This window comes from Salmo trutta, unplaced genomic scaffold, assembly GCF_901001165.1.
Source record: "Salmo trutta unplaced genomic scaffold, fSalTru1.1, whole genome shotgun sequence".
NCBI classification, from domain to species: domain Eukaryota; kingdom Metazoa; phylum Chordata; class Actinopteri; order Salmoniformes; family Salmonidae; genus Salmo; species Salmo trutta.
In genome coordinates, this window is record NW_021822838.1 from 41,563 (window position 1) to 113,651 (window position 72,089).

General features: G+C 42.0%; 1 protein-coding gene and 2 long non-coding RNA genes across 10 annotated transcripts; all 3 read right to left on the bottom strand.

The window, feature by feature from the left end:
- Window positions 1-3,887: 3,887 nt before the first annotated feature.
- Window positions 3,888-53,189, bottom strand: LOC115185207 (sialoadhesin-like). Of its 8 annotated transcripts, none has more exons than XM_029745716.1 (15): window positions 53,091-53,189; window positions 51,197-51,240; window positions 50,385-50,462; window positions 49,773-50,120; window positions 48,620-48,835; window positions 48,034-48,375; window positions 47,713-47,931; window positions 42,134-42,499; window positions 41,792-42,022; window positions 41,239-41,502; window positions 40,835-41,098; window positions 40,525-40,615; window positions 5,704-5,758; window positions 5,183-5,418; window positions 3,888-4,138 (listed from the first exon to the last, which is right to left on the bottom strand). In XM_029745716.1, exons 3-15 carry the CDS (start codon window positions 50,437-50,439, stop codon window positions 4,057-4,059), a joined length of 2,769 nt encoding a protein of 922 aa, XP_029601576.1. In that variant the 5' UTR covers window positions 50,440-50,462; window positions 51,197-51,240; window positions 53,091-53,189; the 3' UTR covers window positions 3,888-4,056. The 8 variants fall into 8 exon arrangements, with proteins under 8 accessions (XP_029601576.1, XP_029601582.1, XP_029601584.1 ...); XM_029745720.1 differs by lacking the exons at window positions 3,888-4,138; window positions 5,183-5,418; window positions 5,704-5,758 and adding exons at window positions 37,925-39,102; window positions 40,062-40,293; window positions 40,380-40,434; XM_029745718.1 differs by lacking the exons at window positions 3,888-4,138; window positions 5,183-5,418; window positions 5,704-5,758 and adding exons at window positions 38,980-39,099; window positions 40,083-40,293; window positions 40,380-40,434.
- Window positions 10,366-13,505, bottom strand: LOC115185208 (uncharacterized). Its single transcript, XR_003874914.1, has 3 exons — window positions 13,420-13,505; window positions 10,654-10,731; window positions 10,366-10,404 (listed from the first exon to the last, which is right to left on the bottom strand). It is a non-coding gene; the product is annotated as an uncharacterized LOC115185208 (long non-coding RNA).
- LOC115185209 (uncharacterized) lies at window positions 15,731-20,617 on the bottom strand. The gene is made up of 4 exons (XR_003874915.1): window positions 20,305-20,617; window positions 19,201-19,293; window positions 16,968-17,099; window positions 15,731-16,151 (listed from the first exon to the last, which is right to left on the bottom strand). It is a non-coding gene; the product is annotated as an uncharacterized LOC115185209 (long non-coding RNA).
- Window positions 53,190-72,089: the final 18,900 nt, after the last annotated feature.

A 72,089-nucleotide genomic window follows, 5' to 3' on the forward strand; every position in this document is an offset into this window, starting at 1 on the left:
GTCTGTATTGGTACAACATGCCAATGTCATATTCTGTTACGCTGTTTCTGTCTCAAATGGCACCCTAATCCCTATATAGTGCAATACTTTTGACCAGAGCTGTGTGTGTGTGTGTGTTGCAGGGGATGACTGATATCATGCTCTCCATCTATGATACAGTATGATGGGAATGTGTTTGCCAGCAGCATACCACCCTGCATCCCACTGCTGGCTTGATTCTAAGCAGGGTTGGTCACTGGATGGGAGACCAGATGCTGCTGGAAGTGGTGTTGGAGGGCCATTAAGAGGCACTCTTTCCTCTGGTCTAAAAAAATATCCCAATGCCCCAGGGCAGTGATTGGGGACATTGCCCTGTGTAGGGTGCCCTCTTTCGGATGGGATGTTAAACAGGTGTCCTGACTCTCTGTGGTCACTAAAGATCCCTCGGGACTTATCATAAGAGTAGTGGTGTTAACCCTGGTGTCCTGGCTAAATTCTCAATCTTGCCCTCATACCATCATGGTCACCTAATCAAAGCCCCAGCTTCAAATTGGCTGATTCATCCCCCTCCTCTCCCTGTAACTATTCCCCAGGTTGTTGCTGTAGATGAGAATGTGTTCTCAGTCAAGTTACTTGGTTAAATAATAGAAAAAAACGTACCCCTGTATGCAGAACAATTTACCCATGGAGCATGTCGACAACTTATTCCAGGTAACAGACCTAACCACATTTTGAACATGTGCAAACATTTTTAAACCTGTTTTTGCTTTGTCATTAATGGGTATTGTGTGTAGACTGACGGGAAAATAAACAATTTCATCCATTTTAGAATAAGGCTGTAACTTAACAAAATGAGGAAAAGGCAAGGGGTCGGAATACTTTCTGAATCCACTGTGGCCCTTGATTCAATCCTAATGTGCTTGTAGACAATGCTTTTATTTAAAGGCAGAGTTCCTGCGTTAGTGGAGATCACATTCAAGGTAAACACAGCAGATGTCGGCTCAATTGGAAATTACCTTTTAAATGCTTTAGCACGGTTTCTAATTGGATCCAGGCCCCAGGGTTAGATACGTCTACATCCTGTGTTTTCTAATTGGATCCAGGCCCCAGGGTTAGATACGTCTACATCCTGTGGTTTCTAATTGGATCCAGGCCCCAGGGTTAGATACGTCTACATCCTGTGGTTTCTAATTGGATCCAGGCCCCAGGGTTTGATACGTCTACATCCTGTGGTTTCTAATTGGATCCAGGCCCCATGGTTAGATACGTCTACATCCTGTTGTTTCTAATTGGATCCAGTCCCCAGGGTTAGATACGTCTACATCCTGTGTTTTCCACAAAGTGTTTTAACCTGTTGGGGGTAGGGGGCAGTATTGACACGGCCGGATAAAAAACGTACCCGATTTAATCTGGTTACTACTCCTGCCCAGTAACTAGAATATGCATATAATTATTGGCTTTGGATAGAAACACCCTATAGTTTCGAAAAATGTTTGAATGGTGTCTGTGAGTATAACAGAACTCATATGGCAGGCAAAAACCTGAGAAGATTCCTTACAGGAAGTGCCCTCTCTGACAAGATCTTGTTCTTCTTGTCTCTGTTTATTGAAGACTGAGGATCTTTGCTGTAACGTGACACTTCCTACGGCTCCCATAGGCTCTCAGAGCCCGGGAAAAAGCTGAATGATATCGAGGCAGCCCCAGGCTGAAACACATTATCGCTTTTGGCAAGTGGCCGATCAGAGGCCAATGGGCTTAGGCGCGTGCACGAGTCGACCCTGTGCTGTATTTTCTTTCGTCTTTTTACCTAAACGCAGATTCCCGGTCGGACTATTATCGCTTTTTTACGAGAAAAATGGCATAAAAATTGATTTTAAACAGCGTTTGACATGCTTCGAAGTACGGTAATGGAATATTTAGAATTTTTTTGTCACGAAATGCGCCGTGCTCGTCACCCTTCTTTACCCTTTCAGATAGTGTCTTGAACGCATGAACAAAACGCCGCTGTTTGGATATAACTATGGATTATTTGGGACCAAACCAACATTTGTTATTGAAGTAGAAGTCCTGGGAGTGCATTCTGACGAAGAACACCAAAGGTAATCAAACTTTTCTAATAGTAAATCGGAGTTTGGTGAAGGCTAAACTTGCTGGGTGTCTAAATAGCTAGCCCTGTGATCTCTGCCCCCCAAAAGAGACACCCCTACCCTGGAAGGTCGGTCAACAGTTAGGGGTTCAAAAGCCACGCCATTTTGGAGACCATAGCACTTATTCTATATGACATCACTTTCTCAATAAACAATGACGTAATCTATTCTCTAACTACTAGTTGGACAAAATGAGACTGAGGAACCCTACAGGACGATTGAGGATTCCAACAGAGAGGACGACAACAACATAGGGGCGTAAATATATATATTGAAATCATTCTCGAATGAGCGGCCTTTCATGTGCAAAGAATTAGCATTTCAATGAATATAATGATAGACTGTGTAGTGAATCCATTTTGACTTTCCCGCCCCTTTCCTTTGACTATCAAGCTGTCATATCGGCTTAGTCCACTAGGGACTTTTCTATCAGCAATATCTACTGTTTGTTTATGTCATTCTGTGTGATTATTTAGTTAGTTATTAAATAAGCCAATTTGTATATTGCTGATTCATTATGGAAACTAGAGTTCGTGCAGATAACCAAGATGAGACTGAATGAGGTCAAGAATAATTGATGACTGAAATGTAAGATATTTTTTAGATCTGTAAGAGTTATTTCGGAAGAGGGAACTCCTTTAAATAAGCTTCTCCGTGGTGCCCCAGGTTATTACTGAGTCAATTGTTACATAATTTAATTCAGTCACGTAATCAATTAAACGTTAGGTAATGGATTTGATAAAATAGCATGTCATCACATTAATGACAGTCACAGACACTACAGAGTGATAAGAAACGTTGCATCAGAACATTGAGGCAAAATGTTACCATAACTTTGTCATAAAACCAAGAATAAATGTATATGAACATACCAAGTAAACATATTATGTATAATCTTACAGTACTGTAGAATGTAACAGAATAGTACAGGACTGTATACTGTAACATAATAGTACAGGACTGTAACAGAATAGTACAGGACTAACAGAATAGGTACAGGACTGTATAATGTAATAGAATAGGTACAGGACTGTATACTTTAATAGTACAGTACTGTATACTGTAATAGTACTGTATACTGTAGTATTACTGTATACTGTAATAGTACAGTACTGTATATTGCAACAGAATAGTACTGTAGAATGTATCATAATAGTACAGTACTGTAGAATGTATCAGAATATTACTGTATAATGTAACAGAATAGTACAGGACTGTAGAATGTAACAGAATAGTACTGTAGAAAGTAACAGAATTGTACTGTACTGTAGAATAGAAGCATTGTTCCTGTGCGCGAACATCAAGAAAAAATTAAAACATATATTTATAATGTTCTCAGCCTTCTAATAAAATATAACTAACTGTACATTGAGGCTATTTTAGAAATACAAAGCAAAGTTATTCTGTTCAGATTCTGTTCCATGTTACTTAAAAAATGAATGGAAAAAAATAATTAACATATAAATTATTTACAAGGTTCCCCCACTTATTCATCATAGTTTAAAAGGCAAAACTGACCCTAGATCAGCACTCCAACTAAGTGTGAATACAGTAGTCCTGTGGCTCAGTTGGTAGAACATGGTGTTTGGGTTCAATTCCCAATGGGGCCACCGGCATGAAAGATGTATCCACGCATAATAAGTCACTTTGGATAAAAGTGTTTCTAAATGGCATATCATGATATATTATTATAACACTTAGTTGGACTATACAGGTCCAGATATACAAGGTTTCTGTCAAACTTGTTGTGTTTAGCTCTTCTGGGTTCTGGGTTTGTTGTGTTCAGCTCTTCTGGGTTCTGGGTTTGTTGTGTTCAGCTCTTCTGGGTTCTGGGATTGTTGTGTTCAGCTCTTCTGGGTTTGTTGTGTTCAGCTCTTCTGGGTTCTGGGTTTGTTGTGTTCAGCACTTCTGGGTTCTGGGTTTGTTGTGTTCAGCTTTTCTGGGTTCTGGGTTTGTTGACTGTACTGTAGAGAACAGAGGAGTCCTCGTCAGCTGCTTGTGCTGTCGTGGGTCTGAAGAGAGAGAAACAGAAATGAAACAGAATCTGCATCCCCAAAAAACCTACATATACTCTTTATAGTGCATTACGTTGACCAAGGCCTATATATGGCTCTGGTGAAAAGTAGTGCACTAAATAGGGAATAGGGTTCCATTTGGAACACAGTACAGTTCCTCAAAACCACCACTCTCTCATTATATTGTTGGGTTTGTAAGGAAATGCCGCCACTAGGGGTCAACTCTTTCACTTATTAATGACATCATGGTCTTCTCGTCCAATAAGCAGCAGCATATGAATGAGCTGTAATCAAGAATATAGCTTGTTTACAACCAAATCTAAAAACATATGTAACTGGAATGTTATAGGAGGGTCCAGATTTCTTTTGGGCGAATTCACTCTTTTTTTGAGAAACTATCCCCAACCAGCGATTCACTTCCTCATCCTCGTTGTTCAGTAAGTGGGCTCCAAAAACACCCCAAAACATCCTTTTAGAAACTAAAAAGCTCTAAGTAGTCAATAGTGACGCATGTCTTTAGATGTTGTACACATGAAATTGTGTCATTCTAAACTTAATCCGCAACGTTATGTTCCATGTTGTTGAGACTTGAACGATGCCTCTCGTCCGTTCTAGCAGCATGATACACGGAGAATAGTACAGTTGGACGGGGAAACAGCACGAGTCACACAAAATGGAATATAACGTTGTGGATAAAGTTTGGAATGACACAATTTCATGTGTACAACTGTTACATCTAAAATCCTGCATCACTATACTGACAGCTTTCTGTTTCTAAAAGACAGTATTGTGTTTTTGGAGCATTTGCTCATGTTTTTTCAGAGCCTCTACTGCACAACGAGGATGAGGAAGTGAATTTCTGGTTGGGGCAAGTTTCTCTAAAACAAGAGAAATCACAAAAAAGGTGTCTGGACGTTTCTATAACATGGCATTTAGATACAAAATCGACATTTGGTTGTAAAAAAGCCAACTTCTCCTTTAATGTGGTGTATTCACAATGCTCTAGAATTGACTGTTAATGTAATGGCAGAATATGCTCACTGGTTGGCATAACTGGAGCGGTTGAATTTCACAGCATCGTACTGGACATCCTCGTCCTGTTTCTGGGGTTGATGCAGCTGGACGGTGGAGTACAGAGGCCCTTCCTGGATTTTGGAGCCAGAGAAGTGGACACTGGCATAGTGAACGTCATCCTGGTCGACGGTGGCCGCTGTCTGTGCTGCAGTAGGGGTCATGGCCCTGCCTGAGATGTTGTCATACACTGGACTAGAGTCTCCCTGATGGAGAGAGAGAACAGACAATATAAATAGACCTGGAGACTGAGAGCATGAAGAGTGGAAATGTCCCACAAAGCAATAAAAATGCCTTTACATTTACGTCATTTAGCAGACACTCTTATCCAGAGCGACTTACAGTAGTGAATGCATACATTTCATACATTTTTTCCGTACTGATCCCCGGGGAATTGAACCCACAACCCTGGCGTTTGAAACACCATGCTCTACCAACTGAGCCACACGGGACTAACGATAATGATCTTACATCTGTTTGAACAGACTCACCTGTCCGTTGTCTGCTGTGTGTCTTGTGTCAGAGGTGGATTTGGAGGCCTTCTTCCTGTTTTGTCAATGAATGAATGAATGAATGAATATATGAATAAAGTAATGAAGAAAATAAAGTGAAATAATCTTTAAAATCTGCATTTTCACTCACCTGAACCACATGAAGCCCGAGAGACATGAAGCCAGTATGACACCCAGAACAACCACTATGATTCCTACAGCTGCAGCTATAACTGAGGTTTGTTTCTCTAAAAGATAATATAGATGATATGAGTACATGTTATTATGAACTGAAAATGAATATACAGCAATACAGGACATTAATGCAATACTATATAAAGCCTAGTATAGTTATAAACCAAAATGTAATAAGGCAAACTATGAGAAGATTACCTTGAAAAATAATTAGTTATTGAACATGAATTTATATTGAAGTATTGAAGATGTAACTTTACCTGCTACAATGATCATCAGAGCTGTAGAGTTCATAGATCCTCTTCCATTCTGGGCCTCACAGTAATATTCTCCACTGTCCTCAGAGATGATGTTAGTGATGCTGTAACTCTGTCCTGATGCTTTTGGTGAGGTTACATTCTTCTTGTACCAGGTGTATTTGTCCACAGGTGGGTTGGCATCACTGCTGCAGGTCAGAGTCACTGAACTGCCCTCCACTATTTCACCAGAGGGACTGACTGACACTGAGGTGTTCCTTGGACCATCTGATGTCAAATACATTGTATTTATTTATAGCAACATTTGTGTTTACATTTTACGGGTGAGTTTGAAATAGTTTATAAATTATAATAAATTATTAATTCAGAGTAAAAGAAAATCTGAAACAGAATCACTAAAAATAATGATGATATTGTGGTAATACAAATTCAGGGAAATGATGTTAAACACAAAAATATTGATTGATAGATATATTTATGTGGAAAACAATCTATTCTAAATTCAAGTATCAACATTGTCTGTATATCAAACTGGACATTAAAACCCCCAATGTACTAACATGTGACAGTGAGAGTCTCTTCAGCAGAGGGGAGATCCTCATGGCCTTCTACAGCACAGGAGTATCTGCCTGTATCCTCACTGCTGACTGAGAATAGTATATAGACAGGAGAGTAGGTGTTGCTGTTTGGTATAGGCTGTCCATTCTTATACCAACTATAGGCTGTGATGGGGTCCAGTGTACATTTGGTTCTACATGTCAGTGTGACATTCTCCCTCTCTGACACAGATGTAGGATCCATCTCCAACATAACATCTGGAGTAAAAAGAAACAAATCATTATTCTCCTCCTATATATGTCCTCTTATGAAATATTATATTTGAAATATTATATTTGTTTTTCCCTGTTACACAACACTGCAGTGTCTGTATGACTGCCCTTTAATAAGGATATTACGGTCATTAATATGATTTATTTAGTCAGGACAGTCAACTCTGTAATAATTTCCACTGTTTTCCAGGAAGTCCTGGGTTCAATAGAATCAATAAAAACAGATTAAAACTCAACATTCTCATTAGCATGCATACAAAATCACAGCTAAAATCAATTATACACTGAAGCACACACATCATATGCATTAGCAATCATACAAAACCACACTCACATTACAGCTATCTAGATATGTGTCATAGATGTGAGATGAGTGACAGATTACCTGTGACAGTCAGGGAGACAGGTGAGCCAGAAAACTTTCCTCCAGATGTTATGAATCTGAACCTGTACACAGCAGAGTCACTCACTCTCAGGTCTGTGATTCTCTGGGTACAGTTACTCTTCTTATCCCCAAGGTACTCTATATGACCCTCATACCCTGGCACTGAGTTCAGATCTTCAGCATCCTTACCAGACCATTTAGTAAACCAGAAAGCTTTTTTGATCTCATGATAACTGGGATATGTGTAAGAGCAGGATATGTCCACTGTTGACCCCTTCAAGGCACAGATCTTCTGATGGGTGTAAGTCACACTCCAACACTTCTGACCTGAAATACAAGACAATATATCACCTTTATAAAATTATTTAATTACAATATCTACTGTATACACTTATGCTGTTACGTTACCCAGCAAGATAACCTAAAATGTCACCCAAACAAAAGGGGGAATTAAAGACAAAAATGAGACCAGTGGGTTTTTAGGAGGGGTTCTGAAAGACACTCATGGGGGTGTCCATTGAAAATTGACTAGCAACAACAACTGGAACCAAATAGACACGAGTGCTCACCACGAGTAACCACCACAAGTGCCCACCACGAGTGCCCACCACGAGTAACCAGCACGAGCGCCCACCACGAGCGCCCACCACGAGCGCCCACCACGAGCGCCCACCACGAGCGCCCACCACGAGCGCCCACCACGAGCGCCCACCACGAGCGCCCACCACGAGCGCCCACCACGAGCGCCCACCACGAGCGCCCACCACGAGCGCCCACCATGAGTGCCCACCACGAGTGCCCACCACGAGCGCCCACCACGAGCGCCCACCACGAGCGCCCACCACGAGCGCCCACCACGAGCGCCCACCACGAGCGCCCACCACGAGCGCCCACCACGAGCGCCCACCACGAGCGCCCACCATGAGTGCCCACCACGAGTGCCCACCACGAGCGCCCACAACATTTTCCCAAGAAGAGGCAAACAAAATAAAAACCCACATGCCAGCACAGGTGTAACACGTACTGACTAACGAGTGACGCCAATCAGGGCACCCCACCTCCAAATATAAATAGAAAAACAAAATCAACAATGTTTAAATCATATGCTGTGAAAGTAACCAGGAAGTGACTATCCCCTCAGCTTTGTAGTTGTTAAACTTTGGTGCAAAAACGTAATGAAAGGTATCTGGTAAATTCATCCATTGACTGCATTTTCATGAATTTGATTATATATCTTGAAGCCCATTCAACACTGCGTGGCAAAGGATACGGAACTAAAGCAGAAGTGGACGTCACATTCACAACAAATTAAATAATGATTGTCTGACAACCTGAAACAAATGTTGTATGTAAAAGTCCAGACTCACACACTGCAGGAGAGTGGAGATTCTCATGGCCTTTTACAGCACAGGAGTAACTGTCTGCATCACTAAAGGAGTCTGAGTACAGGCTGGATGTGTCCTCCTTTACTTTGTGTCCGTTCTTGTACCAGATGTAGGTGGGGTTGGGGTTGTCAGTCAGAGTACAGGTGGTGCTACAGGTCAGTGTCTTCTTCCCAGCATATGTGGCAGGAGTCACCTTCACCTGCAAGTCTGAATACAGAGTCATTGACAATAACATAATTAAACCAATAGTGTATTATGGATAAAAAAATGTATAATTAAACATCAAATAGAAATCTATGTATAAACATGATCCTGTATGAAAAACATGATCCAGTGTTACCTGTGACAGTCAGAGTTGTTCCAGGGAAGCTGTATCCCCATCTTGATGTCTGTGTGTTAAAGATGAACTTGTACTCAGCTGAGTCCTCCTCTCTCAGATCTGTGATTCTCAGGGTGGAGCGACCGCTCTCCTTCTCTCCAGCATACTCCACACGACCTGCATACACTGGGTCTGTGGTTAAGACCTCAGGGATCGACCTATCCCCCCAGCTGTCACTCTGTTTAGGACTAAACCAGAGTAATGATGTGATGCTATAAAGACTAAAATAAGTACAGGATATGTTCACTGTTGACCCCTTCAAGGCACAGATGGTCCTGTTGGTGTGAGTCACTCTGTTGCAGTCCTGACCCTGGACACCTAAAACATAATGGAATCACATAAGTTCATTATACAGTATTTTCAGTTATTTTCATAAAAGCCAAGCCCTATCAAATTATACAGTGAGACCAAAAGGAATTAGTACAAACATTCTGTATACATTCCATATTAGATTCCCACTCACACACTGCAGGAGAGTGGAGCTCCTCATGGCCTTTTACAGCACAGGAGTAACTGTCTTCATAGTTACTGGAGACTGGGTCTTTGTACTGGGGGGAGGTGCTCTCATCTAGATGTTGTCCGTTCTTGTACCAGATGTAGGTGGTCAGAGTCAGAGTACAGGTGGTGATACAGGTCAGTATCTTATCCTGATGTCCACCAGTCACCTTCACCTGAAGACCTGGAGAAAAAACAATATCACTGTAAATCCCTTTATCACTGACTTATCACTCTAATACAAAGATGGAAGAAATACTATGTTATACAGACTACTGTACATACACACCACAACAATTGTCCAGAACTTATTGGAATTCTAATTCTAATTGAACATCCTGTGTTATACAGACATAAATACAAACCAAGACATTTATCCTGAACTAAATGGAATTCAACAGTTTAACTATATTGAATGTAACTGTACCTGTGACAGACAGAGTGACTCCTGGACTTCCAGAATATTTCCCTCCGGTCTGATCTGTTAATAATCTGAACCTGTATATAGCTGAGTCACTCTCTCTCAGGTCTCTGATTGTCAGGTTGTGATCATTCTTCTTATCCCCATGATACTCCAGACGACCTGCATACTCTGGGTCCTGAACTAGATCTTCAGGTTCTACACCAGTCCCCCATTCAGTGAACCAGAAGGTTGATGTGACTGTATGACCTCTGGGATATGTGTAAGAGCAGGTCAGCTCCACTGATGACCCCTTCAAGGTACAGATACTCTGCGTGGTGTAAGTCACACTCCAGCCATTCTGACCCAGTACCACTGAAACACAGTTAGACAGCACAATGGTATCAGAATTAGGACAAGGTATTTTGGCTCACACTAAGAGTAGGATTTGTCCACACTTTGTTGCCATATTTGAACCCACAGATAATCATCACTCAGTGAGGTGTGAAACATATCTATTTAAAGTGAAGTGGGGATGCCTAACAGAACACAAGCAAATGTAATTTGAACATTCTACACATGTTTTAGACTGACAAACATATCAAGTTATGAATGAGACCATACCTGTCACAGACCAGAGAAATACCACCAACACACTTCCTGCTGTTCTCAAGGCCATTGTTGCATCTCCCACCCTGCAGTCTTAGAAACATAAACAACAAGTCACTCTATAGCAGGTGAATAACTCCACCTGATACATTGAAGTAGAAACTGTAAATGGGGTACAGGGCCTCATTACTGAAAATGAACCAGGCTCATGTTGTGTTGTGTTGTATTGTGCTATATTGTTGTCTATGTGAATACTGTCTGTCTGTAAGTATATTTCACTATGTATGTTATGTGTGTGATGTGTTGCATGTCTGTCTATTTAAGATGACATGTTGTATGATGCAAAAATAATTTCCTAATGGATACAGTAAATGTTTCATCATCAGCAACATCAACAACAACAACGTATTGAACAGATCTGTAGTACTGTAAACACATATTTCTACATTGATTCCTCTGAAGCTGTTTTATTCTCAGAACCCCAAATATAGGAGGATAAAGGTTCAATCCTCTACGGTCCGTCAAGCTGTACAGCAGCCTAAAGACTAACCACCAGGTTCAATGATAACTTATCCCCAAGCTGTGAGGATAAACAGCAGGTGACTCACACACATGCACATGTACACGCACAAACACAGTCTTGTACAACTAACCTTGTGGGGACACAGATTTAATTCCCATTCAAAATCCTATTTTCCCTTAGCCAAACCCTAATCATAACGCTAACCCTAACCTTAACCCTAACCCTAAAACCAATCCTTAACCCATACCCTAACCCTAACCACAAAACCAAACCTTAACCCTAAACTTAACAATAAACCCTTCTGGTTTACACACACACACACACACACACACACACACACACACACACACACACACACACACACACACACACACACACACACACACACACACACACACACACACACACACACACACACACACACACACACACACACACACACACCTCAAATGAGTGTATTCAGCTGTTTAAACCACTATCGTTGCTGACAGGTGTATAACATCGAGCACACAGCCATGCCATCTCCATAGACAAACACTGGCAGTAGAAAGGCCTTACTGAAGACTTGATTTTCAACGTGGCACCGTCATAGGATACCACCTTTCCAACAGCTCAGTTTGACAAATTTCTGTCCTCGTTTGCAACACTCACTACCGAGTTCCAAACTGCCTCTGGAAGCAACGTTCAGCACAAGAACTATTAGTCCTGAGCTTCACGAAATGGATTTCTGCCCTGCTAGAGCAGGTTTACATAGATTTACATATATTACATAGATTACATAGATGACATAGGTTTACATAGCCGAGCAGCCGCACTCAAGACTAAGATCACCATGCCCAATGCCAAGTGGTATAAAGCTTTCAGACATTGGAGCAGTGGAAACGTTTTCTCTGGAGTGATGAATCACAATTCACCATCTGGTAGTTCGATGGACGATTCTGTGTTTGGCCGATGACAGGAAAACTCTACCTGCCCCAATGCATAGTGCCAACTGGAAAGTTTGGTGGAGAAGGAAAAATGGTATTGGGCTGTTTTTCATGGTTTGGGCTAGGCCCCTTAGTTCCATTGAAGGGAAATCATAACGCTACAGCATACAATGACATTCTAGACAATTCTGTGCTTCCAACTTTGTGGCAACAGTTTGGGGAAGGCCATTTCTGGTTTCAGCATGAACATGCCTTACACAAAGCGAGATACAAACAGAAATAGTTTGTCGAGATCGGTGTGGAAGAATTGTACTGGCCTGCACAGAGCCCTGACTTCAACCAAATCGAACACCTTTGGGATGAATTGGAATGCCAACTGCAAGCCAGGCCTAATCGCAGAACATCAATCCCCAACCTCACTAATGCTCTTGTGGCGGAATGGAAGCAAGTCCCCGCAGCAATGTTCCAAAATCTAATGGAAAGCCTTCTCAAAAGAGTGTAGGCTGTTATAGCAGGGACAAACTCAATATTAATGCACATGATTTTTGAATGAGATGTTCGACAAGCAGGTGTCCACATACTTTTGGTCATGTAGTGTAGGTACCCTGCACACACAGACACCATCTGTAGTGAAGGCCCATAAGGCCCATAGAGTCTGTATCGAAGTCTAGAGAGCTGGTTGTTATGGATGTAGAAAAGTTAAAACACACACCCTACACAGTATAGATGTCAACACTACTCCCTATCAGTCTGGTCCTAAAGAACCCTCAGATAAATCCACTGTGTGTCTCTCTCTCTCTCTCACACACACACACACACACACACACACACACACACACACACACACACACACACACACACACACACACACACAGACACCATCTGTAGTGAAGGCCCATAAGGCCCATGGAGTCTGTATCAAAGTCTATAGAGCTGGTTGTTATGGATGTAGAAAAGTTAAAACACACATCCTACACAGTATAGATGTCAACCCTACTCCCTATCAGTCTGGTCCTGAAGGGCCCTCAGCTAAATCCACTGTGTCATTCACACCCACACACAGGCCAGTACACACACACACACACACACACACACTGCAGTGTTACAATGTTTGTTTGCATGTATTTTTTGCTCGGGTTAATCATCTAATCTCTATGTAGATCAACACACCTACACTGAGACACTTTATGAATACTGACCCTGATGTAACAAGCAAAACACAGCTCAAAACATAACAAGATGTAAAATGATACATTACCCTCAAGAATATGACTTATGACTAAAAACAATTAACTAAAAACTATATTTCAAGACATTTTCAAGAGTACTTACAGAGTGACGTGAAGGGGTGAGGTCTTGTACAGTGAGTCAACTGACTGGTAGTGAGTGGCAACTGCTAGTATGTGTCAGTTCTGTGGTTGATACATATTTAAATTAGTCAGGATACAAGTAGCTGATACAGAACTGTCCTTTCTTCCTCTTTAAGACATTAACATGCATGAGGACCAGAAGAGCATGTCAGATAGGGGAGGTTACTGTATTAGAGTGGGCCCTACATTTCTTAAATGGACAAAATGTCCCCCATTTCCACTTTTATTTAAATACAGAACCATGTTAACAATATGTTGACTATTCTATATGGAATGTTTATAATATCTTAGAATGTGTTGCCTTGTCCCTCTGAGTTCCACATGGAACAGGTCAAAGTTCCATTTACATTTGGTCAGATCCATGATGTCATTCATTCTATTCTACAAACACATTCAATGTACACTCCTCATCAGCTGCATCAAAGTGGTACTGAAGGTTCCAGTGTTCTAGACTAGAGTTCTCCCTACTGGCATCTCAACATTACTGCACCATCCTAATAATAATGTCCTCAATAATAATAAAGCCTTAAAAAATACTTTTAAACTGGAAGAACTTGTCTCGATTGGTATTTTTAAATCACTGATGGATGATCTTGAGACTGATTCCCTGACCTGTCAACGTTTTTAATTTGCTGTTTTTGATTTTGTTACACTCTTGTGAATTCTATGGTTTTTACGAGATTACTTGTAGTTTTTCATGTTGTTTGTCTGTAATTTTTGTCATGACTTGGTGCTGCCTATCTTGGCAAGGACTCTCTTGAAAAAGAGATTTAAAATCTTAATGAGCCCTTCCTGGTTAAATAAAGGTTAAATAAAAAAATACAAATAATCTTGGGCTGATATCAACATTACAAACTGGAAATAAATCAGATAAAATGGTGAAACACATCACTGGCTACTTGACAAAGTCAGATTGAAGCACACAAACACTGATGTCTGTAGTAGTACAACATACCACTATCATATTATGTTACACTGTTGACCCTTGTGTACAGTACTGGTAGTAGCATTAGTTAGCAGAGGAATCAGTATCATCATCACCATAGCCTGCTGTATTGACTGCTGCTGTCCATATACTGTATAGTCTAATGTAGCCTGTTATCCATATATAGTCTAATGTAGCCTGTTATCTGTTATCCACTTTAGCTAAGGACGTGAGGGTTTATGTTTCCTCCTGCTCAGTGTGCACCCAGTGCAAGGCTCCTAGACACCTACCCAGAGGTAAGTTACAACCCTTACCCATTCCACAACGGCCGTGGTCGCACTTGTCGGTGGATTTCCTAACCGATTTTTCCACCTTCACAAGGTAACACCACGATCCTGGTCGTTGTGGATCGTTTTTCTAAGTCCTGTCGTCTCCTCCCTTTGCCCGGTCTCCCTACGGCCCTACAGACTGAGGAGGCTCTGTTTACACACGTCTTCCGGCACTACGGGCTGCCTGAGGATATAGTGTCTGATCGGGGCCCCCAGTTTACGTCAAGGGTCTGGAAGGCGTTCATGGAACATCTGGGGGTCTCGGTCAGCCTTACCTCAGGTTTTCACCCTGAGAGTAGGCAGGTGGAGAGACTTAACCAGGATGTGGGTAGGTTTCTGAGGTCTTACTGCCAGGACCGGCCGGGGGAGTGGGTGGCGTTCGTGCCCTGGGCAGAGATGGCCCAGAACTCGCTCCGCCACTCCTCCACTAACCTCTCTCCCTTTCAGTGTGTGTTGGGGTATCTGCCTGTTCTGGCCCCTTGGAATCAGAGTCAGACCGAGGCTCTTGCGGTGGACGACTGGTTCCGGCACGCGGAGGAAACCTGAGACACCGCTCACGTCCACCTTCCGTGCGCCGTACGGCACCAGAAAGTTGCCGCAGACCGTCACCGCAGTGAGGCCCCGGTGTTCACACCGGGGAACAGAGTCTGGCTCTCAACTCAAAACCTGACCCTCCGCCTGCCCTGCCGGAAGCTGTGTCCACGGTTTGTGGGGCCGTTTAAGAGGGTGTGAACAATGCTGAATGGGTGTAGACAAAAAAGAGCTCTCCAGTAGGTGTACCAAAACATTCAAAAGCCATTTTCTCAAAAGTGAGGTTACAAGTTTATCAACTTTCAAAGCAGAATACTTTCCCATTGTTCCTCAACTGCAGTGTATGATATGCCATTTTCTAGCTCCGAGTTTGCACTTTTATCCAATGTAAAAAACACAATTTCAAGACCGAATTGAGCCAGTCGATTTCTACATTGATTGTTTTGAAGCTGTTTTATTCTCAGAAACCCAGAAACAACTAACCATGACGCAGAGTTAACATACACAAACTCAAAACTAATTTCCCACAAACCCATGTGGGACAAACACCAACTTAAATATGACCTCCAATTAGAGACAATGACGACCAGTTGCCTCTAATTGGAGATCATCCCAAACAAAGCCAACCTAGAAATACAAAACTAGAACATAAACATAGAAATACAAAACATAGAAAAACACCCCCTGTCACGCACTGACCTAATCTACCATAGAAATAACCTCTTACTATGGTCAGGACGTGACACTCATATTGTATGTCCAGTGTTCTGTCTGTGTCAGAGGACTACAAAAGTACCAACCAACACCCTCATTCTATCCAAGCCTCCGGTTCCCTTTTAAAGTAGGGATACACAGTGGTCAGGGTGGTCAGGGTTGCAATGGTTTCATGTCTCTTCCTCTCTGGTCAGGCTTGAGTTTGGAAAGAGAGAGAGAGAGAGTGAGAGAGAGAGGAGGGGATTTAGGGTTAGGGAGAGAGAGAGAGAGAGAGAGAGAGAGAGAGAGAGAGAGAGAGAGAGAGAGAGAGAGAGAGAGAGAGAGAGAGAGAGAGAGAGAGAGAGAGAGAGAGAGGAGAGAGAGAGAGAGAGAGAGAGAGAGAGAGGTCACCATAAAGAATGACAGAGGACTCTTCTTTGTATCTGTCCAATTTTTGCTTCAGTGAGCTCTCACGGGCAGTTTGAACTAAGCAGTGCCATTGAGGCCATCTCCATTTTGAAGTAGTCCATTTTCTTCTTCTACTACTTCTATGAGTTGGTAAACAAACTGAAATGGTGCATATTGCCACCTGGAGCGTGTTGTTTGAACAGGTATAAAGCCAAGGTAAGCGATTTACTGCCACCTGCAGTCATGGAATGTTTGCTCATGAGTATAATGAATTAACTGATCCCTCCTGATGATCCGGATGGAATTATGTGATCCTTCCTTAACACATTGGAAGTCCCAATTGAAATTGGAAGTCCTCAATGGTGCTGCCCATGCTAAAATTGACTTTTTGGGAACTAGAGTCCTCTATCTATCTCTATGGAGGACATATGAAAACACTTTCACCCGCATGCCTGTGCTCCCGCCTGCTCAATCCAGCATTTGTCTGTCATTTTTCTGTATCAAAAAGTATCATATGAGTTGATTGGTAAAACTTCAGAATAACTCATAATTATCCCATTATAAATGCTTATATATGTTTAGAAATGGAAGTTGATGTTTTGACAGACAGACAGATGTCCTTACCATGTGGAGGTGTACAGGGAGGCTAAGGAAGTGTTGAGGCCTATAGGGTTGGTCCTCTGAGGAGAAGAAGGGGTTCTCTGCATCAAGCGGTTTGGGTATCTGATCACCAGCCTGGTGTTCTCCAGCTCCACCCTTTGGACAGCAGGACAAACAGCAGTAACAGCCAAATACTTAGAATGGAACCAATAGTATAGTCCCAAAAGTACAATGAACCAAAATAATTATCCCAAAAGTACAATGAAACCAATAGATTAGTCCCAAAAGTACAAGAAAAGGTTCAGTCATTATTTGTAAAACCAGAGAGTCATTTGAATTTACTATCTTTGGTGAAACATTGTAGCTAAACATCAAAATAATCAATGTTAGATGTACAGTATGTATTTCTATATTGTTGTAGTATTTTTGGGTAAATCATAAATCAAACTCCTCTATATTCAATGGTTATGCGACCTGGCAGTGTGGTGCCAGGACAAAAACCTCTCCCTCAATGTGAGCAAGACAAAGGAGCTGATCGTGGACTACAGGAAAAGGCGAGCCAAACAGGCCCCCATTAACATCAATGGGGCTGTACTGGAGAGGGTCGAGAGTTTCACATTCCTTGGTGTCCACATCACCAACAAACTATCATGGTCCAAACATACCAAGACAGTCGTGAAGAGGGCACGACAAAACCTTTTCCCCCTCAGGAGACCGAAAAGATTTGGCATGGGCCCACAGATCCTCAAAAGGTTCAACAGCTGCACCATCGAGAGCATCCTGACCGGTTTCATCACCGCCTAGTATGGCAACTGCTCAGGATCTGACCGTAAGGTGCTACAGAGGGTAGTGAGAACAGCCCAGCACATCACTGGGGCCAAGCTTCCTGCCATCCAGGACCTATATAATAGGCGGTGTTAGAGGAAAGCCCATAAAATTGACAGAGACTCCAGTTGTAGACTGTTTTCTCTGCTACCGAACGGGAAGCGGTACCGGAGTGCCAAGTCTAGGACCAAAAGCCTCCTCAACAGCTTCTAACCCCAAGCCATTAGACTGCTGAACAATTCATAAAAATCACCACAGGACAATTTACATTGACACCCCCCCTCTTGTACATGCATCATCACTTCGCCCCCACCTACATGTACAGTGTATGTAGCATTGTTATTGTTATTCTTATTGTGTTATTTTTTATTATGACTTTTTGCTTTAGTCTACTTGGTAAGTAAGCATTTCATGGTAAAGTCTACCCTTGTTGTATTCGGCGCATGTGGCAAATAAAGTGATTTTTAGTGGGGTTTGGTAGCGCAGCATGTCTATACTATGCCCCCTGTGGTGGGGTCTGGTAGTGCATCCTGTCTATATTATGTCCCTGTGGTGGGGTCTGGTAGTGCAGCCTGTCTATACTATGTCCCTGTGGTAGGGTCTGGTAATGTAGCCTGTCTATACTATGTCCCTGTGGTAGGATTTGGTAGTGCAGCCTGTCTATACTATGTCCCTGTGGTGGGGGCTGGTAAAGCAGCCTGTCTTTACTATGTCCCTGTGGTAGGGTCTGGTAGTACAGCCTGGTAATGCAGCCTGTAAAATAGTTCAGCCATCCTGTATTACAGTTACGTTAACTGTGAGGGCTGTTTATCTGACAGAATAGTTACAGTAGACCACTTATTGGCCAGCTCATTCTCCTCTAGACCACTTTTTGGCCAGCTCATCCTCCTCTAGATCACTTATTGGCCAGCTCACCCTCCTCTAGACCACTTATTGGCCAGCTCATCCTCCTCTAGATCACTTATTGGCCAGCTCATCCTCCTCTAGATAACTTATTGGACAGCTCACCCTCCTCTAGACCACTTATTGGCCAGCTCATCCTCCTCTAGACCACTTTTTGGCCAGCTCATCCTCCTCTAGACCACTTATTGGCCAGCTCATCCTCCTCTAGACCACTTTTTGGCCAGCTCATCCTCCTCTAGATAACTTATTGGACAGCTCACCCTCCTCTAGACCACTTATTGGCCAGCTCATCCTCCTCAGGAGTATGACATCATATTCTATTAGGAAATAGCAAGCATTTTTGAAACAGTCTGTTTTAGGTGAGTTTTAAAAAAATAGTTTGGCCGCAAATACAAGTATCTGATGAGTCAACAAAATTATTTGGGTGAGTTAACAGAATATTAACTTTTAAAAGTGAGAATTTCACTGGACAGTTACTTTAAGAACCTGCCATTCTACTGTTAAATGCTTCTCTCCAATTTCTTCTAACCCGTTATGCATTTGTCCCTTCTTGCCTCCCGTCCAGGATGAGAACATCATCTGTTCGACAACGTTATTTAGTGAAACTACCTGTGGGCGTGGCCTAACAGTGCACAAAGAAAGGGTTGAGAATAAGGTCAATGTGCAAAAAAAGACATGAGAGATTGCTGCTAAAGAAACACAGTGTTGTAGACAAGACAAAAACATCAACACAGGAGATAGAAAGTATGTTTTCCATGCAATGAGTTTAGCTTTTTTGTATACATGAATTCTGCTGGAAGATTTAGCATAGATGCTAGCCGCTAGCCTTTGATCATGACTCTCAGTTCTATTTCATTACATATAAGAATCATTAGACGAAGGCGTGTTTTGTAGGGGGAAGTTTTGTTAAGATCCCCGACGCTTGGTCTGTACATTAACACGCATCGCTTACAGTATGGTTTTGGAAGAAGAAAGACCTTGTCTTTCATATCAGCAAGAAATCATTTTCAAAAAACAAAAGGTTAAATTGACACACGTTTTGAGAGGGTTAGGGTTAGTGTTCCCACAAGGCCATATCTCCATGTTACAGCGCTTGTTTATGAAAAATGGATGGAAGATATGCAGAGACCACCTGTGCTAAATAGCTATCTAGAATGCGCCGAACACCTGTGTGTAAGCGTAACTCAGGAAGTGTAGCTTCGTCGGATGGAAGCACCCATAGCTGTATGGATATGTTTTAAAACTGCTGCAGTAAGTGTATATTTTTATTTGAAGGATTCTGTCTCGCTTACGAAAGATAAGGGCCATATGTTTCGATAGCCATATCGCAATGATTATTGACGATTCTAAGCGTTAAACCACAGCGTCAGGATTGTAGTTCACATGAGGCAGTCGTGGGCGAATCTAATGGCTGTTAACTGTAGGGAGAAGGCAGAATGTCGCCTAGAGTTTTCGAGAACTAGCCTCTAGCTAGCCTAGTGTTTGCTGGCTTATTAACTGTAACTAGCTAACGTTAGCTTCTCTTGCGTTTTTGTTAAGCCTACCAACTACGCGGGCTAGCTATTTACCATCTACGGAATTTACTTTCCCATGCAATCTGGAGATTAGCTAGCAAGCTACCTAGTTTTCTTACCTTGACTAGCTAGCTACCTAATGCTGTCAAATAGCTATGCTATAATGGCTACTCGCTAGCTAACTAGCTAGCTAAAGTTAGATGACCTCAATGGTCTAATCTTCCCGGAACCTTGTTCTCAGGGTATCGGTACCCCGATGGTATTAAGTAAGACACACCTAGCATTTTAACCTTAGTTAGCTAGCTATATACTTATGTCAACACACTATGAGTAACGTTAGTTCCTTTTGAATGTAGCTAAACACCAGCTAACTTATTAGTGTTAGTAAGCACTATTATTGCAAACTGGATAACACATCAATTAGCTAAGTCATGATGATGACAACTAGTATAGGGTAATGTAAATTGTCATAGCTACATTATTCTTCTTTAAAGTGGACTAAAGGAGAAGCTCATCTTTGATTTCTAGGTATGTTGTGCATTCACGGGTAGGTAATTAGAGCCTATGTAATCTCTAGACACCCAGCGCTTCAGTCCAAAAGAGATTACAACCTTGTGATAGTTATTACAGAATCAGATGCAGCTGAGAAGAAAACACTACATTTGGGGCCCTGACTGGCGCAGTGGTCTAAGGCACTGCACCTCAGTGCTAGAGGCACAGACCCTGGTTCGATTCTAGGCTGTACACAACCAGCAGTGTTTGGGAGTCCCATAGGGCGGCGCACAATTGGCCCAGCGTCGTCCAGGTTAGGGTTTGGCCGTGGTAGGCTGTCATTGTAAATAATAATTTGTCCTTAACCTTAAATGAAGGTTAAATAAAATTAAAATAAAATAAATTATTGAATTTAGTGAAAATATTTTGAAACAAGCATGGTAACAACCATTCATTGTTACATCTCTGTAATTACAAACTGCAATTACCACCAGTTACATGTTGTTATTACTGTGTAACTATGAGTTATTACAATGAACTACAATGCTTGTTACAGTGTAATTACATTTCTTCTCCCCTTCAGTCACTGATTTATTTGACTAATGTAACCTCCATTATGTTAGAGTTAGAGAAGATGGGAGAGAAGACTGAAAGGCAGGTATCTTACATCACAGTCAGGACAGGAAGGAAGAAGATATGACTGTCTTGTGGTAGTTGCAGACTGATAATCAACTTTAACATGTTTCTCAAAAGGGGGTCTGATCAAATAGGCCTACACATTTCATATCCCATGGAGCCTTGTGTAAATAAGTCAAGTATGTGTGTGTTTAGTTAGAGGATGTTAAGTCTGCTTGTTGTAGTACAGTACTGTACCCCAGCCATGTGTGTGTTTAGAAAGGGGATGTTAAGCCTGCTTGTTGTAGTACAGTACTGTACCCCAGCCATGTGTGTGTTTAGTTAGGGGATGTTAAGCCTGCTTGTTGTAGTACAGTACTGTACCCCAGCCGTGTGTGTGTTTAGTTAGGGGATGTTAAGCCTGCTTGTTGTAGTACTGTACTGTACCCCAGCCATGTGTGTGTTTAGTTAGGGGATGTTAAGCCTGCTTGTTGTAGTACTGTACTGTACCCCAGCCATGTGTGTGTTTAGTTAGGGGATGTTAAGCCTGCTTGTTGTAGTACTGTACTGTACCCCATCCGTGTGTGTGTTTAGTTAGGGGATGTTAAGCCTGCTTGTTGTAGTACAGTACTGTACCCCAGCCATGTGTGTGATTAGTTAGGGGGTGTTAAGTCTGCTTGTTGTAGTACAGTACTGTACCCCAGCCAGGCCCTGGGCATGGCCTGGCATGGTCAACACCTCAACACCCACAGCCACTGCAGGTTCCTCCTGCCTCTGCCTCTCTGCCTAGACCAGCCCCCAGAGACCACCACCACCACCACCTCACAGCCCGGCCCAACACAGCCAGGCCACTGGGGACATAACAACAAAAGACAACATGGTCAATACAACAATAACAACAACAGGCCACTACAGAGAAGAAGTCAGTAAAGGACAGAGTAATGTTCATAAGGCACAACACAGAAGAAACACTGAGAAACAGAAAGTAGAATACTATCTGAACGTGTGCAATCAATAGTGGACAACATCAACAGGGTTGAGTTCAGGTGGATGACCATGTACACGTTGAGTGTTTGTGTGTTTGTGAGTGAATGAATGAACAATGGAGGAGCATCCTAAGCTGGATGCCTGGCTTAGGTTTGCAGAAGCAGTACACACACACACACACACAGCTTACCCATTGAGTGGATACAACACAAAGGAGTTAGTGAGAGCCACACAAATGGACACAAGCACAAAACCAAGCCATGTAGCTAGTAGACCTAAGATAAATACCTTGATTACTGAAGGAGCAGGAAAGGGATGGAAAGGTGCCACCACTGTCACACTCAACTTAGTAGAGCAAATTAATGGGAATTGTACAGTAGTAAGCTAGACTGTTCTTCCATTCTTCCACGCTGCTGTTGATGATCCTTTAAATGTGATCCTCTGATCAAAAGATGAGGTTAGGTGTACTAACATTGAACGTTCACAGACACAGAAGAAGAGTTGACACGTCCATATTTATTCTCAGCCCCACAGTAGTATTCTCCTCTGTCCTCAGAGCTGATGGTTGTGAAATTGTATGTCTTTTCAGATCCTTTCAGTGAAGATCCATTTTTCTTGTACCAGGTGTACAGTGGAGGAAAAAAGTATTTGATCCCCTGCTGATTTTGTATGTTTGCCCACTGACAAAGAAATGATCAGTCTATAATTTTAATGTTAGGTTTATTTGAACAGTGAGAAACAGAATAACAACAAAAATATCGAGAAAAACGCATGTCAAACATGTTATAAAATGATTTGCATTTTAATGAGGGAAATAAGTATTTGACCCCCTCTCAATCAGAAAGATTTCTGGCTCCCAGGTGTCTTTTATACAGGTAACGAGCTGAGATTAGGAGCACACTCTTAAAGGGAGTGCTCCTAACCGCAGCTTGTTACCTGTAAAAAAGACAACTGTCCACAGAAGCAATCGATCAATCAGATTCCAAACTCTCCACCATGGCCAAGACCAAACAGCTCTCCAACAATGTCAGGGACAAGATTGTAGACCTACACAAGGCTGGAATGGGCTACAAGACCATCGCCAAGCAGCTTGGTGAGAAGGTGACAACATTTGGTGCGATTATTCACAAATGGAAGAAACACAAAAGAACTGTCAATATCCCTCTGCCTGGGGCTCCATGCAAGATCTCACCTCGTGGGGTTGCAATGATCATGAGAAAGGTGAGGAATCAGCCCAGAACTACACGGGAGGATCTTGTCAATGATCTCAAGGCAGCTGGGACCATAGTCACCAAGAAAACAAATGGTAACACACTACGCCATGAAGGACTGAAATCCTGCAGCGCCCGCAAGGTCCCCCTGCTCAAGAATACATATACATGCCCGTCTGAAGTTTGCCAATGAACATCTGAATGATTCAGAGGACAACTGGGTGAAAGTGTTGTGGTCAGATGAGACCAAAATGGAGCTCTTTGGCATCAACTCAACTCGCCGTGTTTGGAGGAGGAGGAATGACCCCAAGAACACCATCTCCACTGTCAAACATGGAGGTGGAAACATTATGCTTTGGGGGTGTTTTTCTGCTAAGGGGACAGGACAACTTTACCGCATCAAAGGGACGATGGACGGGGCCATGTACCGTCAAATCTTGGGTGAGAACCTCCTTCCCTCAGCCAGGGCATTGAAAATGGGTCGTGGATGGGTATTCCAGCATGACAATGACCCAAAACACATGGCCAAGGCAACAAAGGAGTGGCTCAAGAAGAAGCACATTAAGGACCTAGAGTGGCCTAGCCAGTCTCCAGACCTTAATCCCATAGAAAATCTGTGGAGGGAGCTGAAGGTTCGAGTTGCCAAACGTCAGCCTCGAAACCTTAATGACCTGGAGAAGATCTACAAAGAGGATTGGGATAAAATCCCTCCTGAGATGTGTGCAAACCTGGTGGCCAACTACAAGAAACTTCTGACCTCTGTGATTGCCAACAAGGGTTTTGCCACCAAGTACTAAGTCATGATTTGCAGAGGGGTCAAATACTTATTTCCCTCATTAAAATGCAAATCATTTTATAACATTTTTGACATGCGTTTTTCTGGATTTTTTTGTTGTTATTCTGTCTCTCACTGTTCATATAAACCTACCATTCAAATTATAGACTGATCATTTCTTTGTAAGTGGGCAAACGTACAAAATCAGCAGGGGATCAAATAGTTTTTTCCCCCACTGTATTTGTCCACTGGTGGGTTGGCATCACTGCTACAGGTCAGAGTCACTGAACTGCCCTCCACTATTTCACCAGAGGGACTGACTGACACTGAGGTGCTCTTTGGTTTATCTGATGTAAAATATTAAAGTCCCAAAGCCTTAATGTCACAATACTTTCATAAAAATTATAATAATTTAAAGTAATATAGACAATAAGTTAAAAAAATGCTTTTTGTTCTGTAATGATTGATAAAGTAAGATGCATGATACTTGCTAAGTAGTATTGTCACGTTCTGACCAGTAAAAGGGTTATTTGTTATTGTAGTTTGGTCAGGACGTGGCAGGGGGGTATTTGTTTTATGTGTTTCGGGGTGTGTTAGTATATGTGTTTATGTAGAGGGGTGTTTGGTTAGAGTATTCCGGGGTTTTTTGGGTTATGTTCTATATTTCATATTTCTATGTTCTGTCTATGTTGTGTATTTCTTTGTTGGCCTAGTATGGCTCTCAATCAGGAACAACTGTACATCGTTGTTGCTGATTGAGAGTCATACTTAAGTAGCCCTGTTTTCACCTGTCCCTTTGTGGGAAGTTGTGGTTGTATAGCTGTGTTTAGCCTGTAATCCTGTTCGGTCGATCGTTTTCTTGTTTTGTTTATTAAGTGTTCTAAATAAAAGTTAAGATGAGCACTCGACCCGCTGCGCCTTGGTCCACTACATACGACGACTGTTACAAGTATACTGTACTTATAAAGGCACAAGATGAGACACAGATAGAGACACAGGAGGCAGATGGTTAGAGTCCAAGATGTTTATTAACAATCCAAAAGGGGTAGGCAAGAGAATGGTCGTGGACAGGCAAAAGGTCAAAACCAGTTCAAAGTTCCAGAGGTACAGAATGGCAAGCAGGCTTGAGGTCAGGGCAGGCAGAATGGTCAGGTAGGCGGGAATGGAGTCCAGAAAAACAGGCAGAGGTCAAAACCGGGAGGACTAGTAAAGGAGAATAGAAAGGGCAGAAGCACGGGATAACACGCTGTTTGACTTGAACATACAAGACGAACTGGCACAGAAAGACAGGAAACACAGGGATAAATCCCCTGGGGAAAATAAGCGACACATGGAGAGGGTGGAGACAATCACAAGGGCAGGTGAAACAGACCAGGGCGTGACAGTACTATTGTACTGTACTCACACACTACAGGAGATCTGAGATCCTCACGGCCTTTTACAGTACAGGAGTAACTGTCTGCATCCTCACTGCTGATGGAGTACATGGGGAGGAGCCCTTTTTTACAGGTTGTCTGTTCTTGTACAAGATGAAGTTGGGGCTGAAGTTGTCGGTCAGAGTGCAGGTGGTGCTATAGGTCAGTGTCCTCTGTCCCTTTCCAGCAGGAATCACCTTTACCTGCAGACCTGAAACAATATGTATAAAACCACATAGACCTCTGTGTTAACAGCATGGTTAATTTATTTTATCCTGTAATTCAATATGATTTACAGTTGTATCATACCTTTGACAGACAGAGTTGTTCCTGAGAAACTATGACCCCATTCAAAGTTGTAAGTTTTAAAAGTGAAAAGATACTCAGCTGAGTCCTACCCCGCCCTGCCTTCGACAAATCTGACCTTGACTCCATTTTGTTGCTCCAAGCCTATAGACAGAAACTAAAACAGGAAATGCCCGTGCTCAGGTCTATCCAACGCTGGTCTGACCAATCGGACTCCACGCTTCAAGATTGCTTTGATCACGTGGACTGGGATATGTTGCGGATAGCCTCAGACAACAACATTGATGTATACGCTGACTCGGTGAGCGATCAAACAAGCAAAGCGTTAGTATTGAGACAAAGTAGAGTAGCAATTCAATGGCTCAAACATGTGACAGGGTCTAAAGTCAATCAGGGATTACTAAAAGAAAACATCAATGTCTTGCTCCCAGACAAATTAAACAACTTCTTTGCTCGCTTTGAGGACAATACTGTGCCACTGACATGGCCCGCTACCAAAACCTGTGGGCTCTCCTCTGTGGCCGACGTGAGTAAAACATTAAACGTGTTAACCCTCACAAGACTGCCAGCTCAGACGGCATCCCTAGCCGCGTCCTCAGAGCATGTAAAGACCAGCTGGCTGGTGTATTTACGGACATATTCAACCAATCCCTATCCCACTCTGCTGTCCCCACATGCTTCAAGATGGAAACCAGTGTTCCTGTTCCCAAGAAAGCTAAGGTATCTGAACTAAATGACTAATGCCCCATTGCACTCATGAAGTGCTTTGAGAGACTAGTCAAGGATCTTATCACCTCCACCCTACCTGTCAGCCTAGACCCACTTCAATTTGCTTACCGCCCCAATAGGTCCACTGACAATGCAATCGCCATCACAATGCACACTGCACTATCCCATCTGGACAAGAGGAATACCTATGTATGAATGCTGTTCATTGACTACAGCTCAGCATTCAACACCATAGTACCCTCCAAACTCGTCATTAAGCTCGAGACCCTGAGTCTCGACCCCGCCCTGTGCAACTGGGTCCTGGACTTTCTGACGGGCCGCCCCCAGGTGGTGAAGGTAGGAAACAACATCTCCACCCTGCTGATCCTCAACACTGGGGCCCCACAAGGGTGTGTTCTGAGACCTCTCCTGTACTCCCTGTTCACCCATGACTGCGTGGCCATGAATGCCTCCAACTCAATCATCAAGTTTGCAGACGACACTACAGTGGTATGCTTGATAACAAACAACAATGAGATGGCCTACAGGGAGGAGGTGAGGGCCCTCGGAGTGTTGTGTCGGGAAAATAACCTCTCACTTATGACCTCTGGGATACTTGTAAGTGCAGGCCAGGGCCAGGTTCACTGTTGACCCCTTCAATACACAGATACTCTTCTTGGTGTAAGTCACACTCCAACCATTCTGACCCAGTACCACTGAAACATTCACACAAGGGTATTACCTATTGGCTTACACTAACAGTAGGGTGTGTTCACACTTTGTGTCTCTAGTTTCTGAGTTGAGTGTGAATGGAAACCACAGCTACACTTATTGAGGTGTGAAATTCAGCTAATAAAGTGAAGTGGTGAAGTGGATTCCTAACAGATGACACCACTGAACACACCAGAATAATATTAAGATCTGTATGCTTTTAGAAATGTCTAAGGATACTATAATATAATTATGAATGATAACATACCTGCTACAGACCAGAGAAAGACCACCAACACACTTCCTGCTGTTCTCAAGTCCATTGTTGCATCTCCCACCCTGCAGTCTTAGAAACATAAACAACAAGTCACTCTATAGCTGGTGAATAACTCCACCTGATACATTGAAGTAGAAACTGTAAATGGGGTACAGGGCCTCATTACTGAAAATGAACCAGGCTCATATTGTGTTGTGTTGTATTGTGCTATATGGTTGTCTATGTGAATACTGTCTGTAAGTATATTTCACTATGTATGTAATGTGTGTGATGTGTTGCATGTCTGTCTACGTCTGTCTATGTGAATACTGTCTGTCTGTAAGTATATTTCACTATGTATGTAATGTGTGTGATGTGTTGCATGTCTTCAACAACGTATTGAACAGATCTGTAGAACTGTAAACACATATTTCTACATTGATTGTTCTGAAGCTGTTTTATTCTCAGAACCCCAAATATAGGAGGATAAATGTTCAATCCTCTACGGTCCGTCAAGCTGTACAGCAGCCTACAGACTGACCACCAGGTTCAATGATAACTCTTATCCCCAATCTGTGAGGATAAACAGCAAGTCACACACACACATACCTTTAATATCATCATTATATGATAGTGTCCATATTCACAAAGTGTCTCAGAGTAGGATCTAGGATTAGTTTTCCCATTTAGATCATAATTATATGGACCAGGAGGACCTGATCCTAGATCAGCACTCCAAGTCTGAGGCCCTTGAGTACATGACTTGTGGCTAAACACTTGATAAGGGAATTATCTAATAAAGGTAAATGAATCAATAAACCATGATGAATTATTAGTCATACAGCATGGTTAATGAATAATCAATGTAATGATCAATGTAGTGATCGATTGGTCTGATTAGTTCCAGAAAGTCGAGGAACGACTGGAGAGGGAAAGAAATGTGTGTATGTAATTAGTTTAGAGAGCAGGGGACAGATGGTAAAGGGAGTAAAACTTCAAAGGATTCCTAACCTTGAGGGAAAGGAACAGGCTGAGCTAGGTAGTGATAAACAGTGTGGGAAGTCAATGGGGGATGCAGGTTACCAACAGTTTGTGTGTAAATGCATGTGCGTAAGTAAGCAAGAACTATAAAATGACTGTTTTGTTATCCTGACCTCAGAACGTTCTCTGAATAAAGCTACAGAAACCTTTTGTAGAAAGCTGAGTCCTTGCCTAATTATTTAACCCATTGTCTTACAAACCTTGGGCATTAGTCAAGGCGAATTGATTATTGATTATTATCATCAAGATATCAAATTATTCTAACAATTGGTCCTATTCGAGCCGGATCTCAAAAAACTGCCGCTGTCGTTCCAAGGAGACACCGAAACAGTGCACGGGCAGATGAAAAATCCGTAAGTAAAAGACCTGGCCCTTTACTGTGGGTTCTTTACAGGCCGGTGGCAAACTGGTATGCGACAGAGGTGGTGATGAGATTCAACAAACATTGAAAAACTCAGCTGCAAATAACAAGGTTAGTAAGCTTTATTCAATGTTTTGGGGAATAGCACCTGTATGATTACATTAAATAAGGAATGAGTAATGCACCTGTGTGTCTGCATTGCATGATGGAATGAAGGATACAACTGTGTGTTGGCATTAAATGAGGAAACAATTGATGTGAGAGTGAAAGGCGGGAGCGATTAGAGGATTTTAATGTACTCTGGGTGTTAGACGCTGGAACTATCCGGAAGGGAGTTTGTATCTGGTGACCTGTCTTTATAAGTTTGTGTGGAGAAAAATGTTTTAAAGGGAACCAAGTATTCTGTGCAAATGGAAGATAGGAATCGGGTATAAGTTCAAACAGGAGGAGGAGGGGTCCGAAATGACTCCATGGTATCTGTGGCCACTACCAATATAAACTAGCTAAATGTTGAGTACCTAAAACGTAAAATTGGTGGAAAGACATTGGCAGGAAACGTAAATTGGAAGGCGAAATATAGTAATATAATTATGAGGGAGGAGGACAGAGACATGTTTACATTAATATAGGTCGCCTGTCTAAATACGTCTAGGAGGGGATGGTCAGATCTTCCGGAGGCGCAACCTAGGTCTGATTATCCATGGGAGAAGAGAGACCTAATATGGCGGAGTGAGAAACAGATATTATTGTCAAGAGTTACATGGAGCAACAGATAAATAGGCTGTTAACTAGGGCTTTACAACCCCTGGAAAATTGTTTATAGTTGCATACGTATGCGACCTAATGTCCGATCAAGAGTCCCCTCTATAGATAAAGTTTCGAGAGAGATAGAGTGATTATGCTGGGATGAGTGATTGCATGAGAGGAGAATCCAGTCAACAATCGCGAGAAAAAAAAACAGGCAGTAAAACCTAAAAATAAAACGGGTTGCGGTGTTTGTCTATGCGTGAGTCAGGATCGGTGTGGGGGATCAATCATTCTAGCAGTATAACTCTATATTGATAATTAAGGAAAATAATGGCTGTTGTTACACATAAAGGATATATTGATAAAGTCGAGAGTCGCGAGAAAGACTGAGTAGTTCTTCTACGCGTGAGATAGAATCAATGTGTCATAATAATTATTCTCCAAATTCTAGGTTAATAATGGAAAAAGATAATTAGTTACGTGTGCGAAAGATATATTGATAAAGTCAAGAGTCGCAAGGAACGACAGGAAAATAAGTATAACTTATACGTTTTTACATTAGCATGTGACGTTCAGAAAAAGCATACCCCCCGCAAACTTCCGGGGAATTTACTAACAGTTTGCTAAATTACTCACGATAAACGTTCACAAAAAGCATAACAATTATTTTAAGAATTATAGATACAGAACTCCTCTATGCACTCGATATGTCCGATTTTAAAATAGCTTTTCGGATGAAGCACATTTTGCAATATTCTAAGTACATAGCCCGGCATCACGGGCTAGCTATTTAGACACCCACCCAGTTCAGCCTTCACCAAAATCACATTTCCTATAAGAAAAATGTTCTTACCTTTCCTGTTCTTCGTCAGAATACACTGCCAGGACTTCTACTTCAATAACAAATGTAGGTTTGGTCCCGAATAATCCATCGTTATATCCAAACAGCGACGTTTTGTTCGTGAGTTCTAGACACTATCAGAATGCTACATCACGGTCACGAGCATGGCGCATGGCGTGACAAAAAATGTCTAAATATTCCATTACCCTACTTCGAAGCATGTCAACCGCTGTTTAAAACCAATTTTATGCCATTTATCTCGTAGAAAAGCGATAATATTCCGACCGGGAATCTGCAATGAGCCTAAACAGCCGAATGAAATTTCTCCACGGGGGCGAATCGTGCACGCGCCTCATTCAATGGTCCTCTGATCGGCCACTTACCAAAGGCGATAATCTGTTTCAGCCAGAGGCCGCCTCGTCATCCTTCAGGTTTTTCCCGGGTTCTGAGAGCCTATTGGAGCCCTAGGAATTGTCACGTTACAGCTAAGATCCTTACTTTTCAATAAACAGATGCAAGACGCACGACTCCTTGTCAGACAGGCCACTTCCTGCATGAAACCTTGTCAGGTTTTTGCCTGCCATAGGAGTTCTGTTATACTCACAGACACCATTCAAACAGTTTTAGAAACTTTAGGGTGTTTTCTATCCAAACCTGAACAATAATATGCATATTCTAGCTTCTGAGTTGGTGTAGGAGGCAGTTAAAAATGGGCACATATTTTTTCCAAAATTCTCAATACTGCCCCCTAGCCCGTAGAGGTTAATTAACCTCTTATGGCTAGGGGGCAGTATTTTCACGGCTGGATAAAAAACGTACCCGATTTAATCTGATTATTAGTCCTGCCCAGAAACTAGAAAATGCATATAATTATTAGCTTTGGAGAGAAAACACTCCAAAGTTTCTGAAACTGTTTGAATGGTGTCTGTGAGTATAACCTGTCTGGGCTAGGGGGCAGTATTGAGAATTTTGGAAAAATATGTTCCCATTTTTAACTGCCTCCTACACCAACTCAGAAGCTAGAATATGCATATTATTGTTCAGGTTTGGATAGAAAACACTCTGAATTTTCTAAAACTGTTTGAATGGTGTCTGTGAGTATAACAGAACTCCTATGGCAGGCAAAAACCTGACAAGGTTTCAAGCAGGAAGTACCCTGTCTGACAAGGAGTCGTGCGTCTTGCATCTTTTTATTGAAAAGTAAGGATCTTAGCTGTAACGTGACAATTCCCAGGGCTCCAATAGGCTCTCAGAGCCCGCGAAATAACTGAAGGTTTACGAGGGAGCCTCAGGTTGAAACATATTATCGCCTTTTGTAAGTGGATGCTCCGAGGACCTTTGAATGATGCGCGTGCATGAGTCGCTTCTGAGGAGAAATTTTATTCGGCTGTTTAGGCTCAATGCATACTCCCGGTCGGAATATTATCACTTCTCTACGACATAAATGGCATAAAAATTGGTTTTAAACAGCGGTTGACATGCTTCGAAGTACGGTAATGGAATATTTAGACATTTTTGACACGCCAATGCGCCATGCGCGAAACCGGGAAGAAGCATTCTAGAACTCACGAACAAAACGTCGCTGTTTGGATATAACGATGGATTATTTGGGACCAAACCAACATTTGTTATTGAAGTAGAAGTCCTGGCAGTGTATTCTGATGAAGAACAAGCAAGGTAAGAACATTTTTCTTATAGGAAATGTGATTTTGGTGGATGCTGACCTGGGTGGGTATCTAAATAGCTAGCCCTGTAATGCCGGGCTATGTACTTAGATTATTGCAAAATGTGCTTCATCCGAAAAGCTATTTTAAAATCGGACATATCGAGTGCATAGAGGAGTAATGTATCTATAATTCTTAAAATAATTGTTATGCTTTTTGTGAACGTTTATCGTGAGTAATTTAGCAAACTGTTAGTAAATTCAACGGAAGTTTGCCGGGGGTTATGCGTTTTCTGAACGTCACATGCTAATGCAAAAAGCTGTTTTTTGATATAAATATGAACTTGATTGAACAGACATGCATGTATTGTATAACACAATGTCCTCGGTGTGTCATCTGATGAAGATCATCAAAGGTTAGTGCTGCATTTAGCTGTGGTTTGGGTTTATGTGACATGATATGCTAGCTTGAAAAATGGCTGTCTGATTTTTTCTGGCTGGGCACTCTGCTGACATAATCTAATGTTTTGCTTTCGTTGTAAAGCCTTTTTGAAATCGGACAGTGGGGTTAGATTAACGAGATTCTTGTCTTTAAATAGCTGTAAAATAGTCATATGTTTGAGAAATTGAAGTAATAGTATTTCTAACGATTCAAAAATCGCGCCACTGGAATATCAGTAGCTGTTACGTACGTGGGACGAAATCGTCCCACATACCCCAGACAGGTTAACAGAACTCCTATGGCAGGCAAAAACCTGAGATGCTTCTGTTCAGGAAGTACCCTGTCTGAACATTTCTTGCCCTTGTTGATTCTCTCTATCTTTTACAAAGGATCTCTGCTCTTACGTGACACTTCGCACGTCTCCAATGGAGTCTCAGAGCCCGGGAAAAACAGGAATGACGTAATTCAAAGCCCTGGCTGAAGCACACGAGAGCAAAAGCTAAGTGGTCACTCAATGGACTAAGCCTTACGCTCGCGACCGGCCCCGCCCCCGGCTTTCGGTTTTTCCCTCAGTATACAGACAGGCAGATTCCCGGTCGGAATATTATCGCTTTTCTACGAGATAAATTGCATAAAAATTGGTTTTAAACAGCGGTTGACATGCTTCGAAGTACGGTAATGGAATATTTAGAATTTTTTTGTCATATTCTGCGTCATGCTCGTGGCCGAGATTTAGCGTTGGGATAGTGTCTAGAACGCACGAACAAAACATCTTGATGGAACATAACGATGGATTATTTGGGACCAAACCTACATTTGTTATTGAAGTAGAAGTCCTGGCAGTGTATTCTGACGAAGAACAAGCAAGGTAAGAACATTTTTCTTATAGGAAATGTGATTTTGGTGAAGGCTAAACTTGCAGGGTGTCTAAATAGCTAGCCCTGTAATGCCGGGCTATGTAATTAGATTATTGCAAAATGTGCTTCATCCGAAAAGCTATTTTAAAATCGGACATATCGAGTGCATAGAGGAGTTCTGTATCTATAATTCTTAAAATAATTGTTATGCTTTTTGTGAACGTTTATCGTGAGTAATTTAGTAAAATCACCGGAAGTGTTCGGTGGGAATGCTAGTTCTGAACGTCACATGCTAATGTAAAAAGCTGGTTTTTGATATAAATATGAACTTGATTGAACAGACATGCATGTATTGTATAACATAATGTCCTAGGTGTGTCATCTGATGAAGATCATAAAAGGTTAGTGCTGCATTTAGCTATGGTTTGGGTTTATGTGACATGATATGCTAGCTTGAAAAATGGGTGTCTGATTATTTCTGGCTGGGTACTCTGCTGACATAATCTAATGTTTTGCTTTCTCTGTAAAGCCTTTTTGAAATCGGACAGTTTGGTTAGATAAAGGAGAGTCTTGTCTTTAAATAGCTGTAAAATAGTCATATGTTTGAAAAATGGAAGTTTTCGGATTTTAGAGGAGTTTGAATTTCGCGCCCCGCCCATCATTGGATATTGGAGCAGACGTTCCGCTAGCGGAACGTGTAGATGTAAGAGGTTTTAAACACGTGAAATTCTTTTGATAGGGAATCTTCTGGGAACCTGGGATACAAAATGTGGATAATGTTCTTAGCCTTCATTTGTCTAATGTAGTAAGAAACACGGTTCTGAAAGGGTGGTATGACTTTTGACCCCTCTAGTGGCTTCCCTGTGTGGTCTGATCAGCCACATTGAAAAGCCATTTGGATGGTGAATTTAAGGTCATTGGTGATATTGATTTTAAGGGAATTTGTAGAACTGATAATTATGATGGAGTTAAAGTTCTTAGACACAATTGATAATTTTAACCAATGAGAAGACTAAAAGGGCAAAGCCTTAGACTAAGGGTAGGCTTCCTTAAGTCTATTTTCCTAGAACAATAAGAGTACAATCATTTTTCTTGGTGGAGAAAATCAGATTAGTCATTTTGATCTGATTATGTTATTTGAAAATGTTTTGACCAGTAGCAGGGGTATTTTTTACATGATCTAGATAAGTTTATTGTCCCTTAGGAAGTCAGCTGTTGTTGAATTCAGTGTAAGAGATTTAACACAACAAGGCTGTGGAATTGATATAATAGTATTACTATATTTTGTTGTGAATAAGTTTAATAATGGTAGACTTATGTCAACAGGACAGGGATATATGACATCTGTAGGTGATCCAGGATCATTGAGGGTATCGAGATACATTTAAGTAGATATGCAATATCTAGACAGGTTGATTTTTCTAAAATTCAGGAGTGCAACCAAGGAGACAATGAGACATTTAGTCAATATTTGGAAACAACCCATATTTGATACTTTCTGTTATGAGAAAAAGCTGGAGACAGATAGAAGGGGAGACGGAGAAATCCTCCCCTGCACTGCTGAAACCTTGAGGGTTGGGGAGTAGCAGGAAGAAAGAAGGGGGGCCAGCAGGAGTAGATAGGAAGAGAATTTGGTTCACTTAGCTTTAGGATATTAATTCATGGAGAGACTATCGGCTCTGTTGGCAGGCATGTATTTTAGCTTCGATTTTAAGTCAGGTTTGGTAATTTTGTTGAAAGTAGTTGTTAAATCTCAACTTGTTATGGATAGGGGGCAGTATTTTCACGGCCGGATAAAAAACGTACCTGATTTAATCTGATTATTACTCCTGCCCAGAAACTAGAATATGCATATAATTATTAGCTTTGGATAGAAAACACTCCAAAGTTTCTAAAACTGTTTGAATGGTGTCTGTGAGTATAACAGAACTCATTTGGCAGGCCAAAACCTGAGAAGATTCCAAACAGGAAGCGCCCTCTCTGACCATTTCTTGGCCTTCTTGATCATCTCTATCCAAAACAGGGGATCTCTGCTGTAATGTGACATTTTCTAACGCTCCCATAGGCTCTCAGAAGGCGCCAGAACGTTGAATGATGACTTTGCAGGCCATGGCTGAAAACAGTAGCGCATTTGGATAGTGGTCGATCTGAGAACAATGAGACTGAGGCGCGTGCACGAGACGACTCCATGTTTTTATTTTTTCGTCTTTGAACGAAAACAGGGTTTCCCGGTCGGAATATTATGACTTTTTTTACGAGAAAAATCGCATAAAAATGTATTTTAAACAGCGTTTGACATGCTTCGAAGTACGGTAATGGAATATTTAGAAATTTTTTGTAACGAAACGCGCCGGGCGCGTCACCCTTCTTTACCCTTCGGATAGTGTCTTGAACGCACTAACAAAACGCCGCTATTTGGATATAACTATGGATTATTTGGAACCAAACCAACATTTGTTATTGAAGTATAAGTCCTGGGAGTGCATTCTGACGAAGAACAGCAAAGGCAATCCAATTTTTCTTATAGTAAATCTGAGTTTGATGAGTACCAAACTTGGTGGGTGTCAAAATAGCTAGCCATGATGGTGAGCTATCTACTCAGAATATTGCAAAATGTGCTTTCACCAAAAAGCTATTTTAAAATCGGACACCGCGATTGCATAAAGGAGTTCTGTATCTATAATTCTTAAAATAATTGTTATGTTTTTTGTGAACGTTTATCGTGAGTAATTTAGTAAATTCACCGGAAGTGTTCGGTGGGAATGCTAGTTCTGAACGTCACATGCTAATGTAAAAAGCTGTTTTTTGATATAAATATGAACTTGATTGAACAAAACATGCATGTATTGTATAACATAATGTCCTAGGAGTGTCATCTGATGAAAATCATCAAAGGTTAGTGCTGCGTTTAGCTGTGGTTTTGTTTTTTGTGACATTATATGCTAGTTTGAAAAATGGGTGTCTGATTATTTCTGGCTGGGTACTCTGCTGACATAATCTAATGTTTTGCTTTCGCTGTAAAGCCTTTTTGAAATCGGACAGTGTGGTTAGATAAAGGAGAGTCTTGTCTTTAAAATGGTGTAAAATAGTCATATGTTTGAAAAATTGAAGTTTTCGGATTTTCGAGGACTTTGTATTTCGCCCATCATTGGATATTGGAGCAGGTGTTCCGCTAGCGGAATGTCTAGATGTAAGAGGTTATGGTAGAGTGGCCAGACGGAAGCCACTCCTCAGTAAATAGCACATGAAAGTGTTACGCCCTGGCCATAGAGAGGGTTTTTTTTGTTCTTTATTTTGGTTAGGCCAGGGTGTTACATTGGGTGGGCGTTCTATGTTCCTTTCTCTATGTTTTTGTATTTCTTTGTTTTGGGCCGTGTGTGGCTCCCAATCAGGCACAGCTGAAGCTCATTGTTGCTGATTGGGAGTCACACATAAGGAGCATGTTTTTCCTTTGGGTTTTGTGGGTAATTGTTTTCTGTTTAGTGTGTTCCTTACAGAACTGTTGCTAGTCGTTTTTTGGTTTCTTTTGTATAGTGTTCGTTGATCATTAAAACCTTTTATGATGAACACTAACTCCGCTGCACCTTGGTCTTCTTCCGACGACAGCCGTTACAGAAAGCTTGCTTGGAGTTTGCCAAAAGGCACCTAAAGACTCTCAGACCATGATAAACTAGATTATCTGGTCTGATGAAACCAATATTAAACTCTTTGGCCTGAATGCCAAGCGTCACGTCTGAAGGAAACCTGGCACCATCCCTACGGTGAAGCACGGTGGTGGCAGCGTCATGCTGTGGGGATGTTTTCCAGTGGCAGGGACTGGGAGAATAGTCAGGATAGAGGGAAAGATGAACAGAGAAAAGTACAGAGAGATCCTTGATGAAAACCAGCTCAAGAGGGCTCAGGACCTCAGACTGGGGCGAAGGTTCAACCTTCCAATAGGACAAGGACCCTAAGCACACAGCCAAGACAACGCAGGAGTGGCTTTCGGGAGAAATCTCTGAATGTCCTTGAGTGGCCCAGCCAGAGCCCAGACTTGAACCTGATCGAACATCTCTGGAGAGACCTGAAAATATCTGTGTACAGCACTTTGTGATATCAGCTGATGTAAGAAGGGCTATATAAATACATTTGATTTGATTTGATTTGATTTGAACATGACCAAGCTTAAGAGAATCTGCAGATAAGAATGGGAGAAACTCCCTAAATACATCTGTGCCAATCTTGTAGCATCATATCCAAGAAGACTCAAGGCTGTAATCGCTGGCAAAGGCGCTTCGACAAAGTACTGATTAAAGGGTCTGAATACTTATGTAAATGTGATATTGCAGTTTGTTGTATTTATGCATTTGCAAAATTTTCTAAAAATCTTTTTTGCTTCATCATTATTGGGTTTTGTGTGGAGATTGATGAGGAAAGAAAACAACTTCATCAATTTGAGAATAAGCTTGTCTCATCACAAAACGTGGAAAAAGGCAAATCGGTCTGAATACTTTACGAATGCACTGTAAAATTTTACTGGAACTCAAGGTTGCCGACGTCAGAAATACAACATTTTTCAACTGAAAAATATATTTAAAAAAAATGTTAAGTCCCTGTCTTATTCATCATTGTTTCAAAGTCATAACTGACCTGAGATCAGAACTCCTACTCTAAGTTTCAATAGAGTAGTCCTGTGGCTCAGTTGGTACAGCATGATGCATTGGTTCCATTCCTGCTGGGACTTCCCATACGAAATGTGTATTCAAACATGACTGTAATAACAGTGAATTTGAATAAAAGTGTCTACAGGATGGCATATATTATTATACACTATTATAAACTGGGTAGTTTGGTTCCTGGATGCTGATTGGCTGAAACAGCATTTCAGAAGTCTATTTTTTATATCAGACAATATACCACGGGTATGACGTAAAAATACTTGTTTACTGTTCTATTTATTTTGTTAACCAGTTTAAAATAAGCCGTGGAACAGTATGTTGGTCATATACCACAAGCCCCAGAAGTGCCTTATTGCTATTATAAACTTAAGCAATAAGGCCAGAGGAGGTGTGGTATATGGCCAATATAACACGGCTAAGGGCTGTTCTTATGCACAACGCAACGCGGAGTGCTTGGATACAGCCCTTAGCCGTGGTATATGGCCACATACAACAAACCCAGAGGTGCCTTATTTTAAACTGGTTACCAATGTACTTAGACCAGTAAATACAAATTTAAATATCCATGTATACGGTCTGGTATACCACGTCTTTCAGCTAATCAGCATTCATGGCTCAAACCACCTGGTTTATAATGGTCAATATTCCACACCTCCACAGGCATTACACATATTACTTGTTTAAATTTACAGGTCCAGATATACAAGGTTTTTGTCAAACGTGTTCTGTTCAGGTCTTCTTTCTGGGTTTGTTGTGTTCGGGTCTTCTTGGTTCAGGGTTTGTTGACTGTACTGTAGAGAACAGAGGAGTCCTCCTCAGCTGCTTGTGCTGCTGAAGAGAGAGAAACAAAAATGAAACAAAGACAGCGTCCCAAATGGTGGCACCCTATAGGGCTCTGTCTAAAGTAGTGCACTAAATAGGGAATATGGTGCCATTTGGAACAGAAGAACAGTTCCTCAAAACCATCATCACATCACTCCCTCATTATAGACATGTCATAGTAATTGTATTAAGATGTCCATTTTTGGGTTCATAGTTTGGGTTCATAGTGGTCACTTACATGCAGACCGGACACGTCGGGTGCGCAAGCGTCGCAAAATAAATGTAGAAATATATGTTATTCAATTATTGCACCCACACTGCTCGCACGCTGCCAACGACGTCTGCGATGCCAAGGGCTAAAATAGAACTCCTTTCTATTTCTGACGCAGATCGCGCTGCAAGTCCTGCCTCTCCCATCTCCTCATTGGTTCATAGAAGCAGGTACCCACGTGCCATCTCCTCATTGGTTATACCCACGTGGGTGATTGAGAGACAAACTGTTTTGCCGGTCGTCGTGGCAATACTATGAAAGTTTAGATGCAGATCACTATATAAGTTCAAAGATGAAAAAGCCTGGAAGGAGGAGAGATGACTAGAAACGATTCAGTTGGCCGTTTTATGTGTGGATTAATTATCGGAGTAGAGGACCTTGTGCATTTCAGGTAAAATAGCAACTCAATGTTTATATCCCATGACAAATTAGCTAGCAAAAGCAAGCTAGCTAGCTACATTTCCATACATGTTTAATGCTTTTCGACCTGTCCCAAATTAATGTAATTGGTTCAGAGTTTGTTTTGATATTTTAACCTGCGTGTCGTGATCGTGTTTGGTGTAGGGGACAAAATAAATGTATGCACGATAGCGCACGATGGCGCACGCGCACCCGCACAGCAGGTTTGGGTTCCGTGTAAGGGTCAACTGTTTTGCTTATTGATGACATCTACAATTAACTGCAGCATGTGAATGACCTTAATGCAGAATATGCTCATCAGGTGGCAGCACTGGGAGGTTGAATTTCAGAGCAGCGTACTGGACATCCTCATCCTCTTTCTGGGGCTGAGGCACTTCCTGGTTTTTGGAGCGAGAGAAGTGGACGCTGGTGTAGTGAACATCATCCTGGTCGTCTGTGGCTGCTGTCTGTGCTGCAGTAGGGGTCATGGCCAAGCCTGAGATGTTGTCATACACTGGACAAGAGTCTCCCTGATGGAGAGAGGGGACAGACAACATGAGTAGTGGAAATGTTCCACAAAGCATACACAGTCATCTTCTGATTCCAACAGACTCACCTGTCCACCGTCTGCTGTGCCTTTTGTGTCAGAGGTGGTATTGGAGGCCTTCTTCCTGTTTTGTAAACAAATGAATGAATGAATTAATTAATTAATTAATTAATTCATCTTCTAAAGTGAAATAATAAACAACCAAAAAACTCACCTGAACCACATGAGTCCAGAGAGACAGAGGATGAGAACCAGAACAACCACTATGATTCCTACAGCTGCAGTCATAACTGAGGTCTGTTTCACTATAATAAAATATGGATGATATGAGTACACAGCATGTTCTAATGAACTGAACATTATTATAATAATAAAATAGAATATCAATATAATACTTGTTAATACTTGGGGATTTTATAAGCCAACCTGTAGTTATAAACAAAAGTGTAATAATCCTAAGTATAATTATTAAGATATTTTTTGGAAAGTAATTTTGTATTGAGGTATTAAAGATGAAACTTTACCTGCTACAATGATCATCAGAGTAGTAGAGTTCTTAGATGCTATTGTATTCTCAGCCTCACAGTAATATTCTCCTCTGTCCTCAGAGATGATGTTAGTGATGCTGTAACTCTGTCCTGATGCTTTTGGTGGGGCTACGTTCTTCTTGTACCAGGTGTATTTGTCCACAGGAGGGTTGGCATCACTGCTGCAGGTCAGAGTCACTGAACTGCCCTCCACTATTTCACCAGAGGGACTGACTGACACTGAGGTATTCTTTGGGCCATCTGGTGGACAATATGTAACACATTGTTCATACAAGGTGCTTTACATGAGGACCATGATGGAACTTGGACAAATAAATTAAATATTACTTTAAATATGTGTGATTCTCTGATCGAAAGAAGAGAAGGTTAGGTGTATTTACACTTAATGTCCACAGACACAGAAGAAGAGTTGAGACTCCCATATATACTCTCAGCCTCACAGTAGTATTCTCCACTGTCCTCAGAGCTGATGTTGGTGATGAGGAAGGTGTTTTCAGATCCTTTCAGTGAAGCTCCATTCTTCTTGTACCAGGTGTATATATCCACAGGTGGGTTGGCATCACTGCTGCAGGTCAGAGTCACTGAACTGCCCTCCACTATTTCACCAGAGGGCCTGACTGACACTGAGGTGTTCTTTGGAGCATCTAGTAAAGCAGAATTTGTCAGAGGGTTAGGACTATTGTATACTTCCTCAAATGACGTCATGTCAACAATAAATTATATCTAAAGTCAGAGGACTATCTAAAACTATCACTTACAAAAAAAATGAACAAGAATACATTTGGAGATACGTATAGACATGCATACATCTATGACATTGTCTGTATTTTCTATGTAATGATGAATATTTATAGATTAAGCAGTAATACCCTTCTCATTGACCTTAAATTATTGATTCTTTCTAAGTGGAATAATAGTTTATTTCATACTCACACACTGCAGGAGAGTGGAGAGTCTCATGGTCTTCTACAGCACAGGAGTAACTGTCCGCAGAATGACGCAAGACTACTAGGGTATTACTAGAGTAGTGTTGGGAAGTGGGCTCATCAAGACGTTTTCCGTTCTTATACCAGATGTAGGTGGGGTTGTCAGTCAGAGTACAGTTGGTGCTACAGGTCAGTGTCTTCTGTCCCTCTGCAGCAGGAGTCACCTTCACCTGCAGACCTGAAACAATATGTATAAAACCACATACACCTCTGTGTTAACAGGATGGTTCATTTTTTTTCTCCTGTAATTCAATATGATATACAGTTGTATCATACAGTGTAGTATTACCTGTGACAGACAGAGTTGTTCCTGGGAAACTATGACCCCATTCAAAGTTGTATGTTTTAAAAGTGAAGCGATACTCAGCTGAGTCCTCCTCTCTCAGGTCTGTGATTCTCAGGGTGAAGGGACCTCTGTATGTTCCACTCTCTCTTCCAGCGTACTCCACACGACCTGCATACCCTGGGTCTCTGGTTAGGTCCTCAGGTGTCAACTTATTTGTCCAACTAGCACTCCGTTTAGGACTAAACCAAAGTGATGATGTGACTGTATCATAACCAACATAAGTACAGGATATGTCCACTGTTGACCCCTTCAAGACACAGATTCTCCTCTTGGTGTAAGTCACTCTGCTGCAGTCCTGACCCTGAACACCTGAAACACAGTGACATAACAAGAGGTCAACTGGATTGTATTCTCAGTTATTTCTAGAAATGCTAACAGTTCTAATATTACATAGTGAAACCAACACAGTTAAATAGTTACAGTTGTACAATTATGTATTAGGGACAGATTGAAATTTACTGGGGGAGAGTTGTCAAACAATTTATTTTGCTTTGAGGTGGGTTGTGTGTTTTTTTTGGTGTGCACAGGAGAGGGTAGTGCAATTTTTCCCTGGTTTACATTGACTCTTTTATTCGTATTTTCCCTGTAAGCAATGGCTTGAATTACTTTTGATATTATCCTAATAAAGTTTATAACCATTTGTGAAGGTCTGGTGTTTTGTGGCTGTTATTAAGTTTCAGCTACTGAATGCAGTGCACCCCGGCGCTCCTACTGACTCCGACAAATGAACTTGAGGTGAGTAAGACTGTTTCTGGCCTACCAGATTTACTCCTATAATCTAACAATAAAATGCTTATCTTTTTACAATTTGTTATAGGCTGTTTCTAAGGATATGTGAATGTTGCTCATTAGGCCAACATCCATAAAATGTCCGGTAAATTGAAATCTTCCTTGTCATGTTGTCTGGCACCCAGCAGACTCGGACCAGCTCCACAACACTGTCTCTATGCATGGAGCCACCATTGGAAGACATGAGGAGCTACTCCAGAACCTTATGGAAGGACTCCATACACTGGCGGGAAGCCATGACCAGGGTTGCAAAACATTACTGGAGCAACTCCGTGGACTATCTATCAAGCAGCATGCCACAACGGAGACCTCCCGGACGCACAGTAATCCCCCTCCAAGTGGTGATTTTGTACAGCCTACCCCGGCTTCCCGAGAATCCGCTTACTTCCTCCGGAGCGCTATGCTGGGGATCCTGGAACCTGCCGGGCGTTTCTTTCCCAGTGCTCTCTCATCTTTGAGCTGCAGCCGTCTTCGTTCCCTTCGGATTGTTTGAAAATAGCGTATCTGATAACGCTAATGTCTGGAAGGGTGCTCACCTGACTAACGGCGGTTTGGGAGCAACAATCCGTAATTTGCCTTCGTCTGGAGGATTTCATTGCAGAGGTGAGGAAGGTGTTTGATTCTCCAGTTTCCGGGAGAGAGGCGGCCGAAAGCTACTTCGATTACGTCAAGACCCCCGCAGTGTGGCAGACTACACAGTAGACTTTCGCACATTGGCCACCGAGAGTGCCTGAAACCCAGAGTCTCTGTTCGATACCTTTCTTCATGTCTTATCGGAGGAGGTTAAAGACGAGCTCTCAGCTCGGGAGTTACCCCTAGACCTCGACTCCCTCATAGCTTTAACCATAAGGATCAATGGGTGCCTACGGGAATGCAGGAGGGAGAGGTAGTCTGTTCTCGGCTCCACTCGTTCATCCACGGCTGCTCATTCATCCACGGCTGCCCGACGCCTACATTACATTTACATTTAACTCATTTAGCAGACGCTCTTATCCAGAGCGACTTACAAATTGGTGCATTCACCTTATGATATCCAGTGGAACAACCACTTTACAATAGTACATCTATATCTTTTTGTTTGGGGGGGGGGGTAGGGGGGGGGGGTTAGAAGGATTACTTTATCCTATCCTATCCCAGGTATTCCTTAAAGAGGTGGGGTTTCAGGTGTCTCCGGAAGGTGGTGATTGACTCCGCTGTCCTGGCATCGTGAGGGAGCTTGTTCCACCATAGGGGTGCCAGAGCAGCGAACAGTTTTGACTGGGCTGAGCGGGAACTGTGCTTCCTCACAGTTAGGGGGGCCAGCAGGCCAGAGGTGGATGAATGCGATGCCCTTGTTTGGGTGTAGGGCCTGATCAGAGCCTGAAGGTACGGAGGTGCCGATCCCCTCACAGCTCCGTAGGCAAGCACCATGGTCTTGTAGCGGATGCGAGCTTCAACTGGAAGCCAGTGGAGAGAGCGGAGGAGCGGGGTGACGTGAGAGAACTTGGGAAGGTTGAACACCAGACGGGCTGCGGCGTTCTGGATGAGTTGTAGGGGTTAGATGGTACAGGCAGGGAGCCCAGCCAACAGCGAGTTGCAGTAATCCAGACGGGAGATGACAAGTGCCTGGATTAGGATATACGCCGCTTCCTGTGTGAGGCAGGGTCGTACTCTGCGAATGTTGTAGAGTTTATGCAGGCTTAACTCCAACAGTTGCCTGCATTGTGGTGCTACAGGGCATTACAAATCCAACTGTCAAGTAAAGACCAGACTCATTGGTTAGGTACGAGTACAATGGTGGGCCATGCTGTGAGGGTTTCGGCTCCTTTTAGTCGTATCCCTTTCCATGTTATCCTGCTGTGGGTTGACCGGTCTAAATCTCTCCTGGTGCTCATTGACTCTGGGGCTGACAAAAAGGCTTCTCAAGAGTTTTTACCCCCAAGCCATAAGACTCCAGAACAGGTAACCAAATGTTTACCCGGACTATTTGCATTGTGTCCCACCACCCGCCAACCCCTCTTTTTACGCTACTGCTAATCTCTGTTCATCATTTATGCATAGTCACTTTAACCATACCTACATGTACATACTACCTCAATAAGCCTGACTAACCGGTGTCTGTATATAGCCTTGCTACTCTTATTTTCAAATGTATTTTTACTGTTGTTTTATTTCTTTACTTACCTACACAAACACACACACACACACACACACACACACACACACACACACACACACACACACACCTTTTTTTCACACTATTGGTTAGAGTCTGTAAGTAAGCATTTCACTGTAAGGTCTACACCTGTTGTATTCTTTGATTTGATTTGATGAGCGCTTCATGGACGCTACTCTGGTATATGAGCTGGGTATCTCCACACAACTCCTCTCCGTTCCCTACTTAGCCAGTGCAATGGACGGACGCTCCATTGGCAGGGTCACTCACTGTACGGTTCCTATTAATAACCTGTGTGTGTTGGGCAATCACAGTGAGTCCGTAAGGTTTCTTCTTATTGAATCTCCCCATGTTCCTATTGTTTTGGGATTTTTATGGCTCCAGAGGCACAACTGGACCACTGCTTCTATCCTAGTCTGGAGCACGTTCTGACACTCACATTGCCTTAAGGCGGAACAGCTTGCCCCGGGAGATCCTCCTGTGGGCTCTGGTAAAGACTCAGATTTCTCCGCCATTCCAGTGGGTACCAGGACCTCCTGGAGGTTTTCAGGAAGGCTCGTGCCCCTTCCCTTCCTCCTACGATTGCGGTATTGACCTTCTCCCGAGCACCACACCACCTCATAGGGGGCTATATTCCCTGTCTGGCCCTGAGACCAAGGCCATGGAGGAGTACATTGAGGACTCTCTGGCTGCTGTGAGAATCCGTCCTTCTGCCTCCCCTGCTGGCGCAGGGTTCATCTTTGTGTAAAAGAAGGACAAGACCCTGCGTCCATGTATTGACTACCATGGACTCAATGACATCACAGTTAAGAATCATTACCCTCTACCACTCCTGTCCTCGGCTTTTGAACATCGTCCCACGTAGCCCATAGAAGTTAATCAGCTTCTTCATTTGCCACACATGTCAGGTGGATGGAGAACAGACACCTGGACAGCTGATGAAACGGAGGAGTATTTCTGTCTAAAATAAAGCCCTTTTGTTAGGAAAACCTCAGTCTGATTGGCTGGATCTGGCTCCCCAGTGGGTGGGCCTATGCCCTCCAAAGCCCACTCATGGCTGCGATCCTGCCCAGACTTTAGAGTGTTTTCTATCCAAATGTACTAATAATATGCATATCCTAGCTTCTGAGTTTGAGTAGGAGGCAGTTTAATACGGGCACGTATTTCATCCGAAAGTGACAATACTGCCCCCTATCCATAAAAAGGTTAATTAAACAGCACGATCATTATACAGCTGCACCTTGTTCTAAGGACAATTAAAGGCCACTCTAAAATGTGCATTTTTGTAACACAACACAATGCCACAGATGTCTCAAGTTTTGAAGGAGCGTGCAATTGGAATGCTGATTGCAGGAATGTCCACCAGAGCTGTAGCCAGAAAATGTAATTTAAATTTCTCTGCCAATGTCGTTTAAGAGAATTTGGCAGTACGTCCAACCGGCCTCGCAACTACAGAACACTTGTAACCACGCCAGCCCAGGACCTCCACATCCGGCTTCGTCACATGCGGCATCATCTGAGAACAGACACCTGGACAGCTGATGAAAGGGAGGAGTATTTCTGTCTAAAATAAAGCCCTTTTGTTAGGAAAACCTCAGTCTGATTGGCTGGATCTGGCTCCCCAGTGGTTGGGGCTATGCCCTCCAAAGCCCACCCATGGCTGCGATCCTGCCCAGTCATGTGAAATTCATAGATTAGGGCCTAATGAATTTATTTCAATTGACTGATTTCCTTATTTGAACCCTAACTCAGTAAAATGGATGAAATTGTTGCACATTGTATTTATATTTTTGTTCAGTATAATTGTATATGTATTTATGTAAAACACAGGGACCACAATGGAAATACGTCCCTGACTTACTTGTGCAATCCTGTTCACTTAAAAAAATATTGTGTATATACGTATTTTTTTTAACTGACAAATGAAATCAATCAGTAAATCAATCCAAACCTTGCAGCAGCCATTTGATGAATGGAAAGAGACATTTGTTACAAAACACCAAAAAGTTTAATGACATTCAGAGATTGTCAAGCCAAGCCTTCAATAATGGGTAAGACTACAAGGTAGGGAGGGATGTATTCTCTGTTTGTCCAGATTTACATTGTCTATTTATTGTGGTGTTGAAAACGCAAACCATGACATTGATGTGCCCGAAGTTGGAATGCTTTGTTTATTGGTTGTGCGATGCATTGGCACAGAAACCTGTTGGTGGAAAATTTGTTGCATATATTTTGTATATGATCGTAGTGTAATGGAACAGGCAGGCAGGGCGAGCTTGTTTGTGATGGTCGCGAACACTCAAACTTCTGACCCGTAGCCCTGCGTGGCATCGTCCATGCCACAAAAGCATGCTGAAGTGACTAGGTCGGTATTCAAGTTTATTAATGCAGGGCCGCTACAGTTCTTTTTATTTGTGGCAGTAAACATCATTTTGAGTTAATTCTATGAGGGGGAGGGTGTTCAATTTATTTTACAGTACAAGGGGATGGTCATGTGAAAATATTTTAAACTTTGGAGACCAGTCCTGTCCCGTGCCCAAGTACATTTCGATCTGTCCCTTAATAAATAAACACTCACAAACTGCAGGAGAGTGGATATCCTCATGGCCTTTTACAGCACAGGAGTAGCTGTCTTCATAGTTACTGGAGGCTGAGTATTTGTACTGGGGGGAGGTGCTCTCATCTAGATGTTGTCCGTTCTTGTACCAGATGTAGGTGGGGTTGTCAGTCAGAGTACAGGTGGTGATACAGGTCAGTGTCTTATCCTGATGTCCACCAGTCACCTTCACCTGAAAACCTGAATGAAAGGAGAGCAAAAAAAGAGTACATGGTTCAGAATTGGTGTTAATTATTAACGTTGTGAGTCTTCAAAACTTTATAATGTGCTATGCAGTGTTACCTGTGACAGTCAGAGTTGTTCCAGGGAAGCTGTACCCCCATCTTGCCTCATTAGTTGTAAATCTGAACTTGTACTCAGTTGAGTCACTCTCTCTCAGGTCTGTGATTCTCAGGATGGAGTCCTTGTCTGTTTGTCGATGGTATTCCACACGACTTGTATACTCTGAGTCCTGGCTTAGGTCTTTAGTTACACCAGACTCCCATTTGTTGAACCAGGATACTTCTGTGACGTTATGCCAACTGGGATGTGTGTAAAAGCATGATATGTCCACTGTTGACCCTTTCAAAGCACAGATACTCTGATGGGTGTAAGTCACATTCATACAACTCTCACCCCGAACACCTGAAACAAAATGTTCAATTCCTGATCAATTCCTGAAACGATAATTAGACTAAGTGTATTAGATGTATTAGACAGTTTCATTTTTGAATAATATATATTTTTTGACATACATGTACTGTACATACATCTATAAAACTGTTTATCATTCCAATGTATATTGTTAAGAATATTGATAGAGAAAGTAATACCATTCTTATTGGTTCTAAATGATACTACATAAAATACTAGTTTCATTCATACTCACACACTGCAGGAGAGTGGTGATCCGCATGGCCTTTTACAGCACAGGAGTAACTGTCTGAATAATAACTATTGACAGAGTACTGCTGGGAAGTGGGCTCATCTAGACGTTGTCCGTTCTTGTACCAGATGTAGGTGGGGTTGTCAGTCAGAGTACAGGTGGTGCTACAGGTCAGTGTCTTCTGTCCCTCTGCAGCAGGAGTCACCTTCACCTGCAGACCTGAAACAATATGTATAAAACCACATACACCTCTGTGTAAACAGGATGGTTCATGTATTTTCTCCTGTAATTCAATATGATATACAGTTGTATCATACAGTGTAGTATTACCTGTGACAGACATAGTTGTTCCTGGGAAACTATGACCCCATTCAAAGTTGTATGTTTTAAAAGTGAAGCGATACTCAGCTGAGTCCTCCTCTCTCAGATCTGTGATTCTCAGGGTGAAGGGACCTTTATATGTTCCAGTGTACTTCACACGACCTGTATACCCTGGGTCTCTGGTTAGGTCTTAAGGGGTCGACTTATCACTTCTAAACCAGAATGTTGATATGGTGGAATAATAACCAACATAAGTACAGGATATGTCCACTGTTGACCCCTTCAGGACACAGATTCTCCTCTTGGTGTAAGTAACTCTGTTGCAGCTCTGACCCTGAACACCTGAAACACAGTGACATAACAAGAGATCAACTAGATTATATTCTCAGTTCTTCCTAGAAATGCTAAAAGTTCCCAAATGACAAAGTGAAACCAACACACAGTATAATGTATTAAATTCACACTCACACACTGCAGGAGAGTGGAGCTCCTCATGGCCTTTTACAGCACAGGAATAACCATCAATGTAGATACTGGAGACTGGGTCTTTGTACTGGGGGGAGGTGCTCTCATCTAGATGTTGTCCGTTTTTGTACCAGATGTAGGTGGGGTTGTCAGTCAGAGTACAGGTGGTGATACAGGTCAGTATCTTATCCTGATGTCCACCAGTCACCTTCACCTGAAGACCTGGAGAAAAAACAATATCACTGTAAATCCCTTTATCACTGACTTATCACTCTAACACAATGATGGAAGAAATCCTATCTTACATACACACCACAACAATTGTCCAGAACTAATTGTAACTGAACATAATAGCAGGTTTTTACTGTACCTGTGACAGACAGAGTGACTCCAGGACTTCCAGTATATGTCCCTCCTTCCTGATCTGTTAATAATCTGAACCAGTACGTAGATGAGTCTCTCTCTCTCAGGTCTGTGATTCTCAGGGTACAGTCTTTCTCCTTATCCCCATGATACTCCACATGACCTGCATATTCTGGGTCCTGAACTGGATCTTCAGGTTCTACACCAGTCCCCCATTCAGTGAACCAGAAGGTTGATGTGACTTTATGACCTCTGGGATATCTGAAAGAGCAGGACAGATCCACTGTTGACCCCTTCAAGGCACAGATACTCTGAGTGGTGTAAGTCACACTCCAGCCATACTTCCCCAGTACAACTGAAACACAGTCACACAACACAACATTTATTAAATGGAAATTTAGCAAAAATGGCTCTCACTAACAGTAAAGTTGGTCCACATTTTGTTGCCATAGTTGCTGAGTTGAGTGTGAATGGAAACCACAGATAAGCATCTCTCAATGAGGAGTGAAAGACAACTATAAAAAGTGAAGTAGATACGCCAAACAGAACAACAGAATAACATTATGACTCTTAACCTTTTAGACACGTTTGTAAATTGAAAACAGTTATGAGACCATACCTGCCACAGACCAGAGAAAGACCACCAACACACTTCCTGCTGTTCTCAAGGCCATTGTTGCATCTCCCACCCTGCAGTCTTAGAAACATAAACAACAACTCACTCTATAGCAGGTGAATAACTCCATACTCATCATCATCATTATCAACAACAACAGTCACTTATTGAACAGATCTCTAGAACTGTAAACACATATTTCTACATTGATTGTTCTGAAGCTGTTTTATTCTCAGAACCCCAAATATAGGAGGATAAATGTTCAATCCTCTATGGTCCATCAAGCTGTACAGCAGCCTAAAGACTGAACACCAAGGTCCAATGATATCTCCTATCCCCAAGCTGTGAGGCTAAACAGCAAGTGACTCACACACACACACACACACACACACACACACACACACACACACACACACACACACACACACACACACACACACACACACACACACACACACACACACACACACTGCATCTGTAGTGAAGGCCCATAAGGCCCATGGAGTCTGTATCAAAGTCTAGAGAGCTGGTTGTTATGGATGTAGAAACGTTAAAACACACATCCTACACAGTATAGATGTCAACACTACTCCCTATCAGTCTGGTCCTGAAGGGCCCTCAGATAAATCCACTGTGTCATTCACACACACCCACACCGGGGGAGACACTTTATGAATACTGGCCCTGATGTAACAACCAAAACACAGCTCAAAACATAACAACAAGTAAAGGATACATTACCCTCAAGTATATGACTTATGACTAAAAACAAATAACCCAAAACTATACTTCAAGATATTGTCAAGAGTACTTACAGAGTGAAGTGAAGGGGAGAGGTCTTGTACAGTGAGTCAAGTGACTGGTAGTGAGTGAAAACAAGAAGTAAGTGTTGAAACATTATAAAAGCAGTCAGAACACAAGTAGCTAATGCAGAACTGTCCTTCATGTTTAATTAAGACATTAACATGCACGACGACCAGACCAGCACGTCAGAAAAGCGCTGTTACTGTATTTTAACAGAAATTGTGAAAAAGACGAGTCAATTATTTTATTTAAAAAATGTGTCCATTTCCAATGTGATCTTTATACAACATACAGAACCATGTAAACAATGTGTTGACTGTACTATTGTCAGAGCTATCCTTGATAGCAGGAAAGGGGTAGAGTCAAGTGCAGAAGACTGAGGTCCGTTTGAACAGATGTTTAATAATCACCGATAAATAAAGTCGCCACAAGGCAGGGTGCGCAGAACACAAGACAGGAGGACAGCTCCAAAATTAAAACACACGAGGCACAGCCCAGCAACCCTAATGCCTAATCCAAAAATTACGCGGCGTAGCTGAAGCAGCGCAAAATGCCGACTACCACACAGAACATCACATGTAATAATCCCGCACAAATTCCCAAACAAAAAAGACAAACAGGTGCGGACCTAGACAGACAAAACCAAAAGACACAGAAACGTAGATCGGTGGCAGCTAGTAGGACGGCGACGACGACCGCCGAGCACCGCCCGACCGGGGAGGGGCGCCACCTTCTGTGGACGCTGTGACAACTATTTTAACGTTAACAATGTATTGTGTTGCCTTGCCATTCTGAGTTCTGTATATACAGGTCAAAGTTCCATGATGTCATCCAATTAGAACCCATTTAATTTATACACCCATGACCGTCACTCCTCATCAGCAGCATCAGTGGTACTGAAGGTTCCAGTGTTCTAGACTAGAGGTTTACCTACTGGCATCTCAACATTACTGCAGCCTCCAGTCCTCATGATGTCCTCATTCATTTGGGAAGTAATGGGAATAAAATGAATGTTGTTGCTGTCATTCCAGCCATTATAATGAGTCCATCCTCCAATATATCCACTCACCAGTCTCCTCTGGTGTACAGTACTGCTAGTAGTTTTATCTAGCAGAGACATCAATGAACATCACCACAGCCTGCTGTATAGACTGTGTCGTCTATTGTAGTCTGCTGTCCATAAATAATACCACTTAGAAGACTCAACTACCCAAAGCAATTTATAGCCGTGTGCATATATTTTACATATGGCTGGTCCTGGGAATCAAACCCATTATGATGTAGGTGCCATGATCTACCATCTGAGTTACAAAGGACCATATTCTGTATAGTCTAATGTGCATCTATAGATTTCTAATATGATTCAGGAGGCCTGTGAGAGGACAGACAGGAAAGTAGAACAGGGAAGTGAAACTGAGTGTGTGCATCTAAACCAACGAAATCACAACCCACCATCACTGTGTCTCATGTTAATACTACTCCTAAACACAACCCACCATCACTGTGTCTCATGTTAATACTACTCCTAAACACAACCCACCATCACTGTGTCATGTTAATACTACTCCTAAACACAACCCACCATCACTGTGTCTCATGTTAATACTACTCCTAAACACAACCCACCGTCACTGTGTCTCATGTTAATACTACTCCTAAACACAACCCACGATCACTGTGTCTCATGTTAATACTACTCCTAAACACAACCCACCATCACTGTGTCTCATGTTAATACTACTCCTAAACACAACCCACCATCACTGTGTCTCATGTTAATACTACTCCTAAACACAACCCACCATCACTGTGTCTCATGTTAATACTACTCCTAAACACAACAATCTACTATAATCTACCACTGTCTGAGTTTACGCTTTTTAAGATATTGTCAAGCTTACTTACAGAGTGAAGGGGAGAAAGGTCTTGTAATGAACTATCTGTCAGTCTGAGGAAACAGACACTGACTGTGAGGTATGAGGTCTGTGGTTGACATAACTTTGAAGTCGTGAAAGACCATAGAGTTGGATAAAAGGCACACTAGTTACAAAGGCTGTTTAAGCATGGGCATAACGTTGTATGCATCCTTCCAGTTTGTTTATCGACTGTCATTAAAATCATGGAGGTTGAAGAAGAAGAAATTGACTACTTTAAAATAGAGAGAGCCCTCAGTTGCGCTGCCGATATTGTAACAGAAGCCATCATGAAAAGATGCAAATCTGTGCCCTCTATCCAACTCTATGTCAGTGACCAAGATGCTCATTCAGAGATGGCTTCCTTCCTCATTCAAACAGGCTGTGTTCAAGAGCATCAAAACTGTGACATGTGATGGGTAAATTCTGACTGACTGACTGATCTACAAATCACCTTGCATGATAAATAACTACTTCAGATTATTTGTAGATCAGTCAGTCTTGACTCGCCTTTAAAGTCGGCTGCAATGTCAAACGCGGCCACATTTACATGCTTGACAGCCAATGATGTCATACAATATTATAATAACTGTGTAATACATTTAAAATCTTTCTTTTTTTATGACAGGCTAACCTGCAATATCAAACTTCTTATGGATGGTGGCAGTATTGAGTAGCTTGGATGACTGACGTGCCCAGAGTAAACTGCCTGCTACTCACCCCCAGAAACTAGGATATGCATATTATTAGTAGATTTGGATAGAAAACACTCTGAAGTTTCTAAAACTGTTTGAATGATGTCTGTGAGTATAACAGAACTCATAAGGCAGGCAAAAACCTGAGAAAAAATGCAAACAGGAAGTGGTCTGTAGGAATTCAATTAATTCCCTATTAAAACTACAGTGTCTGTGGGGTCATTGTTCACTTCCTAAGGCTTCCACTAGATGTCAACATTCTTTAGAACCTTGTTTGAGGCTTCTACTGTAAAGTGATGATGAATAAGAGCTACTGAAGTCAGAACACTGCCAGCAGGGCATGAGCCTCAGACATGCACTTTCACATGAGAGGTACCTCAATTCCATTGCATTTCTGAAGACAAAGGATTTCTCCGGTTGAAACTTTATTGCGGATTTGCGATAAAAACATCCTAAAGATTGATTCTATACATCGTTTGACATGTTTCTACGAACTGTAATGGAAATTTTTTAGTTTTCGTCTGACATGCGCGTCCTGAATTTGGATTTGTGAACTGAAGGCGCGAACAAAAAGGAGGTATTTGGACATAAAGGATGGACTTTATCGAACAAAACAATCATTTTTTGTGGACCTGGGATTCTTGGGAGTGCATTCTGATGAAGATCATCAAAGGTAAGTGAATCTTTATAATGCTATTTCTGACTATTGAGTGACTCCAACATGGCGGATATATTGTATGGCATGTTTTTGTGTCTGAGCACCGTAATCAGATTATTGCTTTTTCGATTAAGCTTTTTTGAAATCTGTCACAGCGGTTGCATTAAGGAGAAGTTTATCTAAAGTTCCATGTATAACACTTGTATTTTCATGAACATTTATGATGAGTATTTCTGTAAATTGGTGTGGCTCTCTGCAAAATCACCGGATGTTTTTGGAGGCAAAAGATTACTGAACATAACGCGCCAATGTAAACTGAGATTTTTGGATATAAATATGAACTTTATCAAACAAAACATACATGTATTGTGTAACATGAAGTCCTATGAGTGTCATCTGATGAAGATCATCGAAGGTTAGTGATTAATTTTCCCTCTATTTCTGCTCTTTGTGACTCCTCTGTCATGACGTTGGCCTGTGGGTAAGGTTTATGACCCCCCCATAAATACCTTTCTCCCTTCCCCTCTCTTTCTGACCCTACTGAAGGACTGCTGTCCTGAAGGACTGCTGTCCTGTTAAATATAGAGTCTGGGAACATCAAACAAATGGGGAAATGAACCATATTTTGGTAATAAAACCAGTTGGAAATATGCTTTGGAACGTAATGAGTATGGATGTCAGTTCGGTTGTCATCTGAGACATTATGACTGATGACAGGAGGACATAAACTGTACCTGGGAAAGTATACACCCTCTAGTTATCAGAGTCACATGGAATTGTTATGCAATTGAAATGTTTGATATTGAAATTGTTTGTTAGGAGATTAAATGTAATTTTAGCTTCCAAATGAGAGAATTGGGTTTTCATAAGGAAAGTGCCCTGCTTGATCAGTGGCCCACCCCTGTGAAGAGACAGGGGTTATAAACGATGAAACACATCCTTCCCCCTCTCCACTATATAAGCCTTTGACGAAAGATAACAACATGTTCCAGTACGTGAGGTCTGCAGCCTCTACGTTAGAAGGACACACGTCAAGTACAGAACTAACCTCGGCGTGAGCTTTGGTGGCGAATGGTATGAACTTATGAGCTTATTCACTACAGAAGTGATACTTCCTAGCCATTGAGTTAGCAGCGGCCGCTGTAGACGTGGGCTAGGAAAGGACGGACGACGGATCCAGTCTAACAACGAACAGACGAAGATACCACCACGTATCCAATGTACCACCAGAGACATTCTTCCGAGGACAGGAAGATCTGTTGGCCAACCCGGCCAGCATCTACGACCAATATACCAAAGCACAGCTCAGAGTAAATATTTATTGCATTTTCCTTTTCCAAATGGGCGGTAATTTAGAATGCATAATTTATAATTTATAATTATTTACGATAGCATAGCTGCTGTTTCTTTGTTCCTAAGTCTTCCCGCTCTTTCATTCAAGCCCAACACCCGATAATATTCCGACCGGGAAAGCGTGTTTAGGTTCAAAGAGAGAGAAAATAAAAACATGGGGTCGACTCGTGCATGCGCCTCCGTCCCATTGTCCTCTGATAGAGCACTTACCAAAATCGCTAATGTTTTTCAGCCAGTGGCTGGAATTACATCATTCAGCTTTTTCCCGCCTTCTGAGAGCCTATGGGAGTCGTAGGAAGTGTCACATTACAGCAAAGATCCTCAGTTTTCATTAAAGAGAGCCAAGAAGAACAAGAACTTGTCAGACAGGTCACTTCCTGTAAGGAATCTTCTCAGGTTTTTGCCTGCCATATGAGTTCTGTTATACTCACAGACACCATTCAAACAGTTTTAGAAACTTTAGGGTGTTTTCTATCCAAAGCCAATAATTATATGCATATTCTATTTATTCTGTTTTTGGGCAGTAGTAATAACCAGATTAAATCGGGTATGTTTTTTATCCGGCCGTGCAAATACTGCCCCCTACCCCCAACAGGTTAAACCCAATTTTGTATTGCTGATTCAACTTGTTAGCCAGGGTTCGTGAAGATAGCCAAGAATTTACAACTTTCATTATGAGACTGAAAATAAGATAAGGGTTAATATTGACTGCTATCGATGTAAAAGATTACTAAGTATTTTAAGAGTTTATTCGGAAGATAACGGCTCTATAAACGTTCTTCCGTGGTGCCCCGACTTTCTAGTTAATTACATTTACATGATTAGCTTAATCAGGTAATATTAATTACAGAGAAAGAATTTGATAGGTTAGCATGTCATATCACTTAATCCGGCATAGCCAAAGACACGACATTCAGAGCCCCCATGAGAGGAATCTAAAATAGGATGACGCTTTCATTTTGATTAAGCCTATATAAAATTGAAAAGCAGATTACACAATATACCAAGTTTATTATATACATTATGGGAATTGTAGACCGGAGTTATTGGTGCGTGTGTGCTCTGGAGAATCGCCTCCGTGTTGTGCTCTGACGTAGTCAGTGGGTAGCATAAGCTATACAGTTCTGTATGAGGGCTGATAAAGCTGAGAAATAGAGCGTTTGGCCAAACGCAGTGCTATTTCTGCCTCGCGCGTTTCAGACGCGTGTTGGCTTGGTCATTATTAATTTCTCGAGCGAGGACAAAGAGCCAGCCGATTGAAATTTAGGAGAGATTAGCTTGACCAGCGATAAGTATCTCTCTGTCTCTCTCGCGTTTCGATGCGAGTAGACCACGGTGCATTACGTTGTTTGCCGCGAGTTCCGGTTAAAACATCGTCAAATATCGCCGAAAAGGGTTTGAACATAATACGTTATAAGTAAAACCTTTCCCTTGCCAAGGGAATCCTATGTTGTACATTTTTCAGGCATAAAGTAGCATTAGCTTGCTCGAGATGCTAAGCTAACAAAAGGGAAAACAGCCATTTTGTTTTGTGCCACATTGTAAATCCTCCGCCTTGCTGAACGGAAGTCCCGCCCTGGGTACTATCCTTCAAGAAGAATTAGTCAGGTGACACTCAAGTCGTTACTCGTGATATCCAGACGGATATCGATGTCTTATTCAATTGAACTAATAAGTGAAATTGCCAGATTTACATTCTCAAGTGGATCTTTTAAATAATATCCAAATTGATGAGTTTTCTAAATGAGACATTGTAAACTTTTTTCCACATTAACCTAGATGAATAAACCTCTCAGGTTAATTAAAGTTTAAATCCCAAATTTGCCTATACAGGTTTAATTTATCATTAAAATTGATCAATCAGTAAGATTTGGTTTTTGCAAAACCCATTCAGTAATCCAGTACTGACAGAGGTCCCGCCCCCACGGGAATCCCATGTGGCTTCGGCCCAAGGAAGAAGTGTACCATAGTGGGGAGTGTTCCCAACATTTGATCCACTGTTTACACTCATGATATGCAATCAATGGAGATTGTATGGATTATCGTCTCATTCAGTTTAATAAGTTAAATTGTTGAACATACCTTAATGTTCTTCCAATCAAATGAGACACTTAAACTTTGCATATTGACCTGGATGAAGCAACCTCTCAGGTTATTTCAAGTTTAATACCCAGATAGCCTACCCATGTAGGATTAATCATTGGCATTGATTCATTAATTCAATTTGCTTTTGCAAATTCATTCACGTCCAACTTCCACATTACTGGTACAGTACTGATTGTTCGTCAACATCTATAAATAGATTAAACTTGTCCTTGCAGCTTCCAATGAATTCCAAACCCAAACATTGAAAAAAATAAAATAGGAACATTTTTCCTCTACATTTTTCTAATAATGTGCAAGCTACCAAAGGAGGTGGTCACCACTCCTCTGCTAATTAGTGAACCTCCACCCATAAAAGGATTGATCTCTGACGTCAGCAGGGATACCAACCCTAATTGTGCCATTAGTGAAAAAACAGCCCGAAATTGCGAACGCTCTCCAAAATCAACCATCAAACACAGGCTTCGTGACGGTTCTCTCCACTTTAGCACTTATGTATCGCCATCAAAGGTTGGCATCGGTCCAATACCACAGTGCACAGCTGAAGCACGTGCAAGACATGGCTAACATGAGGGCACAGGTGGAGAGAACTGAGCAACTATTGACAAAAGCAGGAAATGAAAACATTCTGCTAGTCGAGGAACTGTGTTTGAAATCGGAACAATTAAAAGTAAATGCAAATACTTATGATGATGAACGAGCACAAACTCTCCAACAAAATCATCGTCTGCAGGAACAACTCGATTTAGCCAAAACTAAATGCGATGTAGTCCATGCCAAACTAGATAAATATGTTGAGTTATCTACAAACAGGAGCGTGCAATTTGATAACATGCAGGCAGTTTTGTTGAACGTTACTCAAGGTAAAAATGTTCTACTCCAAATTCTGCAGACCAAAGACGATCAGTTGATGAACACAATGACTAAGTTGGATGACAAATCAGCAGAACTTATTGAAGTTGCTGACCAAATGAATGATGAGAGAACTCAGGTGATGAGGATGGAAATATTGATTTCTAAGCAAGCAAAGGAAATCTCATCACTGAATCTCTCGCTCCGTACTCAAGACCTCTATCTGCAAACCATGACAGATAAGTTTGAGACCGAAAGGAGCAGAGGTGACACTCACGTGTCCAAAATCGGTACTCTAAGTGCTCAAGTGGACTCTGCAATGCAGCAGAAGACCACCCTTAGGTACCATCTGGAGGAAGTCCAGAATGGTCACGCTCTACAGCATGACTACCCATCCAAGCAACCGGAGTCCGGTACTCAAAGGAGTGAAGCCGATAGGTTTCAGACATTGCCTCCATCATGTGTCCCTCAGTCTTCTCCTCTTGGCCATTCGGCACTGAGCAATATGGAGCCTCTTGGACAACAAAGCCAAAGCTTGGCTTCTCCTCTTGGCCTGTCGGCCCCAATTTCTCCTCAGGATGAAGCCAACCCTCTCCGCCCGCTTGGCGCGGAATACCTTGACAAACTCGTTAAGAATTTCCCCACCTTTGACCCCGTTCCAGGTCAGCCAAACGATACTGAGACGTTCCTAGCTGACATAGAGGACCCGTTGGGTGGCTACCCGAACGCTACGGGTTCTGACAGGGTTTACCTGTTGAAGCGAATGTCGAATAGACACCTGACAAGGTTCATTCGTCTACAACAGCAACACGTGCTAAATGACTACGCTAAACTTGCCACAGCTTTGAAATTAGAATTCAGTGGTTCTGCGACTCGCAAACACGATAGCTCACTGGCTAACACGGTCAAACAAGCTCGGAACGAACACCCACAAGCTTTCTATCATAGGCTTCGTTCAGCTTACTTTGGCCTACTCACAGAAACAGGAATGGAAGAGCTGTTACCATTCAAACAAATGTTTCTGTCGAACATGTATCCCACCTCCATTACCTACTTGGGCCCTGCAGCCCACGTTGGCTTGCCTATCTTACAACTCAGAGAGCTTGCAAGCACAGCTTTTGAGGCATCAAAAGCTCGCAACTCTGAGAGCCCTGCCCACTCGGTTTTGAAGTTTGACCAGGAGCACTCACTCCAGTTAGAGGGTGCATTATCAGGTATTGGAGCGTTGAGAGATGACGCACAACAACAGTTTCTACAACGAAACCATGATTCCAATAACCGCCGCGGTCGAAATAACTGTAAAGTACGTCGCCTTCAAAACGACTACCGCTACAATCGACCTGTTCACTACGTTCCTGCACCCAACCCACACAAAGTGTCAGAGCACAAGGGTAACAAAGGGTTGAAGGACGATCAAAACGTAGACCAATGTTCTCCAGAAGTCCCACTACGGAAAGAACTAAAGCGAGAACAATTTGAGAAAAGGGTAAAAGATAAGTCACAAGGACTAGACGGGGAATTACCGGACACCAGGTCCGCAGAAATTAACACCCATAGCAAGGACGTTAAAGTTCAAATTTCTCCCGCTCTCATTCAAGACCCTATCCATGGCCCGCTTGATCAAGAAACAAGCCCCCAGGCTTTGTCTATAGACTCTGATACAAAAGTTGCGAAGAAAAAGGTCAAACGCTTCGTTAAAGCCAAGCCCACTCAAAATCGGAAAAGTCAATCTGCTTCCACCTTGAACAGAAATGGCACATCACGTCGTTGCGAACGACCACTCCACTTTGTGGGGAATATGTCCACTAACCACGAATCTAAATGGCCATACCTGGAAACAGTCCTGGAGGACTGCTTAACTTGTCATGCGCTAATTGATTCGGGTGCTACAATATCACTCATCTCTCAAACATTGTTTGATGATCTCAAAAGGGCTTTGAAGCCAACTAAACGTTGGTTAAAAGTGGAACGATGCGACACTACTCTTCGAGGGGTCACTCAGACTACCTCGCCTCTCACGTTGAGAGTCATGCTGAAACTACACTTCAAAGACGTATCGCTCGTTCACCCGGTGTATGTTACCAGCCTCGAAACTGTACCCTTGCTACTTGGAGTAGACTTGATGGATCGGTTAATCCCATTGATGGATTGGAAAACCAACCAGGTATGGTCACAGGCCACGGTGCCTTCTCCACTAACCACCCTGTCTTCCCCTAACGCTAGCTGCAACGCAGTCATTCACGAGGGATATCTGTCGAAAGCACCCCCTGGGAAAAAGACGTTTAGAAACCTCTTGGTGCAGAATCCGATCCAAGGAGATATTACGATATCTCGACACATTCAATCAGCCAATCTGATTGACCATTCTTTTCATGATTTCGAGCCAGCTGTCTCTGTGAATGAGCAACTTCCCTCCTCCTTGCAGTCGTGCAATACGGTAGTTGAGATGAACTTCTCTTGCCCTTCGTACACTTCCGCAAGCACTGCGGCCGTCTCAGCAAGAAAAACATTGATGCGCAGCGTATACTCTGCTTCCGATGATACACCTTCTGCTTTGTTGGGGACTGTCACCCCTTACAATGACACTAATGGCGTCAGTCCAGCAACTGACCCGATGACTCCCACTGGTGAAACACTTTGTGATATCACAGACCGATATCCTCGTCTCAGTTTGCAGGTACTGAAGAGGTTGCCACCCGCGGACGTGGTGGTGACTGACAGACCTCGACAGCCACTGAGGGTGTTGAAGCACAAACACCAGGAGATTTGGTTGAAAGGTTACAGCCATTCTCATAATAACGCGGCCACATAATAACGCGGCTGTCACGGTTGTCGTCGGTGATGGAGGACCAAAACGCAGCAGGTACGTGCAGGCTCATCTTGATGTTTATTTATTTTCAAAATGAACGTACAAAAATAACAAAACACGAACGATCAACAAAAACAGTCTGGTAAGGCACAAGGCGAAACACAGAACAATCACCCACAAATAACAAACACAAACACACCCTAATATATGGGACTCTCAATCAAAGGCAGATAGACAACACCTGCCTTCAACTGAGAGTCCCAACCCCAATTAACCAAACATAGAAACAGACATACTAGACTAAACATAGAATACCTGAAAACCAAACAGTGCCCAAAAACCCCGGAATACTTAAACCAAATGCCCCTTCAACAAAACACACCACCCCGAACCACATAAAACGAATACCCTCTGCCACGTCCTGACCAAACTACAATACTAATTAACCCTTATACTGGCCAGGACGTGACAGCAGCCAACTCGTACATAGGGTCCGACCTTTTCGTTTGCGCCTCGGACACCAACACCACCTGCTGGTGGGGGGGTCCCGAGACACAAAGGGGGGGAATAGTAGCCCAGACCCATGATGAGCCTCATCGAGGCCGGTGGGGGGTCGAGACTACGGACAACACCGTACGAGGCCGCCAGAGCATAAATCAAATCTAGTTGTAAACTCCCCTATGAGAACAGTGAGGAGCAGACAGGCCCCTAGACGGGGATTATCTTAGAACACATCTAAGATAGTACAGAGGTGTACCACACTGGTCGTAAAGGAAGTCCAGTGGACTTGTCCACCTCCAAAACAAATGGCAACAATAATCATTCCTTGCCATGTGTAGGTTCAACTACAACACAACTAGTAATATGCTCCAATCATGTGTTCCGGTAGATAATATTTAAGAATAAATCGGTAGGACAACTGGACCCCTTGAATACCAGTACCAATACCACAGTCAGTCCAGCAACACTCAGTAAGAGGATTAGTAACCTCACAAGTTAAATTACTATTGATAATAGCAACATAGGAGTCACTCAGAGTGCAACACGGGGAAGGGAATCTCCATTGCACTCTTCCAATGGTTAACACACGGCACTAATAAATAGAACCCTACGTTCAGGAGAAAAGTTATTAGAAGTCATGAACCATGATCACACCACGTACGACTGGTCTAATACTTAGACTACTTCCGTCGTGAGGTTAGCTCCTCCTTGGATAACATAGCTATGAAATAGACTTCATACCTACCGCCACTACAATAGTGGAAGACACAGTGACTTGTAGAAAAACTACTACAGACTCCCTTGACACCAATTCTGACTGACCTCCAGGCATTGACCTGAAAATTATCTGACTACGTCAGACTCATTCTGAACAAGTTGTAATCTGCCAGGATACTTGGTTTTCTTCCCTTGACATGCACGATTGTGTAAGCATAAACGCACATGCACAACGGAACATCCAATTAGGATTTATGCTAGGATCACTTAAGGGTCCAAGCAAAATACCAGCCTTAGTAAAGTTGAACATTTACTTCTAGGCCTTTGACTCTACAGCACTCACCAGTTTTCTAACCAGAAGTCCATAGGTCATCCCTGTAGACTGCCCAAAACTAGCGCCTTACAGCTGTAGACTTATCATATAGTTGTCAACTTAGGATAGTACCCTAAGCGTCACCCCACAAATTAGGAAAGCCCTAGATATGACATTAGACAATGCCATGATAGGGTCATTTTTCCAAGACCATGGACGTAGATAGAATACAGTCCAATTAGATGATTAAGGTGGCATAACTATATTTTGTTTTGTTTATGCTTTCATTCATTTTGTTTCATTTTCTTCGGCACATAGAAAGTGATAGAGCTATAAACAACTCCCCCATACAACCATCAGTTAGTGCCACAACGCCGCTCATTTGGGAGAAAATGTAATGATATATTTCATGAGTGTGTGTGCGTTGTTAACATCTGCCTAAGTTACTGCCCAGATATTCCAGTCTGGACGACCAGACGACGGTTCCGGAACGGCGATCCCAATCCGGACATCCGCTGCCGAGCCATGGAACGGACTTCTTCATTTGCAGAGACCCTACCCGGGTCGACCACCAGAGGGGGGACTGCAATAGCAACCACCAACTGGACATCTGCTGCCCAGCCTTGGAGCGGACTTCTTCATTTGCAGACACCCTACCCGGGTCGACCGCCAGATGGGGACCACAATGATGATCCACAACCAGGACAACCAGGACAACATGCAGGTTAATCGCAAGATTGAACCCAACATGGGGGGACTGTCATGACGTTGGCCTGTGGGTAAGGTTTATGACCCCCCCATAAATACCTTTCTCCCTTCCCCTCTCTTTCTGACCCTACTGAAGGACTGCTGTCCTGAAGGACTGCTGTCCTGTTAAATATAGAGAGTCTGGGAACATCAAACAAATGGGGAAAGGAACCATAAGTTGGTAATAAAACCAGTTGGAAATATGCTTTGGAACGTAATGAGTATGGATGTCAGTTCGGTTGTCATCTGAGACATTATGACTGATGACAGGAGGACATAAACTGTACCTGGGAAAGTATACACCCTCTAGTTATCAGAGTCACATGGACTTGTTATGCAATTGAAATGTTTGATATTGAAAATGTTTGTTAGGAGATTAAATGTAATTTTATCTTCCATATGAGAGAATTGGGTTTTCATAAGGAAAGTGCCCTGCTTGATCAGTGGCCCACCCCTGTGAAGAGACAAGGGTTATAAACGATGAAACACATCCTTCCCCCTCTCCACTATATAAGCCTTTGACAAAAAGATAACCACATGTTCCAGTACATGAGGTCTGCAGCCTCTATGTTAGAAGGACACACGTCAAGTACAGAACTAAGCCAACCTCGGCGTGAGCTTTGGTGGCGAATGGTATGAACTTTGAGCTTATTCACTACAGAAGTGATACTTCCTAGCCGTTGAGTTAGCAGCGGCCGCTGTAGACGTGGGCTAGGAAAGGACGGACGACGGATCCAGTCTAACAAACAGACGAAGATACCACCACGTATCCAATGTACCACCAGAGACATTCTTCCGAGGACAGGAAGATCTGTTGGCCAACCCGGCCAGCATCTACGACCAATCTACCGAAGCGCAGCTCAGAGTAAATATTTATTGCATTTTCCTTTTCCAAATGGGCGGTAATTTACAATGCATAAGATAATGTATTTACGATAGCATAGCTGCTGTCTTCCCGCTCTTTCATTCAAGCCCAACCCCCTTTCCTTTGTGTAACCAGCCATCATACAGGTTCCGTCCACCGGGACGTTTTCTGTATGACATCATTTGTATTCTGTGCATTTGTAATTCTGTGTGATTAGTTTAGGTATTTAGTAAATAAATAATTAAACCCAATTTTGTATTGCTGATTCAACTTGTTAGCCAGGGTTTGTGAAGATAGCCAAGAATTTACAACTTTCATTATGAGACTGAAAATAAGATAAGGGTTAATATTGACTGCTATCGATGTAAAATATTACTAAGTATTTTAAGAGTTTATTCGGAACATAACGGCTCTATAAACGTTCTTCCGTGATGCCCCGACTTTCTAGTTAACCTGTTATGGATAGGGGGCAGTATTTTCACGGCTGGATAAAAAACGTACCCGATTTAATCTGATTATTACTCCTGCCCAGAAACTAGAATATGCATATAATTATTAGCTTTGGATAGAAAACACTCCAAAATTTCTAAAACTGTTTGAATGGTGTCTGTGAGTATAACAGAACTCATTTGGCAGGCCAAAACATGAGAAGATTCTGTTCAGGAAGTACCCTGTCTGACCATTTCTTCCCCTTCTTTATTATCTCTATCCATTACAAAGGATCTCTGCTGTTACGTGACACTTCCTACTGCTTCCATGGGCCCTCAGAGCCCGGGAAAAAGCTGAATGACGTAATTCAAAGCCCTGGCTGAAACACACGAGCGCTTTTGCAGGGTGGTCTATCAGAGGACAAAGGGCTTCATGCTCGTGCCCGAGTCGACCCCGTGATTTATTTTCTTTCGGCTGTTTACCTAATTGCAGATTCCCGGTCGGAATATTATCGCTTTGTTACGACAAAAATGGCATAAAAATTGATTTTAAACAGCGGTTGACATGCTTCGAAGTACGGTAATGAAATATTTAGAAATCTTTTGTCACGAAAGGCGCCGTGCGCACGACCCTTATTTACGATTCTGATAGTGTCTAGAACGCACGAACAAAACGTCGCTGATGGAACATAACTATGGATTATTTTGGACCAAACCTACATTTGTTATTGAAGTAGAAGTCCTGGGAGTGCATTCGGACGAAGACATCAAAGGTAATCAAACTTTTCTATTAGTAAATCTGATTTGGTGAGTGCTAAACTTGGTGGGTGTCTAAATAGCTAGCCCTGTGATGCCGGGCTATCTACTGAGAATATTGTAAAATGTGCTTTCAACCGAAAAGCTATTTTAAAATCGGACATATCGAGTGCATAGAGGAGTTCTGTATCTATAATTCTTAAAATAATTGTTATGTTTTTTGTGAACGTTTATCGTGAGTAATTTAGTAAATTCACCGGAGGTTTGCGGGGGGTATGCTAGTTCTGAACGTCACATGCTAATGTAAAAAAGCTGGTTTTTGATATAAATATGAACTTGATTGAACAAAACATGCATGCATTGTATAACATAATGTCCTAGGGTTGTCATCTGATGAAGATCATCAGAGGTTAGTGCTGCATTTAGCTGTCTTCTGGGTTTTTGTGACATTATATGCTAGCTTGAAAAATGGGTGTCTGATTATTTCTGGCTGGGTACTCTGCTGACATAATCTAATGTTTTGCTTTCGCTGTAAAGCCTTTTTGAAATCGGACAGTGTGGTTAGATTAACGAGAGTCTTGTCTTTAAAATGCTGTAAAATAATCATATGTTTGAAAAATTGAAGTTTTCGGATTTTAGAGGAATTTGTATTTCGCGCCACGCCCATCATTGGATATTGGAGCAGGTGTTCCGCTAGCGGAACATCTAGATGTATTAGGTTAATTACATTTACATGATTAGCTTAATCAGGTAATATTAATTACCGAGAATTAATTTTATAGGTTAGCATGTCATATCACTTAATCCGGCATAGCCAAAGACACGACACCTCTCTTTGGCTAGAAAATGTCTGTGTTTTTGTGTGTGTTGGCGCTGACCTAACATATGTTTTGCTTTCGCCGTAAAGCCTTTTTGAAATCAGACACTGTGGCTGGATAAACAAGAAGTAAAGCTTTAAAATGGTGTAAAATACTTGTATGTTTGAGGAATTTTAATTATGAGATTTTTTTGGTTTTGAATTTGCCACCCTGCACTTTCACTGGCTGTCGTCATATCGATCCCGCTAACGGGATCAAGCCATAACAGTTTTTAAAAGTAAAACGTTTCATATGAATTGTCTAAAACTTTGAGCTTATTTACAACATGATGCATAAATTACACTGAATCATACTTTATCTAAAGTAGGTAGAAATTCATAATTTTAGGTAAAAGAAGTGTGATTATGGTATTAATATTCCTTCTCATTAATGCCAATGCTCAAAAATGTCTGACAGCAATACAAAGTACATAATTTCAACACATCAAGATAAACTTGGTCTGAGACTTTACACATTAAAAAGCTGTTATCAATGTTATCAATATTAGTCACTGAGAAAAGTGCATTAAGTAATAAAAAAATCTCTAAATGGCAAAACCCCACAGAAAAAGAGCAGAAGCATAAACTATCCTATTTATCATCAATATACATAATTATCATTACAAGGAAAGACAATTCAACTCCAAATTTACTCAAAAGTTAAAGCTATGGAAAACATTCTGGATATGATAACAATATGATAGCAATATAATATGAGAATAGAGGTGTGAGGCCTAGCTTTGGTTTGATGCTGTAGCTCTTCAGTCCAAGTTCTGTTCTGGTTCTCTTCAGTCCAGGTTCTGTGGTGGTTTTCTTCAGTCCAGGTTCTGTTTTGGTTCTCTTCAGTCCAGGTTCTGTGGTGGTTTTCTTCAGTCCAGGTTCTGTTTTGGTTTCTTCAGTCCAGGTTCTGTGGTGGTTCTCTTCAGTCCTGGTTCTGTTTTGGTTCTCTTCAGTCCAGGTTCTGTTTTGGTTCTCTTCAGTCCAGGTTCTGTGGTGGTTATCTTCAGTCCAGGTTCTGTTTTGGTCATCTTCAGTCCAGGCTCTGTGGTGGTTTTGTTCAGTCCAGGTTCTCTTCAGTTCTCATAATTGGAGGGTTGAGCGTCTCCCTGAGGGTCTGTATCACTGGGGGAGTCCCTCCCACTCTGAAATAAAAGGAAACATATTAGCACATTGAGACACAATGAGACACAGTTTCTCAAAACACAGTTAAATACTATATAAAACACAAACACACTCACAAACAAAAAAACACATACATAAATTAATTATAAGAGACTTACTGTCAGAGTGTCGTACTCTGTCGTACTCTGGTCCTCATGTTCAGAGCTGTGCACATGTCACTGTTAGGGTCAGGATGGACACTCTGTGGAGAGAGATTGAGAGTGAGGGAGAGAGAGAGAGAGATTGAGAGAGAGAGAGAGAGAGAGAGAGAGTGAGGGAGAGAGATTGAGAGAGAGAGAGAGAGAGAGAGAGAGAGTGAGGGTGAGAGAGATTGAGAGAGAGAGAGAGAGAGAGTGAGGGAGAGAGAGAGAGATTGAGAGAGAGAGAGAGAGAGAGAGAGAGAGAGAGAGAAGACAGAAAAACTCTCAATACCATGTAAAATACAAACACACAAATTAAGCGTCAGCTGGAGTGGTGGAATCGCGTTCTCTGGAGGGGTGAATCACGCTTCACCAGGCCTTATCGCTCAACATCAGTCACCAACCTCACTAATGCTGTTGTGGCTGAATGAAAGCAAGTCCCTGCAGAAATGTTCCAGCATCTAGTGGAAATCCTTCCCAGAAGATTGGAGGTGGTTATAGCAGCAAAGTGGTGACCAACTCCATGTTAATGCCCATGATTTTGGAATGAAATGTTCTGTGAGCAGGTGTCCACATACTTTTGGTCATGTTGTGAATATACACTGAGTGTACAAAACATTAAGGACACCTTCGTAATAATGAGTTGCACCCCCCACTTTTGCCCTCAGAACAGCCTCTATTTGTCAGGGCATGGACTTACAAGGTGCCCGAAAGCATTCCACAGGGAGCATCCCTGTGGCCCCTTGCTTCCCACAGTTGTCAAGTTGGCTGGATGTCCTTTGGGTGGTGGACCATTCTTGATACACACAGCGTTGATGGGTGGCTACTTTAAAGAATCTCAAATATTAAATATATTTTGATTTGTTTAACACTTTTTTGGTTACTACATGATTCCATATGTGTTATTTCATAGTTTTGATGTCTTCACTCTTATTCAACAATGTAAAACTAGTACAAATAAAGAAAAACCCTGGAATGAGTCGGTGTATCCAACTTTTGACTGGTACTGTATTTATTTTTATTTTTTTAAATCTTTATTTTAACAGGGAAAACAGACTGAGACCTGGATCTCTTTTACGGCTGTGCCCTGTGTAAACATGTTGACATATACAGTTTTAGGCATACAGACAATAACATTTCAAACATACAAAACAAAGACACAATTCAACAGAAACAATCACAGATAACATCGTATTGATCCTCCATAACATTTTTAAAATGGGCAAGGGACACCAGAGTGTCTAACTTAAGTTGGATCTGCAGTTTGTTCCATAAATAAGGCGCAAAGGAACTAAAGGCAGTCCTGCCCAACTCTGTGGAGACCGCAGGAGTCTCTAATGTAATCCACATCTGTGATCTGGTTTTAAAATTTGTATATCTAGTGGAAATTAATGATGATATATATGGAGGTAGTTTTAAAAGAAGCGCTTTATAAATAAACAAGAGAGCATGTTGCTCTCGCCTCACAGATAGAGAGGCCCAACCCACATGTTGATAAAGGATACAGTGATGAGTTTTGTAACTATCACCCGTGATAAACCTGAGTGCACAATGGTAAATAGCATCAGTGGTTTTATGTGTTTGCCGATGCATGCATATAGATAATATCACCATAATCTAAAACGGACATAAAAGTAGCCTGCACAATTTGTTTTCTATTTACAAAGGACAGACAAGCCCTGTTTCTATAAGGAACCCTATCTTGAATTTGAGCTTTTTTCCAATCAGTAACATGTTTTTTTTAAAAGAAAGCCTATCATCTAACCATACCCTAAATATTTATATGCAGAGACCTGTTTGATTTGAGTACCATCCAAGCTAGCGATTACAAAAGTGTTTCTAACTGAGAGTTTAGACCTAGAAAAAACATGACATTTGTTTTCTTAGCGTTTAAAACAAGTTTAAGCTTTAAAAGAGACCCCTGTAGTATCCTAAAATCAGACTCCAACTGCATTAAAGCTTGGTCCGCTGTTGGAGCAATAGAGTACATCCCTGTGTCATCTGCATATAAATGGAATTTACAATATCTGACATCATCACCAATGTTGTTTATGTAAAGTGAGAACAATAGTGGGCCAATTATTGAACCCTGAGGGACCCCTTTAAGTAACTGTAAGGAGTCAGACTTGATCCCGTCGACCATGACGGCCTGAGTTCTATCTTTAAGATAGTCATAAAACCATCGGCAGGCATCCGTGCCCACTCCTATAGATGACAGCTTACTCAAAAGGATAGCATGGTCTACAGTGTCAAAAGCTTTTGACAAATCTACAAACAACGCAGCACAGTGCTTTCTATCATCTAAGGCATTTGCAATATCATTTACAACAAGCATAGTGGCCAATGTGGTACTGTGTTTAGATCTAAAACCAGATTGATTGGTGCTAAGAATACTGTTAGCAGAAAGAAAAGACTGTAACTGTTTGTTGACTATAGATTCTAGGATCTTTGCCAGACAAGGGAGCCTAGAGATGGGTCGATAGTTATCCAAATCACTACCGTCACCTCCCTTATGTAATGGCAGAACAAAAGCTGCTTTCCACACCTTAGGGATAATTCCTGTGCTTAATGTTAGATTAAAAATGTGTGTCACTGAACCAGCAATGATAGGTGCAGCACACTTAAGTAAGAACGGGTCTAAATTGTCAGCGCCTAAGGATTTCTTAGTATCAATGGCACACAGGGCAGCTAGAACCTCTGCTTCGGTTATTTTCTGGAAACTAAAAACAGGGTTACCATTTTTTAGAGTAACGGTTGAAAAGCAAGACGAAAAATCAACTAACTGGCCAGTGCCACAATGGCCACTTTTCCTTTCAAATAAAAAACCAGCAGAGATGAAATGCTTATTAAAAGCATCACAAATATCTTTTTTTTCACTTAGGATACAGGAATCTGAGGTAATTTGCTTAGGAAGAGAAACAGCAGAATTCCCCCGTTTCAGTGAATTAACGGTTTTCCAGAATTTTGCAGGATCTCCTGCAGAATCTGTCATAGCATTAAGGAAGTAATTTGATTTTGCCTTTTTGACAGCTGCAGTACATTTATTTCTCAATTGCCTAAAAAACAGCCAATCAGCTGTAGTACCTGTTTTCGTCGCCAAGGCCCAGGCCCGATTCTTTTGCAGCAAAAGACCTGACAATTCAGGAGAGAACCTAGAACTGGTTCGGTTTCTTACTCTGTGTTTCTTAAGCGGGGCATGTTTATCAGACATAGAGGTAACAATAGAAGAGAAAAAAGCAAGGGCTAAAACCGGGTCCAGAAAGCAGCAAGTGGATAAAAACTCAGAGTGATATAAGTCAAGGGTAAAAGCTTGCTGTGAGAAATGTTTATAATTTCTCTTAGAGATTATACAGGGATCAGAGTGTTTCAGCCTGGTATCTCTAATACAAGCAATAGGGCAGTGGTCACTGATATCAATTGCAAAAACCCCACTGGCTGTGTATTTATGGGGGGTATTTGTTAGAATAATGTCTAGTAGAGTAGATTTTACTGGGTTCTTAAAGTTGGGACGGGTTGGTTTAGTTATCAGCTGAGTTAGATTTAGCTCAGTACAAATGTCTTTTAATTTATCGGATACTGGTGAAAGCCAATCCAGGTTAAAATCTCCCAAAATACACAACGTCAGGTATCAAAGGCTCTACATGAGGCAAGGGTAAGAGACATGTTGGTGGAGAGGATGCTGGAGCCATACCTGTTAAGATGTAAATTGTCCCGAAGAAATAGACCTGGTCGGTCTGTAAAAGCTGCAAAGTTATCCACAAATGGAATTCCCATCGTGCAGCAGTATCCCTTAAGCCAGGTGTGTAATTGGCGTATACGACTAAAAACCATATCTGTGTAGCGTGGGGATGGAAATGGACCGGAAACAACGCACTGCTTCCCAGATTCCAGCAGCGTATTTATCAATGTTTTAAAATCGTCTCTCAATTTCTCTGACTGCTGGAGTTTAATGTCATTAGACCCAACATGGACAATGACAGTTGAAGCGGCGGAGTGCTTGCTAATAAGTAGCGGTAGCATGGAATTTAGGTCAGGGA

Bases quoted from the DNA above. Each gene is read 5' to 3' on its own strand.
- LOC115185207 (XM_029745716.1), bottom strand. From the start codon at position 50,439: ATGGCCTTGAGAACAGCAGGAAGTGTGTTGGTGGTCTTTCTCTGGTCT. The intron at 48,376-48,619 runs GTGAGTATGAAT...ATTTTGTTTCAG, and splicing joins TCACCACTCTCCTGCAGTGT to GTGTTCGGGGTGAGAGTTGT. The intron at 41,503-41,791 runs GTGAGTATGAAA...CTGCTTTACTAG, and splicing joins TCTCCACTCTCCTGCAGTGT to ATGCTCCAAAGAACACCTCA.